We start from the raw sequence: 72,089 nt of genomic DNA on the forward strand, positions 1-72,089 counted from the left end.
TGGAACACCTGGTAGTAGGAGGCATAGGCCATGTGGACGTAGGCCAGCAACACCACCTAGTGTAGGTCGACGTGAGCGTGCCACCTCACATGCCCACTCCCATAGAGCCAGTAGCAGTAGCAGTGCAGCTGGTGCTGCGCTGTCAACACCAGGACACAGCAGGCCACGTGGACGTGGCCCTGGATGGTCTCAGCGGGGACACAGTTCCAGCGGACATGTGTCGTCGGACAGTAGCCACTCTGTACCTCCACCTGGTAGTGCCTGTGCAACCCCAGGCAGGCACAGGTCATGTGGCCGTGGACGGACACAGTGAGCTGTACAACCTGCACTGTACAATCTGGGGCTGTCAATTATACCCCGTGTAGGCATCACAAATGGCAGAACTGTGTACACACATACACGCACACAGCAAACACAGCTGTAGGGCTCCACAACATCTACATGCATTCTGCACAGACATGTCCAGTCAACTCACCGGCCCTTACACACACACATGATGTTATCCATTGGTGCAGCCTATGCCCCTGGCAAACATATCACCCTGTGCATATGATGAAGCCTGTGCCACATCCCTGTCATCCACACCATCGGTGCAGGGTTATGCACAAATATTCTGATGCACAGGGTGAACAGCATAGTAAGAGGTGTATGTAATACCTGTGTATGCATAGTGAGGGATGTGTATGTTGCAGTGGTTGTGTGTGAATGCTGAGTTGTGTATGTGACATAGGTTGTGTACTGTTGGCATGCACCAGTCATACAATGTAGTGCAGGTGCAACATGCATTGTGATGTGTTCATGGTATGTGTCTCGGTTACATCTGTAGCACCATGTTGGTTGTGATACCCTGGTTCCCACCTATGTTGTACATGCATGTGCCTACAGGTAGCAGTGTTTGCAGCCCCCAAGTGTAACTGTGGATTACACACAGGCACGTCTGGCAATATCAGCACGCTACATGTACCCTCATCCTGACTGTTGGACACACCAACATGACATAGATGTCCGCACATATACTGCACCTGATGCATGTGGTCGGTGCCACAGGCTACACTGGACAGAGACATGACATACATAGCAGGACACATTACAGGTATGGTGACATGGTGCAGGGGTTGTACACAGCAGCCTGGCCAATGATGATGTGAGGTGTCACTTGGTAGCTGGAGGGCACACTGTGCAGCAGTAGGACCCTGTAACAGTACATGAACATGGCCGCATTCACGGGGTGTAAACCACTATAATGCACACCCCATATTGTGCAGCTGGGGACCCTTGCCTGTGTGGTCATCACCCTCACAGTACTATGCACCCACACGACGTGTCACAGAGAAGGGACATGCACAGGTAGCCAGTATGGCTAGGACCTATGGCATCAACAGGGTTGTGCAATGCATCACCATTACGGGTTAGTCACCACGTGGGGCTAGTGGTAATTTCCCACCGTATATTAACATGCACACTTACACCAAGCACCAGACATACATACAGACACACAGACACTGTGGTGACCACACATGTGTATATGGACAGCCGACGTGTGTGATGCACCTCACCGGCGAACGTCATGCTTCCCACACTGACGTATGTACAGATCTCTACAATGGTGTACAGGGATGTGTAGCAACTGGGACATATTCCCCGCAATATGTGGCATCCCTGGTCACACATTCGGACACACATGGCAGTGCTGGGAATGATACACCTGCCATATGATGACACGTTTGATGGACATGCAGCGGTATTGATTGCATTATGTGTACCAAAGCTATAACTGGCAAATGTGCTGCTATATGCACACGGGAGGTTGTAGGTGTTACAGGTGCCATATGACATATAGTTGTTAACACCTGACTGCTGTGTATGCATTATGTCTTCACCATCACGTAACAGCGACATAGCGTACAGTTAGCACATGGCATGATAGGATGGTGTGTGACACAACTGTGAGCCACCCCCTGCACACATACATCTAGACAGGTGGTTCACCACGTTATGTACACACATCCCTCCATACGTGCTGTTTGTATGTCACCGTATACAGATGTCAATGATGGGTCTGCATTGCATCTGCATGTCGTAGGTAGGTGCAACTATGTTACGGACATCAGCCACTGCACATGCATGTTTGCTGCATGCACAGTACAGATGTCACATGTGTCTCCTGTTGCCATGTTTGTATGTATTGCTATTGTTGGACATGTGTGTTGACATGCATAACACATGGACTGCAGTATGATATCACGGGTGTCACAGGCGACCAGTACAAGGGTATGTGTCCCGGTCAACACTGCTACCCCCTGTAGTGTGAGCATTCAACAGACATGGGCCCACCTTCAATTCATGTGTGTAGCATTGCTTAGGCCAGTGTTATGCACGAGGTACATCAAAGGCCATGTATGCATGTGTTGTGTGTGCAGTCCATGCACACATCCACACAATCACATGTATGACATACCCAGACGTGTGTTCATTGGTGTACAGCAACAGTCAGGTGTCACAGCTGTGTAAGGGCCATGGTATGTGTTGAAGCGACCTGTTCATGTATACTGGTATCATTGCAATGCATAACACCTGTTGGATCCCTGTTGGTACGTGTGTACTCTGCACAGCTGGTGTACACTGCTGTACAGCCCAGTGGTCATGTGTCACATGGGACCATAAGGCTGTGTAGTGCTGCACCAATGACATGGTGCTGACTTGACAGCTACAGTGTACACTGCAGTGTGTACGTGTGACCTGCACCTGTGACAGCTGTGATGGCAGCTGTGTGTGTACAGGTCACTGCATGTGTGACCACCCTCTGCGTGAGGGCAGTTATACCTTACTGTGCCCTTCTGTGTGTACACTCCGTCTGCATGCAGGATTGCCCTTTGCAACTGCTAAGTGTGTGAGCATGCCCAGTACGCCGTTGTGTAGATGGACACACAGTACATTCCACACTGTGCCCTTCCGTGATTAGACTCCGTGTGCATGCAAGATGGCCTTTTGCAACTGCTAAGTGTGTGAGCATGCCCAGTACGCCATTGTTTACATGGACACACAGTGCATTCCAAACAGATGTGTGATACTAAGCGTGTGGGCATGGCCATTGACATTCTGTATAGCCATGGTGGTCATCCAGGCACCAGATGTCCAATTTCAATGTCACGATGGATGCCTACATTGAACACACTTGTTGCTCTCTCGAAGGGTGTACTGTCTGTGGCGCATCCCGTATCTATTTAGTGTTGTTGTGCTCCGTAGATATTTAGTTGGCCCAATGACAGCACTGCCATGTTTGTGTACGTCTACCTTGGGACGGTAATAGGCTTTCAGACCGCTCACTCTCTAAACATTCCCTATCGGCATCTTTGCCTTTGCGTATGATGTCACCCACCTAGAAGTATGCCTCTGGGAGTGCTGTGTTCAGTAATCTCGGTAGCGCATTCTGTAAATGCATAATGCTGTAGTGTGTTAGAGTAGGTAGGTGTATGTTCAACTCCCGGCCCTTCCAAGTGTGTGTGTGTGTGTGTGTGTGTGTGTGTGTGTGTGTGTTTTCAGCTGCCTGGGGACACAGTAATGTTTTTAGATGCCTCACAACACATACATTCCCTATCGGCGTCTTTGCCTTTGCGGATGATGTCACCCACCTAGAAGTATGCCTCTGGGAGTGCTGTGTTCAGTAATCTCGGTAGCGCGTTCTGTAAATGCGTAATGCTATAGTGTGTTAAAGTAGTTAGGTGTATGTTCAACTCCCGGCCCTTCCAAGTGTGTGTGTGTGTGTGTTTCCAGCTGCCTGGAGACACAGTAATGCTTTTAGATGCCTCACAACACATACATTCCCTATCGGCATCTTTGCCTTTGCGGATGATGTCACCCACCTAGAAGTATGCCTCTGGGAGTGCTGTGTTCAGTAATCTCAGTAGCGCGTTCTGTAAATGCGTAATGCTATAATGTGTTAAAGTGGTTAGGTGTATGTTCAACTCCCGGCCCTTCCATGTGTGTGTGTTTCCAGCTGCCTGGGGACACAGTAATGCTTTTAGATGCCTCATAACACATACATTCCCTATCGGCGTCTTTGCCTTTGCGGATGATGTCACCCACCTAGAAGTATGCCTCTGGGAGTGCTGTGTTCGGTAATCTCGGTAGCGTGTTCTGTAAATGCGTCATGCTGTAGTGTGATAGGGTAGTTAGGTGTAAGTTCGATTCCCAGGCCTGCCAGATGTGTGTGTGCATGCTCCCGTCCACCTGGGGACTCAGGTTATGCTTTTAGACGCTTCGCAACACAGATGTATCCTGCTGACGTCATTGTCTTTGTGGATGTTGACACGTACCTAGTAGAATGCCTGTGTGTCTGCTGTGTTTAGTAATCTCGGTAGCGTGTTCTGTAAATGCGTCATGCTGTAGTGTGATAGGGTAGTCAAGTGTAGGTTCGATTACCAGCCCTGCCACATGTGTGTGTGTATGTCTGTCTCTCTCTCTCTCTCTCTATATATATATATATATATATATATATATATATATCTATATAATCTAATTTCTGCCCATAACTCTGCTCTTGCATGGACAGCTGACTGTTTCATGTATCACATATTTGCATAGCTTTCACATACCAATGGGGCATGTTGCAAATTCCAACATTGTCCATGCAACGTCCGTGTTACGGGCGGTGTTACACGCCCTTACAGGTGTTTGCTGTATGTCTTGGCAGACATCTATCCTTGCTGTACTCTCACTGTACTCGTACACGCCGAAGGCTTCATGTATCATGGCCTAGTTTTGATGTGTGTATGTCTATTTGTGCTGTGTGCATGGCTGTGGGTATGTCCCACTATCATCATTTGTAAAGGTGACAGCCCTATAGGTTCTTCATGTAGACTGCTGTGTCATTTGACATGTCAGCACATACCTGCGGACAGTACTGCACGTCCTACTGCAGCGCATTTCATACCTTCTGCGTTATCTTGCAGTCGATATTGCTGTTTCCTCACACATGTATCTGTTTCTGTTCATACCACTCCACCTCCTAGAGCAAGTTGCTGGACAAGGTCTTATCTGATAGTGGGACACATAGGGGCAGTACTGACATGTTGCTCTTACAAATGTAGATAGTTGACACAATAATAGGTTTTGCATTAGTATGGCTTTTCTGTCGGATTTGGTGTCTTAATCACATGTTTGTCATTATTTCATGTCTTCAGTTATCATGAAAGTGCCAGAATGTTACTGTTGTTACGTGGAACACACCAAACATATGAGGCAGAACTCTGCACATTCTGCGTAAATCTGTACAGTTGCGGAGTATGTGTCTGATACAAAATATCAACTTTCTGACACCAATACACACACACTGTATGGCAGCATCACAGGCCACATGCCATTACATTTATATTGTAGGACACACCCACCCAGACAGTTGTATTCCTCACACAGGCCAACAGCTGCTTATCCACACTAATTGGTCTATCATGTACCGTATGTGTGCACCGGTATTTGCGCTTTCCGTCAGTGGCAGAGCTCACGTACATGTATGGGGGACTGGACATTGTTACGGTGACACTGCATGACACCCTGAGGGACACATTACTTTTGTGTCTATTAACCTTCCACATTGACATTCACAGGGCATACATTGTCATTCACATTTGTCGGTGTACATGCGTATGACTTGTACATGTTTTCTCATTTGTCCTGATGTCTTTCTTCTCACCTGTCCACCTAGTATCACTAGTTCTGTACATGTATTTTGGACAGGTTACCTTCATACCCCTAACCTGTACACATTATGGGTAAACGCCCTGACGTTTGACCTTTGCCCTTGTCACATTTGTCATAGTGATGTGCCTGGCACGGCATTACAAACTGTGCAGTAGATAATAGTGACTGACATTTCCATTACATAATTAGTAACACTCATAACATCTGTATTCATGGGTACACCAGTATTCTCACAACGTTCTGACTTTGTCTGGTGTATATCTAATATAGTCCCTATTTGTATTTCATGTACTATACCTTAGTGCAGCTGTGTTATTCTGACAGTTTGCCAGTTATGGGTACCATCTTGGTCGTAAGCATGTCCATCCATGATAATCGCCTACATGACATTGATATAGGGCCCTACATATTGCCAAAATGGTTTCCGCAATATCCAGTGGATGGTTTGCCCCATTATTGAGAATATAGGCGTGTGCTATACCCACATCACTCCCACGGGGCGGGCCTACGAAATCTCTGCCAAACAACACCTAGGCCCATTTCTGCATACCCATGATTCCCATACCTGACAACCCCCTACAGTACCCATTACACATGTTTAATGTGTGCGGTACTGAAGTGTGGAGACACTTATATGCACTCCCCACTCTCCGGATATCAGTTCGTACGTCATACATTCTATCGACACGTGTCATCACCCTTGCACCTGATACTGTTGCATGTACAGCTATTTCATATTTGCTGTGGTCACTTATTTTGCGTCAATGTCGGTTGACACTACGTAAGAATCAATTTTTGGAGTCCTGCAATGGACACCTATATGCATGTTTAAAGTGTAGAACTTGCTGGACTGTCACTTTCTGGCCAATGGTTTGGAATGCAGCGGTTTATTCACCTTTCGTGCATGTCTGTTTGTCTACCCATATTAGCTATAACGTGGCCTATTTATGTACATATGTCATATCTACGGGACATAAGTCTGTTGTGTATACATATATACATGTACAATCCTCATTTCATAACTTGCTTTGGTTTACGTCTGTGGATTATGTGTATACACATATATCTATATCCATACCATACCTTTCCACTAAACAGATTGTCGCAGAGTGTACAGCTGGTTGCCCCTTTATCTTCGGTGTGTTTTACATAAACCTGTGTCTATCTGGCAATGTAGTGGCATTTCATTTGAGACTTATGGTGGGGAATTCTGGCAAGCAGTTCAGGTTACGACTGCATACCCTTCGGAGAATCCATGCTACTGACACACCCGTTATTCTATCCACTTTCTATGTTTGTTCTGGCACATATCTGGGGTTTGTCCCTATTTGTACCGGTAGTTTGCATGGCTTTGTCCGGTTTCATACTTTACGAGGTTAACAGGTTTGAGCCATGTATAACTAACGTGGGGGAAACAGCATTCATTTACTATGCTGTGAGCGGATCACACACGCACAGGCGCACTTGCATTTCCTTATTGTGGGTTACCCGCAGGCGCACATGCATATCCTTATTGTGGGTTACATATGTTTACTAAGTCTTTGTGCTTACGTGGGCTTTATTACTTGTGACAGTACCAGTAATTATCTATAATCTGGTTAACGGACGTATGCGAAACACACGTTCACCTTTACATATTTAACTGTCTGTACAGCACAGACGCATTCATTACACTTTCACATTATATGTGCTGTAGTCGTAGTTCAACTGGGACTGCATTCACGTTGGCTGGATGCTGTAACCACTATACGTTTGGTGTTCTGACTCATTTATATGCATACCCATAGTACATAGCTACATTAACATATGCCTCACCGCTTCACTTACATCACAGGCATCCATTCTCCTGCTGGGAAAAATGCTGTACTACATGTTACACATTCCCTATTCCCTACTGCTCTGGACCCAAGCTGCATATTTAATCACTGCAGGGATATTCAGAACCCAAAGGCTTATAGTCCTGACACATACAGGTCTTTAATTGTCAGGCTGTTCATGTGGTGATCTGGGTTTAGGCTTGTCCGCCTGGTGAACGGAACTGCCTTGACCATGTTCAAATGTCAGACAAAGCACATGGACAGGGTTTGTCTATTTTAAACATTTAATCTGTGTTTACAGACACAGGTGTTTGGGCACCTGTCAGCAGCTTATGATGTTGGCAATACATAATATGGGTGGGGGTGGTTACAATACATAATCCACGGTGAATGGTGTTCCCATTCACATTTGACTATTTCCTGTATTCATCCTTACGAGGGTTATTATTTTGCACATGACTTAACTATGAATTAACTACAGGTATGCAGTAGTACAGTCAACATATGTGATGGTTTGTTACAGTATATATGTACGGACCTCTGTAATACTGGGGACTACCCCACATCCTTCACAACATTTCCTGCTTATGTACATGCTATTATTCAGTGAACTTTCGGAGCTTGTGAGAGCAGTAATTACATCTGTCCCTATGTGTCCACCCATCCTTTTAGGCTTTGTCCAGGTTTTGTTGTTGTAATAGGTTGAGAGGTGGTGTCAGTATGTGATTGAGTTGAATATATACTGTCAATAATTCAGTGGGGAGTATGGTTACCACTTGTTCCTCTTTGCAAGGGGAGGTCCCACTTTGGACAGTTGTGTCCTGCGATGACACCTAAGACATGGCAAATGTCCTGTGATTTTAAGACAATAATATATTTCTTATTTTCTTTACTAGTTGCATGATACAGGTATTTTGTATCTGGTACACATAACTATTATTTGGGATAGCATAAGCTATTCAAATGCTATGGAATAATCTTTTATCTTGGCATACACGTGTAATTCTGTCCTTTGCACTGGCCGGGGGCCTTGGCCATCTGAACAGGTGGCAACCCTAGTGCGGTGACCTGCATGGTGGACAGCTGTTCCATCCTGCGTAGTATGATTTGCATGTCTGTGTAGAAACTGAACAGTACCGTGACTACACATACATGTTTTGTCCAGATGTATACAGTAATGGACACTGTGGCGTGTAAACAACTCTGAGGTTTCAACAGGTTACTTATCCCACGCGGGATGTACACACATTTTGCCGAAACATTAACGCGCGGGCATTTGGATTTATGTACCTGTGATGGGATGTTTAAAAACGTGGGATACATATTTGCAATCCTGACACTGCCTAGGACGATACTTCCTACTACATATGGGGAATACTCGCTATGTGTAGGTGTACGGATGCGCAAGGCTGGTAGCTGGATTTGGTGGACATTCAGACATGGGTGCGGGTTATGTGCTATACAGGAGTTGTTGCGTATTGCATTTGTATGCATGGGTTCTGCTTTTGGATATCCTGGTTCCGTATATGGCATCCTATGTGTATGTGACGGTTACGTTCCTGTTCATGTGTATAGCACATTTTAATATACATATGTTTGTGTGTGTTTGGTATACAATTTGGACTGTCAGGTTTCTTTACAGTTGTTATATAGCCACAACTGCCCAGCTGTGTACTATCACTACCACTGTGGGACTGCTGGTGACCATGCCCATGGGGCTAGATGTGTGTATTGGCGGCACGCTGACATGATGCGCTTCACTTCCACTGGGTATAACTACTGACAGTGCAGTACATTACGGACACATGATTTTAAATATCATTTGTCCCATGGACGAGAACTCATATTGTGTTGCGTGCATTTCTGTTTGGTTCTCCATTTTGTGTGGCCGGGAATTGTCTTGCATGCTTTGCATACGTTTCATTATCCATGGACACTGATAGGTGCGATTACTATTGTAGGCAGGCTATAATATTCAACAGTTTAGGTTGCTCATCGCCAGCCGACATTGACACGCCTCCGGGCACAGCTTAGTAATGCCCCATGCACTTGCGCACGTGTCCTATGCACGTGGATGTGGTAGCGGCGCACCTTCATTAATATGCATATGGCGCTACTACACCATTTATATGCCACACGGCCGGCGCAGGCCTTACACTGGCCTTGCGCCGAGCTTCATGAATCTGGGGGAATGTGTTTATTTAAACCATGTGCATATGTTGCATCCAAAGTTAATTACCAATGCAACTCCCTATTTTTCTAATAAAAGGTATATAAAGAGACCTTGCTGGTTAGGATGCATGTCCAGATTGGGGACCTACAAATGTTAAGACATACCCTTAACATTTATGGAGATGGCACTCTTTAAAATATACTAAAGATAAGTGATTTCAGCAATTCAGAAATCTGAGATTGTTGGTGCCCCATCCTACAGTGAGGATAGTTTAGGACACCTTTTCTGTTATTCTACTAACTGGAGGTAGTTAGGAACACCTCCATTAGGCATTTAAGATGCAAAGAAGTTGTGTGATCCTTCAGCACCCATGCCATATGAATTATTTGCACTACAAGTCAAAATTTTAGGTAAAGATGCATTTGGTAATATTCTAAATTGTTTTGTAGGTAGGCTGGGAATGGCATAGTCAAGTTAGAATTATGATCCTAGTTGGTTACGCAATACCAAGGAAGAAAGAATGAGTCACCATTTAAAGTTTCTGGATGATATCTGTAAATAAACCTGAAATTTAAAGTTTGATATAGATGAACAAGAGTTGGACCAAAAAGCACAAATCAAACTACTCTGTCACTGAAAAATAGAAGTTTGAGGTTGTAAAGATGTGGATAGAAGTATATAATGAACATGATAAAATGTGCTAACTGCTGATTTGTTTGATTAGAACTGTGAGACATATTATGTATTAGTAAACGGACTTTTAACTGTTGTACAATACCTACCTTCAGGAGATAATAGTCAATAGTCTATACTATACTTTTATCCTGCTTTACAATTGTTTATTTTTGTCATGGTGTAGTGTAATGTACCTTAGATCCAGCAGTTCATCTTACAAAGAAATGCAGTTCTCTGCAGCAGTGTTCCTGGAAAAGGTAATTTTGCCATAATATGATTATAAGTGCTATTAATTAAGCTTAGATTAGAAACAATACCAACTGCTCTTGTGCTGGCAAATGGATATAAAGAATATTTTCAAAGATTCTAGGCTCCTTTTCTAATGTTGAGAAATTATAAGAAATTACAAAATAAGTATGTCTAATGACCATTTGCGCCTTGACAATATCCACCCTCATGATGTTCCTTCTGTTTCCAGAAGGTTGAAACTGGTCATACTAGGGATGAATTTGTGGATATGTATCCTATTGTCCAATGTCATCCTGAATGATATGAGGAGGTCACTCTATGTGAGGGGAAGTATAATTTTATTTCCAGATACTGCATAAATGTTGAGAATCTATCCCTCTAGCCTGTTGTGTTGACAGTATGGTAGAAATTAAAACCCCTTTAGTTTGTGAGTTTGAAGAACTGTTAATCTTGCTGAGGAATAGAGGAAATCAAGGAGGGTCTGGTACTTTATGACATGACATAGATCAACACATAGGAATCTATAAGAGACTGAGACTGTGAATAGGGTGTACGCCTGTTTTGATAGCTATGGGTCTTTAGAACATCATTTATTGTTAGAGACCACTGGGGTCTTTCTAATTGTATGATGCCTGGACAGGTTCATGTTGAAAGATGCATTGTACTGTGTGAATGGTCTAACTAAAGATGAATGCAGAAGAAACAGGGCTGGTGCCACCATTAAGGCAAATTAGGCATTCGACTAGGGCAGAGATCATAAGGTGACATATAAAATGTCTTCTCCTTTAAGGAAGACCATGCATGCACAAGCATACACACCAAACACGGATATAAACCTCATTCCACATTCGAGCACGGAATTTAAACTAGCTGTGTCGCCGGTATGAGTGTGTGTGTGTGTGTGTGTGTGTGTGTGTGTGTGTGTGTGTGTGTGTGTGTGTGTGTGTGAGAAAGATAACATTTGTTTGTGTCTTTTGGCTTTTCCCGGTTAGGGGTCACCACAGCGGAACTCTGGTCCGCTAATGATTGGCAGTTGATTTTTACATACCAGCTTGCCAGGCCTGACGCACAACCTTCAATGAAGGTACGCCCATTCATGCATGTCTCCATGCAGAAGACGCTCTAGCTGAGAATCAAACCAGACAGCGCCTTACTGTGAGGCGACAACGCTACCACAGCACCACCACCACGGGTTGTGAGAAAGAGACCATGAGTGAGAGAAAAGGTAGGGGTGAGTGAACAAGAAAAAAGGTAGGGGGAGTGAGTGAGTGAGTGAGTGAGTGAGTGAGTGAGTGAGTGAGTGAGTGAGAGAGAAAAGGTACTGTGCGTGTGTGTGTGTGTGTGTGTGTGTGTGTGTGTGTGTGTGTGTGTGTGTGTGTGTGTGTGTGTGTGTGTGTGTGTTTGACTGAAGTTAGAAAATAATGAGTCTCTGACATCATACCCTTCAGAAAATTCATGCTAATGCAAAACCTTAGATTCTATCAACTTTCAAAGTTTGTAAGTGCGATATTTAAAAATTGTCCCTATTTTTGGGCCTTTGTCCCCCCACCCCCTATTATTTATGGCTTTGTCCAGATTTCTTGCTCTAAGAGGTTGAGAGGTATGGTAGGTGTGTGTGTGTGTGTGTGTGTGTGTGTGTGTGTGTGTGTGTGTGTGTGTGTGTGTGTGTGTGTGTGTGTGTGTGTGCATGTGTGCATGTGTGTGTATGTGCATGCGTGTGTGTGTGTGTGTGTGTGTGTGTGTGTGTGTGTGTGTGTGTGTGTGTGTGTGTGTGTGTGAGTGTGCACACGCACGCGTTCATGTGTGACAGCAGAGAGAAGGTGGGTGTGTGTGACATATATCCCATCTGTCCAGATTTTTTCATCATATTTTTGGCCTATTCCTCAAAATAGAACAGACAGAATAGAACAGACAGAGCCTGAATCCTCTACACCAACTACCAGACTGCTGACTAAACTGTGAGCCTGAATCCTCTACACCAACTGCCAGACTGCTGATGGAATTGTGAGTTTGAGGTTCAGTACATTTTCATGGATTTGAGTTAGATTGAGTTTCAAGGGAAGAGTGGCTTGCTGTTGCTCATGTTAAGTCTGTTTTCAATGTGCACCTAATGGTTTTGTTTAGCAAATGGCAGTCACTGTTTGTGTTGTGGAATTTGAAAACAGTGTTAGTAACATAATTGCCTTTGTCGGAGAGGGCTATGGACTCTAGTCCCACACCATGTATATGGAGTGGTGATATTGGAGTGCCCTTTTGATTGCTGATTATTTTATGCATTTTAAGGGGGGTGGGGTTCTGCCCTCTTGTGTGTGTCCTTCTTTGTATGAGATGCCTAGTAGCTATCAACTAGTTGTTGGCTTGCCAACCAATCTCTATTGCAATTTACCAGCTTACATTTTTTTAATGTAACATAGACAATTAATTCTTCAAGGGCAGCAGGCACTGAATTTGTAGATGAAACACTGAAATGTAAAGTAGTTTGTTGGTAGCAATCTCTTCATTAGTTACAGATGTCTTTAATGAGGAATTATTCGAATGACTTTTAATTCTGCAGAGATTGTGCGTATTGACTGATGCTGATGGAATTGGATGACAGAAGCTTGAGTGGCCTTTTATGGTTGAAATTTTCTGAAATGGTTAGTTTTCATTATTGGGCTATATATTTTGTTTCATTGCTTACTAGAATAATGTTGAAAACTACAAATTTAAAACACATTCTATCAAGTGGTGCTATATTATACAAGGAATATAATTTAATACAAGGAAAATTATTTGGTGAAGGTGAACATATTTGTATGTCCCTAAAATGTGTGAAAGGAGCCCATGGTTTGAAAACAGCTCAAAGGTAAACTTGATTCTCTACTGGCCAGATGCATTTTCTTTGAATGTGGGTTTTAATGTCATTTTAATGAGTGTGAATTTCAAGGGCAGAGAAGTTTTTTGCTCATGCTAAGTCTGTTTTCATTGTGATACTGTATTGTTTGTTTAGCAAGTGGCTATCAGTTTGTGCTATTTTTATTTCAATATCTGTAATCATTGTAGCAGTAAATAAAAGAGTATGCCCATTGATGGGTTTGAACAGTGTTTATGGTAACTGGGGAGACATAGCCAAATAATGGAACACCTTTTCTTTGTAAACTCTGAGGACACTGCTGGTTGTCCATAGGGTGACTCTAGGAGTCAGACTGGACTCATAAGAGAGTGAGCCAGTTATCTTTCAAAATAAAACACAAGTATATCACATAGCATCTAGACTCTGAGTTTCTTGGGGCTCGCAGCACCCCCACCCCCACCCCCAGATGTGTAATTGGGTTTTGACACAGACTTAGAAGGGGGGATTCAACCTCTTCACTAGGCTGCAAAACAGACTTGTAGACTTGGCAACAATTTCAATTGAATATGACCTAGCTTTCACACTGGATTTAAAGGATTTACTGACACATTTTGCGAAGCAGAAGGCAAGAAAAATTAAATTTTGATTATGAAATCTATGTCTATTTTTTGTTCAATAAATGTCAATTTAAATGTCAATTTAAATGATTGTTTCTATACTTTCAGTTTAAAAAAAAAAAAGTAACTTATTTGCAAAACAAGGGGGCACACTAATAAGCTTTGGCCTAGGGTGCAAAATAACCTAGCACCAGCACTGAGAAGAAAGATAACCTCCTTAGATTTTACATGACAACATAGAAGGAATTTCTAACTACAGGGCTGTCGAAGAAAAGGAGGTTTCCAACCGACATACTCAGGTCCTTGCAATTGGATAATTTTGGAGTTGGTTACTGGCTATGTTCTAAGTTTTAGATAAGGCTGTTTTTTTTTTTTTTTTTTTTTTTATCAAACATGACAATATTCCACTTTTTGCATTTAATCTTAGCCATTTTTGTAGGAATTAATTCTTATGGTAGTGATACTGTAATACAATATTGTGAGGATTTAATAATGGAATCCCTCTCACAACCATCAACAAATTTAGCTAGTCATAGATCTGGTTTTATGGTTTGGAAGTCAATGAAGTAAATTCATTAAAGGAGAGGTACCAGCATTGCACCTGGGGTATACCACTAGTTAACGCCTTGTTAACAGAAGGGTTGCCACTCATCTTAACTATATGGGTCTGTTTTTAGCCATTTAGCTATCAACCTTACTAGATCAGGCTCTATATTTAGGTATTTAGGTTGTTTATAATAACAGCATGGGGATGGAGTCAAATGCATTTTCCAGATCCAGAATGAGATATGGACTGAATGACCAAATACTCATATGAAGAAGTTGACTAATTTAACTAAGCATGATCTACACTTCACAAAACCAAACTTTTATAGCTGATTTTGGATATTGTGGTTCATAAGTTAGGTATGATGTGCTCCATGGCATTGCAAGCTACTGGCTAAATAAGGATTTTTTTTGTATTTCTGCTGCTGGCTGACCATCATCTCCTTGGAATCTAGTGGCCACATTTTCCTCTCTGGACAGGAGTAATTTCTGGCCCATTCATTCTATGAGAGGCAAAAGCCAGTTACTGAGCTGTTATTCTGGAAGCATGAGGGCTTTTTTTTCTTGTGGCCCTTACTTTGACGCCTTGTGCCTGGTGTGGGTACCTGTAGATCCATAGAAAGCCAATCTCTGCCCTTCTCCAATATGCGCATGCATCCAACACATGTTACATTGAGAGATCATCACCGGCTTGGCTGGACCAAGCTTATGTTCCTGGTCTGTGGTCTCATTTGTTGCCTGCAGGCTTCTACCTACAAAGTGTTGACTGGGATTTACTTGATGAACCATCAAGAGATGAAACTTTGGTTAAAATGTGCATTTTAAGTTGCCTTCACCCAGTTTCTTGTTTTAAAAGAGTCTTTATATTTTTTTAGTAACAGGGTACTGCCCTTTGATATTTTTACCCAACATTTCTTTGCCTCATCATTTAATACTGATCCAGTTTACGCAACATCTCCCTAGTATGTTGAACATGTTCTTGTAGTATTTATTTAATTTCTTGAACATGTGTAAGGGATGGATAGCTGCTATAGCAATACTGCTGTATCCTGAGTTGTTAGCATCTCTCACTGAGCAGATATACAACCAGCCCCATTCAGATTCTACTTGCAACCCATTGCATATAGTAAGTAGTAGCTTGTTATCATGTTGACATAGTAGAATTTGTTTTTGTCTTCTGTCTGTCAGCACCACCAGATAGAGTCCCTTATTCTTGTATAACAATAAACATTTCCCCGCATGCTGCCCATAACTTATTCTGGTGAACAGGATTAAGCAGGATTGCTTTTTATGTCCAACTGTATACACGTAGGCTGCTGCTGTCATGTTGTACCAAACCTTTTGTTGTTATTGTGCTTGTGCTAGGAGTTCATGGGACTGCCACAGGACTTAGATCCTGAAATTTAGTATGTATTGTACAACAGTCTCCTTTTGGAAATCATGATCACCCTCACACTCATTATGAATTGATGAGAGAGGCCTCCTCAATGTGTGGCCTTACTGTAGCATGAATTGCAAAAATGCACTGGATTCTTAGGATACCACCTTGCATCCAAAAGAGAGGTAAGATAGGTATTTACCCCTCTTCAAAAAGAGATGGGGGTAGTTACTTGTTGGTCTACCATTTAAATTTGTCTTCAAATGCTTTAAACAAGGTCTTAAGAGTAGAGTTATACCTGTTCACCATGCCATTTGTTGATGGCGATGAAGGTGTTTTTTTATCTGCTTTACCAGCTGCATTCCTGCTAAAAGGTCAGCAGGTCTGACATGAAGTTAGTCCCTCTGTCAGTATTTCTCGGGGAAGAACTACCTTATGGAATATTTCTAACAGAGACTTTGCTACCTTTTCTGCCTCAAAATATACAAAGTCATCAACTCAGTGTACCTACATCATACCTATTGCTCTTAGGATACTAGAAGATTTACAATGTACAGCGCAGATCGGATTTATAATTTGCACCTCTGCATGATTTCACCAACCTTAGACTGAGCTCATTGCTTTCTAGTACAGTCTTACTAACAGTAATTGAAACTTATCCAGAATTATTTTGCACACAAAAACATGCATGCATTATATTTTCCAGGAAAGAGGCATAGAGGATGCATTTGAATGCCAGCATCCTCTTCCCCACTTTACAGTACACTGCCACTAGCCAAATTACTTTGGCAAACCAAGAACACAAATGTCTATTTATACTTAAAATAGGCCAACTTTTGCTTGCATCAGTGATGTAGATGGACAGAGGCCAGTCTGACCCAGGTGACCAGAGTCTGAATAGTGACTCAGGTGCTTTATGGCAGAAGCAGGTAGGAGTTCTGTGCCCATTACTGAGGAGAGGAAAGAGGCACAAATCATTGGAACATATTAATATACCTATTCTTGTGTTTTTAACTCAGATATTCTGCATCCTTCTTTCCTGTTCACAGCTGACTTTCATGCATTTTGCCACTTCTACTATTTACTTTCTCCCACGTGATAGTAACTTTCCATATGACATCATCCTATGTACCAACCTATCTCTTTCCTTCATCCTTTTTTTCTTTTTTCTTTCTCTCTTTCATAGATTAAGACCTTTATTTGCAATTAATGAAATTATATCACTGTTAAATTTGTGTTTTGATTTGCAACCTTGTATCCTAATTTCTATGTATCAACATTGTATTTAAATCGTTTGTATATATTTTGTATGTTAACTTTAATTTTGTGGAGCTTTTCTCCCTGGGCCTCCACTGAAAATGGGCTCTTCTAGGCCCAGTGGACTTTCTTGGTCAATAAATGCAACAAATAAATAAATAAATAAATTAGGCTTGTTAGGCTGATAGGTCTATGGCTCCGAGGAGAGTAGTAGGCTTGCCTTGTGAAGGGGCATCACAACATCCATTCTCCACCCTTCAAGGACATAGCCTTTGGCTAAACATAAGTTAAACAAGCTCAGGAGATGTTCCACAAGGGCATGATGTATGTAATTTGTTAGGCATCCTGATATATCCACTAGGCTCATCAAAGTGGTATTTTTAGCACTTGTGAGCACAAAGTTCCTTGGAGATCTTGGGGCTGTAAGGGACTCAAGTATTTGTGGAAAACTTAATTTATCTATAATATCTTTATATCAAAGAAGGTGGTGCCATTTTGAATCACTTTGGAACACAGCTGGGTATTGCTTCTTAATGTTTGATGTAATTGAACATTTATAACTGTTTTTGGCCTCAGAAGCCAGATTTAGTTTGCATTTTTGCTTTGATCTTCCTGGCTGCACTTTTTAGTTATTTGCTAATCTTTTTGGTAGTCTTTAATGTGGGTTGATTTAGATTGGATTTTATAAGTTTCTTTCTTTTAGTACAGAGTATGCTTTATACTAGTGGACTGCCATGGTAGTTTATCCTTACATTTCCTAATATTGTTTTTAGCACAGACTGCTGGAGCTATACAATTTAGGATGTGGAAGTGACCTCAGTTGCATTAGTAGCAAGAGGACTGCTAAAAGTGCAATTATATTCTGAGAACTCATCGTTAAGTCTGAGTAAGATAGTCTGTTAGAAGTTGGTTAATTCAAAATTGTTCACCAGGGGACTGTCTGAGATTTTAAAGGAGAAGGTCAGCAATTTCGGATTGATTCTTATCAGTGATGGAGATACCATGGGAATGATTCACATGAGGGCTGTGATGGAAAGGATGGGGTCAATAATGTATTTTCCTCTAGTCAGACAGATTACTACCTCTTTTATTAAGTCCAGAACCCCTGGATGTCCCTGGGTGTTGAGATATGGAAATCCCATCCACAGTTCTGAAATGATGATAACCAACAAACGCCAGTAAAGATGGAGTTTATCCTTTCAATGAAACCAGTTCTGAGTCACATTGTTATGACACAGACATAGATCTGTTCAAGTTGCAGGACAACCAGCCTCCACAAAGGAGTTTGCAAAATGCTCTAATTTACTGTCTTCCCTGATGAAAAAAATTAAAGTTGGACTTCATTTGATTATTTTTTGTTTATTTCTCTTATTAACATAGTAAGATGTACTAAGGATATACACTTCTTTTTAGTTGGGGCCACTGTCACTGGATAGTTATCTGACTGACTCAGAGCCACAGAACACACATATGAATGTTGTAGATATGAACCTGATGTTAATAATGTACTGCTGATATGAAGGCTGTACTGACACCCCACTCCCTTTCCTCCCAATAGTAATTTAACAATCAGGATGCTAAGCAAAGGATGGTTTCCTGCAGTACTGGCAGATACCATTCCTCTCTGGTTTTGACATGCTCTTTGATACTGTTATGAGCTTATGTAACCTTTAATTCACTCTGCAAGCCACCTTGAGCTTCAGTAAGTCACAGTAAAATTTTCAGGTACAGTTTTCAAGAAAGCCATCACAATTTCCATTCTGCACCCTTAATTTTTCATAATGCTACTTGCAATACAAGTCACCTGGATTAGTTTCTTTACTTTTCACCTGTTGAGTGCTGGGACAGGCAATCACAGAACAAATGAATGAATGCTTGTTGTTGTTGTATCTTTCGGCTTTTCCCAGTTAGGGGTCGCCACAGCGTAACTCCGGTCCGCTAATGATTGGCAGTAGATTTTTACTTACCGAGTTCATCAACGAAGGTACGCCCATTCATGCATGTCTCCACACAGAAGACGGTTTAGCTGAGAATCAAACAGGACAACGTCTTACTGTGAGGCGACAATGCTACCGCAGCACCACCACCGCAGTTGAGTAGTAACCCCATTGGCTAAATCCTTACTAAACTACTTAATAAAGACATGATTCTCAGGGCCCATTCCTTGTATCGAAACTACAAACTATAGAAAGGAAAATGTGATTGTTTTGAAGCAGCATCTTTACATGTCTAATGTCTGCATGTTGAAAATTCATTTTTAAAATTTTTGTGTTATTTTACTTTACTTGCTATGAACATATTGTAGGTATACAATTAATGTCAACAATCTACTGCTGATTGTAAGTCATTTCTTAACTCATTCATTTTTACATTTCATATAAAACACATGCAAACTTCACAGCCATATTTTCACACTGATAGTAAATGCAGTGAAACTTTCATGGTAGCATGCTAAAAGTAGAACATGCCATGTTATGTAGGTTATGGAAACACAATTCAGTGACCGAAAAACATATCCCGATGAAATGCACTATCAAAGTTGAGGTGAATGGCTGATGGTTTGTAGAAAGAGGGCAGGATGACACTCAGCAGAGAAAGAGAAGTCAATAAACATTTTTGCATTCATGATAGATAAAAAACATAATAACAAAAGTATATATCCCCTTATTTCATATATAGGACATATGTTGACTTTATGCATTGTGCTGCCACAAAACTCGCTAACTACATACATAAGACTGTACAGCCCTGAAGTTATTATAGGTATTTGTATAGTAGTTTACCATGAAAATGCTTCTGGTTTCTGATCAAGAATGTGTTCTTTTATTTCATGAATGGAGCATTAATGTATAGTACACTCAGCTATGTGTTGTACTGCAGGCCGATGCTTAAGGCCATGGCTGCCCTGATATTATTTGTATGTGTGAGTGTGTGGAGGTAGAATTAGTGTGATACATACCTCTCTACTGTACAGATTTTCTCAGAATGTCCAGATTTTTGCTTCATATTATTGGTCTGATTTTCATAAAATTGGGCAGGATTCACAAAGCCTCCGTGTAAGAGTTATAACTCATACACGGAGGCTGCAGTTAAACGGAGTGATGTCAGCATGCTCTGCATATTCATGAGAGCATGCTGAATCACACCTAAGGCTAACATGGTCCGTGTAAGACAGTAGGGGGCGTGTCTGTAGGCCAAGCCCTGTAAGTGGACACGCCCCCAGAAGAGTAAAAGTGCCCAAAGTAAACACCCACGACAGAGTGCATGGAAATGTGAATAAACACAACACAACACATGTCCCCACAGACTACGAACATAAAATGTACAAATGAACATCTCATCATTTTTTTTTAAATTGTAAAGATGTTTAACCGTGAGTGCGCTCGTTTGCGCGGGCGTGCCTGTAGTGCAGCTACAGTTAGCAGTCAGTGGGAAAGCATATAAGAACTAAATATGCAAAGTAAGTCAAGACGCAATAGTGTAGTGGTAGAGATGTTGGCTGAAGAGCAGGCATTCATGGTTCAAGCCCCCACAACACCAATTTTTATTTTTAGCAAAATAAGCACGAAACAAGTCCCTGACAAATATGTACACATAAAATCACATTTTATGTAAAATGTAATTAAATAGCCCATTTATATTGATGAAATGTGAGGTAACAAAACAATAAAAAATGCCAGATGTGCCCATAGCTGAGCTACAGTTTAACAGGGTGAGTGCATCTGCCCGTAGGTGAGCAGTGGTTTAACTGGTGCAAAATGAGTGCCCATAGTTGAGCAGTGGTTTAACACACTAAATCTATGTGCCCCTAACTGAGCTGAGCATAATATGTGAGCTGACAGCCAAATGAGGCTTAAACCAGCATACCCCATTTGCGCGGAGCTGCGCACCGTGCAAACAATCTAACCGACGGGCAACGTTGAGCAAGCCGTATCAAAACTGCCTTTACACAGACACACCCCTCAGCTTGTCTAGACAGTCATAAAAAATAAAAAGTAGTGGCCAGGTTCGAACTCAGGATACTATACACCATAGTCAAGGTACTGAACCACTAAGCCATGACAGCAGTACCTATGAATGCAATAATAGCTAATATATAGGAATGAATACAAACTGGAGCATGACAATGCAGGTTTACTGAAGTTGATACAATTCCAAAATGGCCAATCACAGATATGTGCAGGAAAAACGGACTATATAAGCCCCATAGGCGGGAATACACAGCATAAACGATTGTAGAACTGACTTGCAGCCAGAATGACAGGAGTAGGAGAGGGTAGTTGCTTTCGAGCACAGAGGTGGGGCATTGAGGAGTCCAGGTACATGGTCTGGCTCCTAGTCCACAATCATGAGGCCCAACTCATGCAGGGCCAGGTCCTGTGGGGAGCATATAGGGCTGAGGCGTGGGACCGGTTGGCTCATGATCTCACCAGTGCCACAGGGATTCCAAGGACTGGTGAGCAGGTCCGTCACCAGCATGCGGACCTGAAGAGACGCAAGCAGGACCAATTGAACTTTTGGATCCAGGAGGCCCGGCAAATGCCCAACGCCCCACTACTGAGTAAGTTACATTTAATTATGTATGTAAGAAATTAAACTAGCTGATATTATGGAGATGTGTATTCCAATATTACTTAATTTATATTACAGCTGCAGGTGTCCGTTCTGCGAACCGCAGAGCCTATGGCGATAGGATGGTGCGGTTGCGCCACCAGGCAGGTCAGTAATCCACTACCAGTAACTGTAAAGAAATATAAAAGTATGACAGTCAGCAAAAGAGTGCAGTGTAGTCACTAAGTAATAAAATGTGCAAGCAACAGTGTGAAAGTGTTTACAAGTATTGCTTGATTACAAAAGTGTGTTGCAGCCTGTAAGTCAAACAGAAAAATGAAAATGTCTGACCTAAATTCTGAAATAAAAATGCCCCACCTGTAAGAAAATAGTACACAACCTGCAGCAGGCTGAAAAGTATAGCTGCAGAAGATGATGAAATCACATGTGTGAAATATATCCCTGTTGAAATACTGAAACATGACAGAAGTGAGACTGCTGGAAAGGATTGTAATAACTACAGGTAAAACATGTCAATAAAGCCTAGAAGTAAGTACCATCCTGAATAGTAAAATGAAAACAAGTGAGAGAGTGTGAGAAAGTGTCATGAATCCAGCAATACAGTAGTAATAACCCCTGAATAAAGTATACTGCAGTCAGTACAGAATGAAATGCATGTGAGAATCCAAACCAAACAGCGAAATCTGTTCAAAGTGTTGCTGCATCTGGAATGTGTATCCCAAAATCTGGATATGTTTCTCTCAGTCTGCAATATGCAAATAGTATGATTGTCTGATATACCAAACATCCACACGTGTCTATAGCTATATAAAGCAAATGTAGCAGGATGATGTAGCTGAACAAAGCTAGATATGAATGTGTATGAAGAACAATAAAATGTATATTGATGTTGCAGTAACAGTCCTATCACCAAGTTGAAGTAGTTATCATATTGGAAACTGTAGTTAGAACAGTAGTGTGTATATATGTGCAGCTATTAGAAATGTACAGCATATGTATTGGTATTCGAAGGTGTTAATATTATTTGCTTCACCCCACCCTATAACCACATATAACCCAATCCAGCAATACAGTAGTAATAACCCCTGAATAATGTATACTGCAGTCAAGACAGAATGAAATGCATGTGAGAATCAAAACCAAACAGCGAAATCTGTTCAAAGTGTTGCTGCATCTGGAATGTGTATCCCAAAATCTGGATATGTTGCTCTCAGTCTGCAATATGCAGATAGTATGATTGTCTGATATACCAAACATCCACACTTGTCTACAGCTATATAAAGCAAATGTAGCAGGATGATGTAGCTGAACAAAGCTAGATATGAATGTGTATGAAGAACAATAAAATGTATATTGATGTTGCAGTAACAGTCCTATCACCAAGTTGAAATAGTTATCATATAGGAAACTGTAGTTAGAACAGTAGTGTGTATATATGTGCAGCTATTAGAAATGTACAGCATATGTATTGGTATTTGAAGGTGTTAATATTATTTTCTTCACCCCACCCTATAACCACATATAACCCATTCCACGTGAAAATGGTATGTGCAATCACAATTAACACCCCTGGACATTTGTCCTGTTGGGTCATATATATTTGCATGTCCGTTGATGCATCTGCCCTGTTCATACATCCAAACCTGATGGCCTGTTGCCATCAATCAACCCTGCATGTTGTTGGACTGTGTATTGCTGTTCAAATTATGCATGTGTTATGCTCTCTGTTCAATGGTGTGAATATCTGGGTGTTTGGTTAATGGGAATATTAATGCATGCTGTTACAACTAATTGTGAATGGTATTATATGTCACTAACCCAAACTGTCATGACATAATGCAAAACATAGGACGACAGGGAAGGCGGGTTCCAGCGGACCCACCTCTCCCACCTCAGCTGGCGAGTGCACCTGGCACTAGTGCCCAGTCTGGACCCTCCTCTGGTGGCCCTGTGCCACCTGTGGGTGGAAGCACTGCAGGGGATGGGGCTCACCCCCCCTCTGCAAGTGTGGCCAGAGGAGAACCACCACTCACCCTCCGTAGCGTCTGGACTGTGGTGCGTAGGGAGATTCGGGACTCTGTTCTCGAGCCCCTACGCCAGCTTGAGGCACAAGTGGCACAACTTACGGGCATGCCTGTTGCCTGGCCTACACAGCCCCCAGCACAGCCCCGTCCTGGGCAGTGAAGGAACAGTGGCAACTGCCTATGGGTGGGGATATCAGTTCCACTGTTGCCATCTGTGGGCTCATGGGCTCTGGATATCCAAACCTCTGTACCCATCAATTGTGTAACCCCCCCACACGTGTCATACACCGCCCCTGTATGCGTCTTGTTTGTCTTGTCTGTTTACCTACCCAAACTACCTGCCCAGCTGTACCGACTTCCTTCACCTGACATACCACTCTCACCTGAAAAAAAAAAAAAAAAGGACACTCTGTACCCACAAAAAAATTACGCCCCATACATAGCTGCCCATTCCACACACATGTCTGCTGGACATGGAAACTATCAATTACAATTGGCTGTACAAGTATTATTGTTGTCCTGACACCTCTCTCAGGGGTGGAAGGTTTCAAATGTCACACCAAATTACATACATATGCACAGCTGTTGCTGATGAAGAAATGGGCAGCTATGGGCCTTACCTACATCCCTCCTGCAAATCCCAAGCTTGTTTCCCTACTGTCTTACCCTCTTTGTGACCCCTTTTTCACCACTTTCCTGTCTCCCCATTTTCATTTCTTTCAAAGAAAATAGCGCAGGTGTGTGCCAGAGTAAGCACTGTTAAGCGGTTGTAAGCGGGTGTGCACGTGTGTGCGTGGAGCTAACCGCCAGTGCGCATGCGTGAGCTCCATGCAAACCAGCGCTAACCTGGTTACAACTGCTTAAAAGTGCCTTAGTCACTTTGATTGTCAGGTCCTGTACTCAGTTCAAAAGCAAAATAAAATCCCACTGTCAGTCCCGAACCCAGGACCTTGGAAACAGTAGTCTGTATGACCTACCACTAAGCCATGACTCTTATACAAAAACATTGTGCTAAAATAAATATAACATGTAATAGTATGGATGAATGTAAAGGGAATATAGGATGTGTAGTACCCAAAGCATGTCATTTAGAATTACTGTCAAAACTACTGGATTCCCATAATAGTAGTGTGTGAACAGAAACAGCCATGCTAGTTGGTAGCTTGTAGGTAATAATGTCAGTTAATGTACATATATAAATGTATGTATATGTACATATATATATATATATATATATATATATATATATAAATATATATCTATATATAGTTGTAGGTGTCATTGTGCATACACACTTACTACAGGGAACAGGAGAGAGGAATGGAGAAATGTGAATCTACAACACAGCCTGAATCATGAGAGAAATACTAACCTTTACACTCACAGAACAGTGTCCACAGCATACCAGCATGGTCCCCGCCCTTACAATCTGAAAGGGCAACGCCTATCTCACATACCCTTTTATAGCACTGTCCTGAAATCACAGTGAGAACTGCAATCAGTACACAACTGGCTGTATGCAATTAGCAAATGCTGACTTACAATTGGTGCAGAGGCCATCACATGGACCTATGCAGATACCTACAAAAGCATCCTGTACTAACACTCCACACATGCAATACATTCATTGCACTGTCTGGAAGCAGACAGAGGGAGAGAGACAAACCGAGACAGAGAGAGAAAAAAAAAACACGCTGTGACTCTAAGCTGTCAACAGTGACAGTAGCAGCAGGAAGCAGAAGCAGTGATAACACAACCAGCTGTGACAAACACAGGTAATGCAAAGTAGCAGGTTAATAGTGTGCATACTGTGAACCCTCCAAATGTGTCATAGGTCTGTATCTCTAGATATGTCCATGTGATATGTTGTGTGTACGTAGTTCCACCAAAAGGGGATGACTATACATTACATGTCAATCAGTGTTAGGCCATGATCCTGGCAGCAGTTGTCTGTGCGTTGCCCTCAGCAATGGCTGTAGTGACTGCTTTGAAAGGTCAGCCAGGTTCAAAAGGCAGGATCAGCCCATCACAAAGGCACAATGGCTGGGAACAAGTGTCTGCAGGTACCCGATATCACTGCATATGCATCCCATACTGCATAATTCCATAGCTTAGCAGTCCAGGCCGGTTATGCATATGATGTGGTAGTTCCCAGGGTCAGTCGAGGTGCCTCCTTAGTGGTGTGGGACCACTGTTGCTGTATGCTACTGTCCAGGTACATATCCTGTAGTATGGCCAAGATAAATTATCAGTCTTATATGCGGTTGCATGTCCTCTTGGAGTGCAGGTAGCACACATCCAGGGATTCCATGAGGTCACAGTGATGCTGTGTGTTCTGCTTTGCTGAGGGCGGCCTTCACCTGGACATGTGAGATGATAGGGAGGTTACATACAGCTGTGATAACTATTTCAACTGGTGGGGGAGAAGGAGGGGGGATATGTGCACCGAACCTGTCTGCAAGAATGTTGCCAATATCTGTGTGTTTGGTGAATGTTAAGTAGGTGTGTATTAACACAGAGCATATCTGAGGCATTTGGTCCAACATAACTGAAGAAGGCCTTGTGGTTATCCATAGTGTTTGTGGCCATTTCCCTCCCAGAGTAGGACGTGGCCGTTGTTATGAGGGACCGTAGCGTAGTACCGGTGCTGACCACAGATGCCTACCCTTAATGTGAATCTGCTCTGTCCTGCAGTAGCCTCCTGCTATTGTTATACAATCTGCCTCTGTCTGGGGTTCACTGGACAGGATGCCTAACCTTTGTGCATAGGGTCTGGGTTAGAAATGTGTGTGCAAGTTCCATGCAATCTGTGGCATGTCCATGGTAAGCATTTGCAAAGGTGTCAGCAATGTGGGTTGTGGCTTCCACTGGCCCAGTGTGCTGCATGGATACCATCTCAGTCCTAAAAAGTGAATAACTGTCTAATCACATACATATCAAAGTAGTCTACTGTGCTGGTGGTGGTGGTGGGATATTTATATCCAGGCCGAGTAACTTGTGTCCACATCACACTAGTGGATGGCGTCCCACATACAGTACCTTGGGATGAACCCCCAGAGTGAGGTTGTGCATTGGACCTGTCAGTGTGTGCTGACCAATGGGGCATGCTACTATGTTGTGTGGAATGTGGCAGGTACTGTTGCACAGGTGTTGGCTGAGCACTGATATCTGGCCATGTACTTGTGTATCCACCACGACACACACATGCAACATATGGGAGTAGTAGTATATCACTACACATGAGTATCATGTATAGTATGTGTGCCATATATTGCTGACATAGTCTGCTGATATCCTGTTTGTGTTCTCTTCCAGGGAGATGGCACATCAGCGTAATCCCACCTACTCTGCAGCGGAAGATGAGGAGATACACCAGAGCCTGGTGCGGGAGTATGACATCCTGTTTTCCCGCACCAGTCAGAATCCGCAGGAGAGGGTTGCACTGTGGCAAGACCTTGTCCGTAGGGTAAATGATATTGGCATGCATTATAGGACATATGAGCAGGCACGACATCACTGCAGTGATTTAATAAGAAGTGTCCGTCAGCGTGCATCAGATATCCACAGGCAACAGGTTGCCACAGGAGGTGGGGTGGCCACACATCCCCCCTCACCAGACTAGAGAGGCTACTCCTAAGTGTTGTGGCTCCAGCCCCGGAACAGCAACAGCAGTACACCTGCATCATGATGGAGGCTGGATCCACACAGCAGCACGACATGGAGCATGCAGGTAATATGCCATATGTACACTTGACTGTTCTGTACACTGTTTGTTTATGCATGTGTAAGGTGTGTCCGTGGTATGTATCTGTCATCATAGTATGTAATTGTGCATGTGTGATACTGGCAATATCAGCAGCTGATGTGTGAAAGGCAACTGGTGTACTACTGCACTGTATCATATGCAATATCAATGGCACAGTTGTGCCCACTGACATTAATCTCATCATTTCTGCAGGTCCCTCCGGGGTTACAGCAAGGCAGGCCATCCATGCTGGTGAGTGTGTTTAACAATACCTATAATAGTCCTGATAGTGCTAGTAACACTAGTGTAACTCAATAGTGCTCTGTGTGTATACTGTGGGGTGTGCATGTGTGCATGTGTGCAGGTGTGCCTGTGCCCATGTGTGCATGTGTGCATGTGTGCCTGTGTCCACGTGTGCATGTGTGCATGTGTGCATGTGTGCCTGTGTCCACGTGTGCATGTGTGCATGTGTGCATGTGTGCATGTGTGCATGTGTGCCTGTGTCCACATGTGCATGTGTGCATGTGTGCATGTGTGCACGTGACCACATGTGCATGGGTGCATGTGTGCATGTGACCACGTGTGCATGTGTGCATGTGTCCATGTTTGCATGTGTCCACGTGTGCATGTGTGCATGTGTCCACGTGTGCATGTGTCCACGTGTGCATGTCTGCATGCGTGCATGTGTGCCTGTGTGCATGTGTGCCTGTGTGCATGTGTCCACGTGTGCATATCTGCATGTGTGCCTGTGTCCATGTGTGCATGTGTGCCTGTGTCCATGTGTCCATGTGTGCATGTGTGCATAAGTGCATCACTGGTAACAATGTGTGGAGACTGTAAACTGTGTTTCCCTGTCTTCCTCCCACAGGTTCTGGTGCTGCTCTGGTGTCCTGCAGCAGGAAACCTGAATCTGGTGCCACAGGTACTGGTAATGATGATATTTGTGTAATGGTACAGGAAGGTGTGTCAGGGTCCGCCATTGGTCGGCCAATTGACAGTACACAGCTGTCAACCCCATCATTGCGCACAGTCATCCTTCCAGTACATCCTTTGTCACCATTGTCCCTAGGTGATGGACAGGATACAGTGGGCATTGACCAGGGTAATGTGGTACCTGTGGCACATGCATCCCCACACAGCAGCCATGAGCAGGGTCCTGCGATGGTACCACACAGACAGTTGCCCATGGGTTCTTGTGGGAGCATCCGTGGGCGTACTGCCTCTGGCAGATGTGCCCAAAGAGGTCTGTCAACCTCAGCTATGTTTTGGGCTGTCATGCAGGCACAGTCGCGTATGGAAAGGTACACCAGACAGGGTCTGAGGGAGCTGAGAGCATGTCGCACAGCCATGACTGACAGTATGCGTGACATCACGGATGCTATCCGTAATTTCACCTATGTCATAGACAGACGCTGTGGGGACATATTACAGCAGTTCCACAACCAAATGTCCATGAGCCAGGGCAATGGTGGGCGTTTGCGGCATCAACGTGGCCATATGCCAGCAACAGCAGCAGCTGGCAGTCGGCGCAGACGACAACAGGCCCACACATGCCCGCATAGTGCCAGCAGCAGCACCAGCAATGCTGGGTCTGTGCTGTCATTGGAACACCCCAGGAGACCATGTGCACGTGGCTGTGGACAGTCCCAACAGGGACCTGTGTCCAGTCAACACACTCCCACTTCTGATGACAGTACCCAGCCTGGCTTAGTACTGGATACGGTCCGTAGCACCCCTGCCAGGCACAGGTACCGTGTCCATTCCCACAGACACTGATCTGTATGACCTGCCAGGTGCAGTCTGTGGCTGTCCACAAACTCCTGTATATGGCAGCCATGAGGTGGAACTGTGTGCGTGCATACACACATTCGAAATGTTAACACCTAGGGTGACCACATACATGCACACACTGCACCAACACTGCCCCACCCTGTACTGCCGCCCCTCACCAGCACGCATACACACACATGTCAATTGGTGGTATCAGTGGCTGACTCAGGCATACCTAATTCACACCCTGTGCATATGATGACACTGTGCCACCTCCTGCACTCTCCAACATCATTGCGGGAACAGGTAAACATGTTTCTGATGCACAGGGTGACTACATAGAAGTGTATTAGTAGTATCATGTTGGTAACAGTAAAGTGTGCTGCTATGACTGTGTGTATATCCCAGCATGTCTGATGCAGTAACCTTATGAATGTCCTGAATTTTTATCTGCACCCATAGTACATACCAAAGTGTAACAGCTGCACATAATTGCATGCCAGTGGTAATGATGTCAACAGATAGCCGCATACATGGGTAGCACAGGGGGGAAGCTAACGCAAGTAGTGATATGCAATGGTGGACATGTACAGTAATGGTGTCAAGTTGCCCACAATGACTATGCAATGTTGATGTTTGCGCATGCTGATATGTGTGCAGTACCAATGTAATCCAAATCACAATTAACTATGACATAATATCAGTTCTACCATGGGCATCTGCGCTGTGTATTCCTGGGTACATGTTGATAGTGCCTACATATTTGCATTGTTACATACTGTTATTGTTACCCCTTCTTTGTTGTACAATGCACTACTTCCAGCCCTGCTTACTGTAGCTTTGTTTGCATGCATGTTTGCTTGGGGTTCCCTGGAACACTGCTTACACCTGCAATGCAGAGTTACAGTGCTTCTGTAGACTCCTAGTGACATCTGCATAGCGTACGATACGTATGTCAAGTTTATACATGACAGAACGTCACTGTCTGTCCTGTACACATGTACGTTGCCTGTGACACATTGCACATGTCTTACCTGGCATTTACCCACATGTGCAGTCATATATGCCAGTGCTATGAAACAGTAGCAGTACACCCACACATACACAATTCATACACTACCTAATCCAAACTCGCCTTATGGCAGACACTCAGCATGGCTTCTGTCCTCATCACAGCATTACTTCAGGCCTCCTAGCCTTTACTAACACCATAAACCATAATCGCAACAATAATTATATATCCTCAACCCTCTTTTTGGATCTTTCCAAGGCATACGATATGGTTGATCACCAACTTGTAATCCACACCCTGCAAACATTCTATCTAGATACTGGAGCCCTCCAATGGTTTCAATCCTACCTGAATGGTCGACAGCAGGCTGGCCTCTGGCAGAACAAACTCTCTAACCTTCTACCTAACACCCTCAGAGTACCACAAGGCTCTATACTAGGGCCCTTGCTGTTCTCCATCTTCATTAACGACCTTTATACTGTCATCCCAAAAGTCAGCTGTATCCAATATGCTGATGACTCTACTCTGATTTGCTCAGCCACATCTCCAGTAGAGTTATGGTCAGCTACCCAGACCACCTTTAATACAATAGAAAACTGGCTTTCTGAACATCGTCTTATCCTAAATCCCAAAAAAATGAAACTGCTGTTATTTCACCAACACGTAGGTCTACTGCTTTCACCTTTACCATAAAATCAAATGATGGCACAATAATCTCCCCTGACCCATGTACTAAACTATTAGGTGTCATCATAGACAATAATCTCAAATGTGACCTACATGTTAACCAAACTATCAAAACCATCAATAAAAAACTAGGGCCACTTTACAGAATAAAAGCCTTCCTAACCCCTCCAGCTAAAATTGCCATAGCTCGCTCACACCTTCTTTCAACCCTTCTGTATGCATCCCCTCTACTCTCGAATATGAACAAGACTGTCCTTAACAAACACTCAGTTTGCTACAACCACATTGCCAGGTTTGCCACTGGGCTGCCTTTTAGGACACATCATTGCATCAATCTAAATCAGCTTGGTTGGCTTGAACTACCTAGCCTAATACAGTATAACCAACTGATTATGGCCTATAAAATCCTGTATAATCCGGACAATACTCCTGCACTTAAAAATATTATCACCCCCTATAACAATCCTAGACTGCTTCGATCCTCTAACAAACTACTAATTCAGACTAGCAAAATTAATAACACAGCAAGTGATTCTCTCTTTGCAAACTCTGTAAGTAGATCCTGGAACTCACTTCCAGCTGATAGTACCTTACTTTCCACCTTAGGTCAATTTAAAACTAGACTCAAACAACATTTGTCACTTAACTGGCTATGTCAATGTATCAAGCCTGGCTAACTCGAATGTGTAAAATCTGTTAACCAGTTTACTGTGTAATTTAATTTAATCCTGACTTGTGCTCAGGACTAACTTTAACCTGTGGAACTTGTTTAACTTGCTTACTTATGTAATCTCTGTAAATAATCTGTTTGTAATATGTAATGCTGGTATTATGTAATGCTGTATCTGCTTACCCTTGGAGCTTTTCTCCCCAGGCCTCCACTGAAAATGGACATGCATCCAGTCGGACTATCCCGGTCAACAAATGTAAGATAAATAAATAAATAAATAAAAAATATTACAGTGACTACAATACAAGTCAGACATTGACACGCACTGACAGCATGCTGAACACACTGGGGCATATGTGGGGACTCAGAATAGCATCCTGCCTGAGCATCACACACCTCCGCAGCTGACACATAGGCATATGTTCTGTCGTAACAGAGCACATGGCACACACATCCCATGTGCCACACACTCACAGCCTGTAGGGCTACACAACACACCTGCTACAGAAGTGTCAGGTACCTGTCTTGGGTGCTGCACTGGGTTCCCGCTCAATAGGCTGTATCTGCTGAAGGTCACAGTGATATGCCTTAGGGGCACTATGGTCCACCACAGAACACATGCATACAGGTCAGTCAGAGGCATGGACACATATGACTCACTCATTGACCATGCCACTATGGCTGACCTGAGACATACCTCCCTGGACTACATGATAGGGAACAAAGAATGGATCTCTCAGCATGTGGCACAGGCCAGTATGAGCCTGATCTTGGTTGCCAACATACCCTCACCAGGTATGCTACCACTATATGTGGGAAGGGTGTTGTATGTCTACATTCTGCTCAGTCTCCAATGTCATTCATAGGGTATCCGCTAGCTGTCAACGTGTGCTTACATGCTAGGGAAGCCACAGTGATGTGCAAGGGTCATCTTGCACGTGACACCCATGGCCCGATGTATATTGGCAAAGCTCCTTGATACACACATACTGCCTTATGCTGCAGGACACGGTTTACATAGCCACCTCCGCGGGTATCACACAGGTTAGGACACTAACAGTGCTGCTACACAACAACAGCAGTGTACACCGCAAGATGCATGCACCGGACACTGTCCTCAGCATGGTGAACTGCAATGTCTGTGCAGTACCAGAGTCCTGATTCATGGCTCATAGGTGTTACCCATCATTGACAGGTTATGCCCCATACCATGCCTGTCATCTCCTACACATGTAACACACATGGACAGGGGGGTGGTATCCCAAGGCACCACAGATACACACACCTCCAGGTTGTTGGCACAGCACAAAGCATCAGGACCTAATCATGTGCAGCTAACAGTGTGCCGGACTGCCATCTGGTTCATAGCCTGGCACACACAACCCTCCCATACACAGGAAGACCACCTATCCTCCATAACAACACTGGCAATATGACAGTCTCAAGAACTGTCTTTATATGGCTGGACTGCATCCAGCCAAACATTGTGCGTGAGCATTACTGTTGCTACAACACACTAGCTGATGGGTTCACAGCATGTGGTCACTAAATTGCAGTGGAATGACATGTTACCACTACCACAACAGGTGGGAACATGCAGCACCTGTTCATCGACTACATGTAGACTATATGGCCCAGACCAGATGTGTATCCCCTGCTGTAGGTATTTTACCATATACACCCACACTGTATAGACACATACCACGTGCGGCCCCTGCACAGTAAGGCACAGTCATATTGGTATACATTGCAAATACCATTTATCCACTCGAGGCATGTGTCAGACATGGTAACTACTGCAGGTCACAGGTATTTATGTGTATGTGTCACACACATACATCATGTGTGCAATGCCATTGCTGGTTTAGGCAATGGCATGCATTGTTATGTACAAAGACCCACACAAGGTCATAATGTGTGACACAACCACACGTGGCAGTTGTGGGTTACCAAAACATACCTATCTGTACTCTGACAATGGTAATAGACACAGTAGCAGAGCGCACTATTGGCATTACTGGCCAACTAGCCCTGTTTGGCTGTGCTGATAGTGTGGTGACATCCCCTGTGTTTACTGGGGGAATATGCAGCATCTGGTGTATTGTAGTATTTGCCAAAAGGATCTGTTCTTTCACACTTGCATTTACACACACCCTACTATCCCCACACACACACTTGCCATTTGCAGAATTCATACCCCTATCTAACTAAGTCATGACACGTGAGAGAGACGCATTAGCGAAGCACAATATTCGGATTACTAGATAGTTCCTCTTCTCTGGCTGTACTTATAGGGTGCTGACATCATCAGGTTTTTGAAAGGGTAATGTGCATCAGGTAGTGTGATCTCCTGATTGCCAAAACTAACATGTTTTTCATACGTCAATGCACACACAAAAACTCCCCACATCCAGACACACACACTTGCAGGTTTCAAACCCCTACCTAAATATGTTATGTTACTTGAGAGTGACGCTGTAGCAGGTTGCACTATTCTGAGTACTGGCAGATGTTTCTTCTCCAGCTGTATGTATAGGATGCTGTCATCATCACTGTTTGGAAAGGGTAATGTGCATCATGTAGTGTGATCTCCTGATTTCAAAAAAGCACATGTTTTTTATACAGAACTGCACGCACACAGAATCCCCACATCCAAACACACACACACGCCATTTACAGGTTTCAAACTCCTACCTAACTATATTATGACACTCAGGAGAGATGCATTAGCAGAGTGCGCGATTTGAATTACTGGGAGGTTTCCCTTCTCCTGCTGTACTTATAGGGTGCTGACATCATCAGTGTTTAGAAAGGGGAATGTGCATCCTGTCATGTGTTCTCCTAGTTGCCAAAAGTGATATTTCTTTCATAAAGACTTACACACACACGCTAGCTCCTCCACACACACTGAGCATTTGCAGGATTCAAACCCCTACTTAACTATGTTCTGACACTCGAGATGGATGCATTAGCAGAGTGTGTTATTCGCATTATGGGCAGGCTTCCCTTCTCCTGCTGTACTTATAGGGTGCTGACATCATCTGTGTTTAGAAAGGGGAATGTGCATCCTGTAGTGTGTTCTCCCAGTTGCCAAAAGGGACATTTCCCTCACACAAAATTGCACACACACTAACCACCCTCATCCAAACACACACACTTGCTATTTGCAGGGTTCAAACCACTATCTAATGACACTTGAGTCAGACGCATTAGCAGAGCGCGCTATTCGCATTACTAGGAGGCTTTCCTTCTCCTTCTGTATTTATAGGGTGCTGACATCATCAGTGTTTAGAAAGGGGAATGTGCATCCTGTAGTGTGTTCTCCTAGTTGGCAAAAGGGATATTTCTTTCATACAGTTTTGAACACACACTAACCCACTCCACACACACTGAGCATTTACAGGATTCAAACCCCTACCTAACTATGTTATGACACTCAAGACGGATGTATTAACAGAGCGCGCTATTCGCATTACTGGGAGGTTTCACTTCTCCTGCTGTACTTATAGGGTGCTGACATCATCAGTGTTTAGAAAGAGGAATGTGCAGCCTGTAGTGTGTTTTCCCAGTTGCCAAAAGGGACATTTCCCTCTCACACACACTGAGCATTTGCAGGATTCAAACCCCTACCTAACTATATTATGACACTTGAGGGAGAAGCATTAGCAGAGTGCACTATCCAAATTACTGGACATTAGCTCTGCACCTGCAGTATTTATAGGGTGCTGACATCATTATTTCTACAGCAGTATGTACATGTAGTACTACCTGTCAGGTGGGGGATAGCATATATATGCATTTGCAGCCACCTACGTCAGGGTCAGATATGCACATCGCACTGGCAGGTTATGTTCTATACCATGCTTTGTGACCACAGGACCTGTAACACACAACACAACCAGTCCAGAACACCACACCCACATCCACGACATGCACTTAGCTTCCCTGGGAACAGTGCCGGGATATGCAGGTGTTCACATACACCATTCCAGTTGTTAACATCAGGTACAGGCATATTATGTGTGAGAACTACTCAGGCCTCTACTACTTTACCCTACAGCCACTACAATTTGTGTGTCCATGTGCTATGGCAGAACCCCACACCACAGCCACATGGGGGAATACATATTGCACCTGTCCATCTGCAATGTGGGTACTCACTGTTCCACACCAGAGGTAGACCACCATTGTTGATATCTGACCATACCCACCTTTCCCTGGACATCCATATCCCATCTCCAACCCCAGGCAAGGTTGTCACTGCACACAAACTGTATTTAGTACAAGCAGACTCTACACTTGTGAAGACTGGGGTGGACGACTTCAGAGGACCCATGCTGGGGGACTATACTGGCCACTCAACATAATCCTTGACAATTGCATTCTATGAGCATGTGTATGGTTTGCATTGATCATGCTATCCCACATATACCCATGACTGCTCCACAACAAGACACCTGTCAGCTGTACACCAGTCATATATGCACCATACAACAGACAGAGTGAGCTAATACATTGCAGAGCTGTAGCCCACAGAGGGAGGACATCTGTGAACAGTTCCAGCATGGCACTTCATTCACACATAATCATTACAACACAGTGTTGACAGTGGAATTGTCCAGAGAATGCAGATAGGGCTCCCCTCAGTCTGTTACTGATAGACACCTACTGTCAGAGATCCTCAGCAACCCTCTCCCCGCACACACCGACAACATGGCTGTGGCTTAGCACATTCAATCCCTGGGACCTCCATGGTGCCCCTGCTTGACAGAGGCACAGCTCACTAGCCTCACATGTTGCCTTCTGTGTCCTACTTTACAGTGGCACAGTAGCCTACTGTCCTGGGGATGCAGATGCCAAGCACACTCTGGCTGAGCTGTCATTCCCTAGGGCAACAAGCCTAGTATTGACCTCTACACCCATATGTTCAATTGTCGGATGCACAATATTTGTTGTGCTGTTCTACTGTTTGCAGGTCTTTATTGCCATAGCATTCCCTGTTCCTATGACCAACTTGTGTATCTGTGGAAGATGTTTGCATATGTCGGCGATCCACTATATCACTTATGTCTCTGTAGTCATTTACTGTGTGCACTGGGCAGATTGCTGTGTTGTGGTTGGTTCCTGGAATGATACGTACAAATACCAGATATGCATGTCCAACTGCTAAACTGAGATATGGCCTAAGTGTGTGAGCATGCCCAGTTCAGCCTTTCCATGGCATGTTGTCTGACATATGCCTCATTTATCAAAGTGTGCGAGCATGCCCAGTGTGAGCTTTCCATATGTTACACTCTGAAGTCCACCACATATTTGGGTGTGTGTGAACTTCAACAATATCTCACGTTTATGGTTGTGTGTTGGGTGTCATGTTGTGTACTAACTGGCCAACTGCTTCGGGTCTGCCACAACAGGGATTATACTGTGCCTGCAGGGATTGCATGGGATACTTTGCAGACAGTTCTCAACATACTTTCATAATGACCTAACACTGTAGTACCGTATAGTGTACTGGTTCAGTACTTTCACTGTGGTGGACAGTATCCTGGGCTTTAGTCCTATGACTGCTTGACATCTTCATAGTGAGCACAACAGACTGTGTAGGGGCCAGTTGTGCACATATGACCATGTTGCATTATGTTCAGATATGGACTACCTACACCAGGCTCGTCCAACATTGCTAGTGTATTCCACAACATGGGTGGACATTGGCAAACACTAGCAATGTTCCCTAGGCCATTTCTGATGCTAGTCACAGGGTGTGTTTGACCTTCGACACACATTGTAACTGGAGTTTGCCGTGACATATGTCATGGTTAGTATACTGTGCCTCCGTCTACCTCTGACATAACAGTGATACCCAGGGTTAGCCTACCATCTCCCATCCACTCATCAGGATTCCTCTTGAGGGGTGTCGATATGTGACTCTCTGGCTGACCTGTACCAGGAGTTTACTGAAGAGTGGGGGTGCCTTCTGTGTTATGGATCATTCTGTACAGCTTGTCCTATGTATGTCAGTGCTGGGGTTCAGGTCTCTCATGTACATAGCTCACTGCCATTCAGATTGTACAAGGTGCAGCATGTTCATTGATTCCAGGTTGGACATGGCTTCATACATCAGGCACAGCTTGCCTGTAGCTGGGCAGTATGGCGGTGTGTGGGCCTGCAGTTTGTTTACTCAGGCAACACATGGCATCTGTTCATGCTCTTTGCTACTCCTGGTGGGGTACTGTTGTGGCTCTTTACAGTTGATGGAGGTGTCTGCTGTGGTATATCCCACAGGGGCTATTGTAGTCAATTGGGATGCTGATGGAGGATGACTGCAGAGCCACAGTGAGTTCCCCTTATCTACATCTGCCAACCTTCATGTTTGGGTGGGTATATAGTATATGTTTCTGTGAACACTACAGCCACATGTTTGTCCAGTGCAGGATATCTATCACCTTTTGTACCCAGGTCTCACATTACATGTTAGGTACGTCATGGGTTAACACCTGTGTGGTAATTTGTGGGCACTTACTGTATATCCACGGTGGTTGTCTATACACAGTTCTGCAATTAGCTTGCTGACATGGCTATGGCTCCTGTTGTCTGTTTGTAGGTGGCCCTTTTGTGGGTTGCTTGTGTCAGCTGGGGGTTAGATATGGTGGGCTGTTTGTACTCCTCTGCATACATGTTCAGTCACAGTCCTTCCATGTTGGCCTATACCTATGGGACATATATACAGAACATGGGGGAGGCAAGACCAGGCCTTGTGGGATGCCACTCATATCTGCTTTGTAGTCTGACATGGATGCGGCATGTCTGACCATGTCAGTTCTGTCCTTGGTCTGGTTTGCAACCCCTCTACTAACATATGGGTATATATTTAAGCTGGTGAACATATCCATACTGAACTCGTACGGTATTGTCTAGAAGCATGTGCATGGTCCAGCTACGCTGTGTGGACCACATTGCCCTCATCAATGACCTTAATGACTGCTTCAAATGGGTCAAACATGTTTAGGGGCAGGATCTGCAGTTACAACAGCCACACTGTGTAGGGTCCAGTATCAGTAGGTCCACAATAGCCTTCTGTCTGCGGTACATACTGATCCTTTCCATAGCTGTGCAGAACAAGCTTGTCAGGATCCTGGGGTGGTAGTTTGCAGTATCCATTCAGGCAGCACCTTTGCTGTGATAGATCACTGTTGTTGTACACTGCTCTTTGGGTACATATCCTGTGGTAAGGCTGACATTGGGCAGTAGTGTGATTTGGCATTCCATTATTCTTGGAGTCCACGTTGGCCTCAGCCCAGGACACCATCACATACCTTTGCTGCTGTGTGTTCTGCTTTGCAGATGATGGCTGTTACCTCAGCATCTGCAATGTCAGGGGACCATCAGTCTGCTGGATAGGTATTTTGCAGTCTGGGGGGGGGTGTTTCACTGCACCTGACAGGTTGTATGTTAGCAATATGTGTGTGTGTGTGTGTTTGGTATGTTGTTTGTAATATCTGTGTGATTCGGCGCATATCTGTGAATGCCCAACATGTTTCCTACCATCAGTTGGGTAAGCCTTGTGATTATCCTTAGTGTCCTGTACGTTTTGTAGCTTCATAGGTTCATGGGTTCATACTAGGCTATACACCCTAGGCCATTAGTAAGCCTAGCCAGAGTGTTTGTGTCTTTTGCCACCCCTTGCTATGCTCTGTTATGGCCATTTATGAATTTCTTCACTGTGCCTCTGTCTGGTCGTGACACAGTGAGGACCCCCAGTATACATGTACGATCATCCATCCACTTGGCAATATTCCTGTTGAGGGATGTCAGTGAGGGGCTCTGCCTAACATGCATTGGGATCCTGTTTCTGGGTGTGGGGAGCCTCTGGGTTATGTATCTGTCCCTCCAGCACATCTTATTTCATTATGTGTTGAGGCTGACATCTATCACTCTCACAGCACCAATGGCTTTGATTTCCTGTGGTGGGGCATGTCCATTACTCCTGTGTTGGACATGGCCTTGTACAACAGACATACAATGCCTCTGTGTAGGCACTCTGTGACTGCATTCAGCTGGGGTGTCTACAGCCAGGCAGCATATGACATATATTTCACACCCTTTATCCTGTTGGTGGGGTAACTATGAGGTCTTCCAAACCGCTGCAGGTGTCATGTATGGTACATCCCATATGAGTCATTGTACTAGATTATGGGTCTGATAAGGGAACAGTACAGTGGCACAGTGACCTCTGTTGATGTAGATATGAATCCTTTCATGATACGGTGTCCAATATCGACAATCTTCCTAGCCACATTGGCATTGTGAGTGTCACATGACAGATTACTGTCGACCTGTGTCCCTAGGTCCCTGATTACTCCTTGCATACATAATGGTTTGCCACCTATGTGGTAATTTGTGTGTACCTTGTCTGGTATTTGGTGGGACATTCATACTGTCCAGTGTCTTCAGGATGTCAGGGTGGAGTTCTTGTGTGTGAGAGTGTGGTCTGTTGCATGCTACAGACTGTACAGCAGTTTGGACTACACTTAGGTGCACATGGGTGGTCTCCGCTGCTTTGTGCATTGTCAGTTACCTGGCCATATGGGTGTCTGTGCTGCATATGGATACTCCCCCTCCTTTGATGTTTTGGTGCAGGTGTTGGGGCCATAACACATGATATGTGGTATAACCTAGTAGTGCTGGTGTGCTATCACTAGGCTTGCAGTAGGCTTCTGTCACTGGACAGACATCGATGTTCTCCATAATGGGAAGTGCCTCAGGGGCATGCATATTGCAGTTTACACATCTGGCATTGGTCAGCATTACCCTTATGTTTCCTACCACTTATGTTTTCTAGGGTGGTGGGTAGTCTTTTTGGCCTTGCCTACATACGGCTCTATGGAGGCGGCAAAGGCCTTATCCAGTATCCAGACGCACAGGGGTAACAGGTGCAAGCCATCCCTGGAACAGCAGCATGGCTTGTCATGCTTGACATCTCAAACAGACAGACATTAGACCCTCTTGGACTGACAGCTGTAACTGTGCCAGCTGTTAAACATGAGCATTCTGTGTTTGTACTGTGGCATCATTCTTGGTGAGGGTTGGATGCTGCACACAGCCAGTGTCATACCAGCCTGGGGTACATACTCAGAGGGATCATCCATGTCTCTTTTCATGTTGACCAGGGAGGTACATCTCAGGTAATTCACACCAGCATGGACATTGAGTGCATCATATTTCTGCTTGCTTTGGGGTGACCTGCGTACTTGTGTTATGTGGCATTTTCTGGCAGCCTACAGGCAGCTTACTCTACCCTTTCCCTTGTTCAGTCTGTTGAGTGGGACAGCAGTGTGTCTGCCTATACAGACACCTATTACAACTGTATCAGGCATGTTGTTTCTCCTTCTGGCCTGTGACTGTTTGGCACACCAGATTTGTGTACTATTCGTTGCATGTGCTATGTTTGAAGGTTGTGGTTGCTTGTGATCTGCTTTGGAGGCTTCTGTTGGTGTGGTGTGTTTGTAATTAAGGCCTCTGGGAATATTTGTCTGTGTTTATGTGTTTGGTTTACAGTTGTGGTAGGTCTATGTGGGACTGGGTTTGTGGTGTATGTGGTTACCTTCTCCTCCTGACTAGTTTTGACAGTACTGAGTTGGTGGAGCTCAACCTCTGGTTTGGATACATGGTTGCATCTATCACATATATTTGTATTTATTGGGGGGTGTTGTGGTTGTCTGTGTACTTGGGACTGGTGTCACATTGCCTCTGGATTCACAGATTATACTTGTTGTGGCTGGACTTAGTGGATTGTATGTGTGGACATATGTTATTGCCATACTACTGGCCAGTGATTACTTCCCTTTTTATGTTTGCTCTATCATGTGCTAGCTTCCTCATTCTCTTGCATGGTTTGGTAATGGCTGGAGTCCAGTATGCCAGATGCCTGCATGTATGGCATTGTGTGTTGTTGTTATTTGTGATTGCATACTCCAAGCATTCCTGGTTGTGTTTATGGAATGCCTGTATAACATGTCCTGTGGTGTGTCCCATAGTCTGCACTTGCACAGGGCCTTTTGTGGATTCAACATCAATTTGGAGGGCTGCAACCTATGCTTTACACATGTTTTTCACTGTGGTATTCTGGCCGGGGACTGGGGTCAGAATGTGTATATCCAGTGTGATTACTCTATGGTCTGGTCTTACCGGTGAGGGGTACACTTCTCATCTTGCCATCCAGTACACATGTTGCTGATTATCACATCCAGTATGCTTACCCCTCTTGTGAGAGTGGTACATTGTTCCTGGGCATTTTGGTTTATGGATTCTGGGAACTTTTCTCCTACTGTGTTGGTGCTATTATAATGCTCCTGGTGTATGTCTGGGTATTTTCAGTCAAGTGATATAATGTGGTTTGGGGGGCTTGATATATTCATGTATTCCAACATAGGCCAGGTGCAGTTCTTGGTATTAGGACAGTAGTCTGCAGCAGGCTATATACTGGGAAGCGGTTTTAGCCATTGGTATTTGACCATGGCTAATCCATGCTGCTTCTTGTTGTGGTACCAACATGGGGGTGTGGTTATCCTTGACATTTATTGCTAGTCACCCTCCTTTTGTAGCTTGTTCCATGTTTTGCGGCTGTACAGCACAGTATGAGGTGTGACCTGGTAGTGTTAGGGTGTTGATGTGAGCCTTGACCCAGTTCTCTATTACAGGACTGGTATCTACATTCTCCATACTGTGTGTGTGTTTACACTGCACACATCTTGCTGTTTAGACTTCTGGCATTGGGTAGCATTACATCTAGGTTCCTATCCCTTGTGGAACCTATGAAGGTGGGTTTGTGTTTTGAGACTTACCTATTCAGGGCATGCTGTGGGTACTGACAGCCTTTGCCAGTATCCATGGGGCATGGCATGATAGGTGCATGCCACCCCTAGCAGGTGGTGCATCATGGCATGCTCTGCATGTCTTCCCAGCCTGAAACACATTGGCTCCCCTTTGACTAACTGCCTTACTTCAGCCAGTTATTGCACTTGATCATCCCATCATCATTTTGTGGCTTCAGGCTTGGTGAGGGTGGATGTTAGTCAGGGTGCTCAGGTGTGCATATAGTACATGGTGTTACATTACTTAACACATGGCATTCATGCCTCAGGTGGTGCTGCAGGGCTGCCTCTGTCAGATGCGCATATTACACTTCCCTGTACATGTTTGTGAGCAGGTCATGTCATTTTAGGCATCCATGTTATTATTTGAGTGAGTCAGAGGGGGTATCATTCCCAGGGTTCCTACTGAGCCAGTGTATGTGCTATGCATTGCCTCTTTGCCAAGGCCAGGGCATACTGGGCACGCCTCCTTCTGCCTACTGGGGCAGGCTCAGGTTGTTCCTCCTCCGAGTCATGCTCTGCCTGTGATGGCCTTGGCAATGGTGGGGGGCTGTTTGGCCCAGCCCTATGCTGGTCCTGCTGCAGCTGTTTTCGCAAGATCATATTATGTAGCATAGCACATACCATGACAATTTGGGTACATGTAGTTGGTGTGTACTGCAAGGCTCCACCAGATGTGTCCAGACACCGGAACCGTGACTTGAGCAGCCCAAACACACACTCTATTACATTACGTGTTTGTGCGTGTGCCTCATTATGGCGTTCCTGTTCAGGTGTGTGTGCATTTCTGATGGGTGTCATCAGCCATGGCTCCAGTGCATAACCTGCATCCCCCACTAGGTGTCTGTGTGGGATGTCCCCATTGGCAAATGTCTGGTACAGCTGCCTCAAATGCCAGATGTGGGAATCGTGGTAGCTCCCAGGACAGCCAGCACACACATTCATTATTATGCCCTGGGCATCACACATGACCTGGCAGTTGATGGAGGGGAAGCCCTTGCAGTTAATGTAGGCCCTACCCCGCTCACCGGCTGGTGCTTTGATGCATATGTGCGTGCAGTCTATTGCACCCACTACCTCAGGGTATTCCGCTATTTGCTGGAAGAGACGCATATTGCTGGCCAATACCTCACAGGCATTGGGGAAATATACATGATCACCGACATGTGCTGACATGGCATCCAGGAACTGGTGCAGTACCCTGGAGGCTGATGCCTGTGATATCCCCATCATATCACCAGTTGGTCTCTGGAAGGTACCTGTTGCTAGTATTCTTAGGCCAACACATACCTTGGTTTCCACTGGGATGGGTTCCCCTCTGTTGGTTCTGTGTGTGAGGCATGGCCTGCACAGCTCAATAATTTGCTGCAGGAGCTCTCTGTCCACTCTATAGCACTCTACTATCTCCAGCTCATGTAACCCGTGGTAGGTGACCCTGGGCCTGTACACTCTTCTCCATCTCCTCACTGTGGGTTGTCTGGCACCATCTGCATTGTCACCACCCTCAGCAAGACGCCTATGTCTCATTATGACAGCTATGGTAGCCCCTAACATTTCTGCTCTGAGTGAAGCTTTTTCAGTTTTCACTTCTATTAGCTTACTCCTGTCTTGCAGTATCTCTTAAGAGAAACATCCTGCACTACTGTTTGCAGAGTTTTAAGTGCCAGGCTGGGCTACTATTCTGCCTGTGTAATTGCCTGCTTCTAATTGTTTTCACCTGCTAGCTTCAGCAGTTATCCCTGCTAGCTTCCTATTAATTATGTTGCTTCCTTTTTCCGTTCTGTTTCCTCAGGGGGGAGCAACGTGCATACCATCAGAAACACGCTCACAGTGGCTTACACGCGCGCACACATGCTTACATGGTTCAGAATCTACTTATTCGGGTTAGAGCGCCCGCACACCCGTGCAAACACTGTTACACGTCTGCCAACAGCCTTCAACATACTCAGCCTGCCCTACACGCGCACACACCAGCGCAAACAGTGTTAAACATATCCCAACATGCTCCCACATGCTCAGTCTGCCTTACACGCATGCACACTGCCCTACTCACGCTTCATGGTGTGCACACGTGCGCATGCATGCCCAGCAAGAAACTTTGGTGTAAGTAACAGTGTACACCGTCCATTTCTTGACTTTCCCTGACTTATCTAGTGGCACACCTCTTTCCATGATCTGTGTCTGTCATCTGTCATGTTACACTGACCTCCAATGAACTGCATTTCTTTCTACCATTCCCCCCTGTGATGTCACCTATCTCCTACTCTATTCCTCCCCCTTATGTATCTCTTACACTAGTCAGACTGTGCTCATTTGCTATGTGACTGTGAGATTCAGTATCCTAACCCTCATTTACATGAGATTGCCTACTAATGCTTAGTTACATGTCTTAGACTCAGCTTCCCCCCTTAGCAACCACTACACGGTGGCCATGTTGTTTTTGGTCTGCTTGTCCCTGCATTGTCATTCCATGTATTGCATGAAACCCACATTTGTGGGTTTATAACCTTCTTTTTTATGGTTTTATACAGTGCAGCCCGTTTGCGCGGGGCTGCGCTGGGTTTAAACATCGCCGAAAAAAAAATTATATTTTTAATATTTTTGCATCGGGTTATCTTGCCAATGGCCACATATTTGGCCATTGGCATGCTGCCTGAGACATATGCACCCTTTTTTTGGAGCTGACATGGCTCTGTTGTGGAATTTGCAGAAACGTACTCAGTTGTCAACTGAGTAAATTTCTGCAGCTAAAACGTCTCTTACATGGACTGGTTTCTGCTTCATGGATCGCTAATATACCTCATTTGCATACCTTTTGGCTGCAAGTGAGGTATTTAGCATGTCCATGCCCAGTCTGTGTAAGAGACATTTTAGCTGGTCTCTTACACGGAGTTTAGGGCTGTTCCTGGATCGCGAGGCTTGTGTGGAGTGTTGCACGTCTCTTACACTCCGTGCAAGCCTTCGTGAATCCTGCCCATTGTGGTTTTTTTGTGTCAAATTAGTGGCAAATAATTGAAGACTGAAATTAGAAAATAATGACATTTGAATTTCAGACTTCATACCCTTCAGAAAATTCATGTTAATGCAAAACCTGTTAGTCTACTGACTTTCTAAGTTTGTAAGAGCAATATTTAAAAATTGCCCCTATTTTTGGTCTGTTGTCCCACTTTTATTAATGCCTCTGTGCAGATTTCTTGCTGGAAGTGGTTGAGAGTTATGGTGTGATAGGGTATAGTGTGAAAGTAAAAAATGATTAGAAAATATTCTGAGTCACATTATTGTCCAAATGGCTGACTGGAAACCTATTGTCACTGTTCTAAAGACAGGAAGGTAACATTACAGAAAGAACATACACAGTGTGTGTAAAAAGTTGACAGAATAAGAGGATTTGTATCACTGTGTATTTATAGTTATTAGAAGTTTCACATTTCTGTTATTGCTTATTAACTCTCACTGTTTTGTTACACAAATCACAGATTTAATAAAATAGAGAACAATATTTTGAGAAAAAAATCAGAGACTCTTCGATAAGCTCAAGAAATGAACAGTGGTAGTAACATACAGGAACTGTCCTATGAAAAAAACATTGGAGAACACTTAAGGCACTGTAGGTTATGGATGGGTATGTCTTCCAATTTTCTAACTTGCTTGGTATTTGAAAGGGAACCCAGCACAGTCATGCCAGTTGTGAGGGACAGCTCAAAGTACTGCTACACTATTTTAGGTGGTGGGGTTACATACAAAATATAACATGTTCAATTAAATGGATAGGGTAAAGGTTAACAGGATAACAGGACGTGTGTAGGTAGAATTTGGTTATTGCAAGGCCTGTTTTTTTTTTCTTTTTTTCTACCACCAAGATCATGCTTTAGGCAGATGCCACAAACAAAAATAGTCATTGTGAAAAGCAAACAACCAGAGCTGCATATAGTAAGGTTGCTTTGGGTAATCTTAGCACCACAGCAGTGGTCAGTATTATTTAAGGCAGGGACTCATTCATGGATTAAAAAGAACCACCCTAGCTCTTATCTCTTATGCACACACTAGGAATTAAGTACTTCATGCATTGTACCCAGTAAATTGTTACAGAGTATTAAAGTGAACAGAGTTTAATGTCATTTTAGATCTATATTATACCATTCTATGGTATCTTGGTTTTGAATATACCCAGTACAGAACTGCATCTTTGTTATCTTTTTTAATTAGTCATGATGTCATCATTCTTTCTGAAGCATTGGTTTGAGTTGTAGCAATAAAGGATACATCAGTTAGCTCCTTATGGAGTTAATAAATGAATGCATACGTTTTGTTTTGCAGGGCTGTGTAAATCAATACCTACATCGCCTCCGTTGCAATCAGAAATGTGCTAGGAATACTCTGAGGTCAGGGATCAGGGTCTGCTGCTTTCTGAGGCAATTAGTTGTATTTCTATTCTGAGTAGATCTCAGAATGCACGTAATTGGATGTCATGGAATGATACAGTATGTGAAGAAATGTTGCCCCAGTTTATCAGCACTGGAAGAGAAATGTGGATCATACCTGTAATATACATTTCTTCTTATCTCCTGTGATGAAAAAAAATGCTATTAAGCACAGAATAAGAAATATAAAATGGAACCGCTAGGTGTAAAATCTGGCGCTGTGATGCTAAACAAAATTTAAAATGCTTTCAGTGTTTTCTTGTTTCACATGATACCACTGTTCTCAATCATGTGATGATAACATTTGAATTACATAAAGCTTCCTTCTAAAAATAAATTCAAATGAGAGTCACAGGGACTGCAGATGAAAAAGCTGGGGTATACAAGTGAAGTGCATTTATGTTCATCTTATCAGACTGCATGAAAGAGTTTTGAACTCTATTCTCCTGAATGTTTTTCTCATTCTCCTGCCTTAGAACTCACTATCCAACAGTATAGCTTTTCATATGATTTATAGCCCCTGTTTCATTAATATGAACAAGGCTTACACTTTCCTAATGGCTTATAAGCCATATGCCACTTCCATCTCTGTGGAGATTTTTAATGCATTGTTACAAGTCTGATGTGTGTCAAGTTTTAATAGGGCAAACTAAGATTTAATGATTTGCAGGGCTATTATTCTGAAGTTTGCAAACTCTGCTTGTCAAATACAGAACTGTCTCATATGAAGGTGAATGCTGTATTGTATTCTTAAACATGAATAATTAGATGTTCATTTCCAAGTTACAGGTAGAGATAAGGGAAAAAGTGCAGAAGAATTAAATGTTTTACAACTTTGAAAACAGTAACATTGTGCTTACAGACATCTTTCTAGTGCAGGGTGCATTAATTACTCTAATGTAGTAGAAGACAGAAAGAAAAAATAAAAGGAACTGTAAGAACTTGAAGTGTTTCACAGCTTAAAAGCTGTATTACATTTACCACCACCTCATAGGCAGCAGTCAGAAATGAAACATGTCTGACACTGAAATGGCTTTAAAAAGCTGCAATGTAGTGGGCTTTGTGACACACAAAAATTATGTGCAGTACCACAAAGTGTATTACAGATCTTAAAGCTCTTAATTTACCTGTTCTGCTCTGTTGTGGCTTCTCTTTGTGTCATTAGTATGAGACTGGAACATAAAAGCACTGAAGGATGCTTAAAACACTTATTTTATTTAAAAGGTGCATGACAACTGCAAACATTTCCTAACAAACCTGTTTAATACTGTAGTAACAGTCTGACATATATGCAAGTTGCTTAGCTTCACTATAAATCCAACAGCATGAGGAACAATAAAAGATATACATAGGTTGTACGTAATAAAATGCATAAATCTCTTTATTTTAGTAGAAATTAGTGTGATTGTATTTCTCATCAGGGGCGTTTAACAATGTTATCAGTTTGCATAAACAAATTATGAATGCAGAGTTCTTTACAACTAAACATGACAATTGCATGGTGGTTATTCTACAGAGGACACTTTGTTCATAATAATGTACTTTGAAGGAAAATAGCTGTGATTTAACAAATTCCTGTTTTGCCCATTGCATCTACTAAAATTAAAAGACATATTTTTGTTTTATAGCATTATCAGATATTATCAGCTTGTCATCAGGTGAGCAGTGACACTGGTTAATCAATAAATTGTGAAGATTCCTTGCTTTGATTTTCAGTTTGAGCAAACTCTAAAGGAAAAGAAATACTGAGCCCAGTGTTTTCTTAGTTCATTGCTTATTGAAGATTTTAAGAAAAATCATCTAACTATCCCAGCAAAATAGAAAAGATGTTTTACCAGAAGGTTCTGCTCAGTATTTTGAATGATATAATTCACTGGCTGTCATTAACAAAGTTTCACCACTAAGGCTAGGAAAGCCGGAATATTTTGCTGTCTCATGTCACTTTTCGCCTTTAATTAGTGTTTTTAAACCAAAATGAAGTTAAGAAATTATTTTTTTCAGCAATGAAAATGTATTTTAAAGTTGCATTCTCACTTAATTGGTGAAAAGAATAATGAAAGAAAAGAAAATAAATTTATACATGAAAAGGGAAAAAGCCTTTGTACAACAGGTAAATGTAAGTAAATAATCGAAAGGTGGATTATGTCAATAATTTGCTGATTAAAGAACAAAGTGCTTATCCCCTTTCATCCACTGTTTCCATATTATAAAAGAGTCATACACATACAGCATTTGCTACATATATAATTATTTATACACCATACAGAAGAACAAACAGACAGGCAGATAGACACACACACACACACACACACACACACACACACACACACACACACACACACACACAACAGTTTAAGCATTGCTGATCAAATATCCTTGAAAGCTAATCATTTTAGCCAATACATTAAACAAATGGATTATTTCATTTGCAGCTTAGATCTCAGCTGGTCCAGCTGATGCTTTTCATGCGCAACTTCCTTACACTAAGATAATAAAAGAATGGACATAGTAATGCATTGGTGATCAACATATCATGAATTGTTTGTATAGTACTATAGTGAATGTAAGCATCATGCAAAAGACACAGAGCACCCATTTACTAACTTGTCTGGAGTTTAATTTTAGCTAATGTAACTATGTACTTGGAGATCAAAAATATCCCTCAGCATTATATCATAGCAGCTACACAAGAACACTTTGCATCATCAAAAATGCATTCAGACTTACTCAGAATGATCTGCCAGTAAGTTCCAGGTTATGAGCACAAACAAAATAAATGCTTTTGAACTGCTTTCAATGGCAAAGAAAGTGCATTAACATCTAGGTACGAAGTAGAGGAAGAAGAAAGAGCTATGAGAATACATTATGAAACTGTTCCATGGTTAATTAAAGGCAGTTGATTACACAGAAAACACTGTTAGTTAATACATTTAGCATCACTTTTGCTCAGGTGATCTACCATTCAGTGACTGGTACCTCGTGGAATGCAGCTTGCTCCTATCAAAGCACCATGAATTTTTCAGTGTCTTTCATTTATGCCCAATACAGCAAAATCACAGTAACATGAGCATGGATTTTTATCCTTTTAAGGTATTTTTTCTTTCCCTTTTGGTTGCACAGCCATGGAGTTAGTAATTAAAATTGTGGTGTGGGATGAAGCCCCAGAAATACTTACCTTTTATTGTCACTTTATTAATACCCACAGTTTCAATGGGCATATTATCAATGTGTATACCTCATCCAGATCACTGTTGATGGGTTATATATTGACTTGTAGGTGCTAGAAGGGTAACAGAAAGATCTGATGTTGTCACTCTTCATCTATTCTTGGCTGATGGGTTACAGTTCCAATCCTCTGAACTGATCCAGCCATTATATAGCTCCCACCAGCCAAAAAACATGAGCTAATAGTCTACCCATAATGTCCCTGTCTACATTACCCCAGATCTTGCTTGTCAGTCTTATAGAAAATACGCATCAGCCACGATTCAAAGATGGCTGCCATGCTGTAAACACTGCTAAACTGCAGCTCTTCAATTAACCCGAGGAAAATCTCTGATCTGAGTGGATATCAGGAGGTTTAAACATCAAATCGACGATAAAAAGTTGCATTTATACTTACCTAATCTAAAATGAGTTAAAAAAGTGGGAAAAAAAAGTATTTATCCATCAGGATTACAAGTGATTACTTTGCTCTGAAGAGAGAAACAAACAAAGGACCGTGTGCTTTCTTTATTCTGCCTTTCTGCTTGGGGAAAGAAAAATCTTGCAACAAGGAAGAACCATGGAAACAACTACTACTAAGACAAAGTTGTCAGAACTACAGTCGCCAGTAAAGGATGGAACTGCGAAAAACAAAGGATTATTAGACAGCAGGAACAACAGAAACCATAAACTAGATCCAGGACTAATCAGCCACTAAACATGGAGGATATCAAACACGCTTTACTACCTATACAGGAAGCTCTAAAGGACTTGACCTCACAAATACAAACATTTGGAGTTTTATGCAATCAATTGCTTCAGAGAATGGACAAAACTGAGACCAGAATTTCTGAAATAGAGGACAAAGTTGACATGCTGGAGAAAAAATCAAAGGTATGTGATGTGGATGTACAAGCCATGCAAAATAAACTTATTGACTTAGAAGCAAGGTCTAGAAGAAATAATATTATTATAAGAGGAATCCCTGAAAACATCCAGTATGCAGAGCTAATACCAGTCATAACACAAATATTTGAAATCCTGTTAAATGATGCTGATGGGGTGAAACAGATTGTAATAGAAAGGGCACACAGAGTGCTGAGAGAGGTACAAGCTTCTACTATGCCTAGACCTGTATATGTTAAGATATTGAACTTTCAAGATGTTAGCAAAATACTGTTTACTGCAAAAAAAAATGGTGGCTATGTTATGTGGAAAAATGTTAAAATATTTCTGGCTCAAGATTTACCATTACAAGTAAGGCAGGCTAGGCAGTCTTTATCTGCTTACTGTAAATTTCTGATTGATAAACAAATTAAATTCCAGATGAAATACCCCAATATGCTTACATTTATGGCGGATGGCACTAAATATTCTGTTTCCAATAAAAATCAGGCAAAAGAAGTGTTTCTGAAAGTTTTTAAAGTTCTACCTGCATCAGAGGGCTGAAAAGAACTTCCATTGAGACTGGCATGTTCCTGTAGTCAGATCCAGCATGTATTTTACCTCAAGGCCTTTCTAATCCTTTGTTTCTTCACTAAACTGTTCAGGCCTCTGAAAAAGCAATAAAACTGTTTGTTTATGCTAATCTGAGGGTCTGCTGTCTGGTTTCCAGACTTTTATGACCTCCAAGGTCTATTGTGTGGTAAACAGAAAATGTCTGGATTTCAACTGAGAGTGTCGATTTGGATGTAACATTTCCTGTGGTCCTGCTGTGAAAGAGGTCCCCCGTCGTGAGTATTTCTGATGGTTTCCTGGCTTGAGAAGACAAAGAGAACTGAAAATAATATGTTAATGTTCTTTTTATAACGAAATAACATTACAGTATGTACTTAAAGCACATAATAACATGTACTTTTACTATTTTTTTCTTATTTTATAGGTGTGAACCAAAATTGTTTTTTTTACTATATGCAGTGAGTGGCAGGCACTGTGTAGGGTACAGATTTAAAATGTAGGATGCATTTTTTTTTTCTCTCCTCTCTTCTGTAAAAGTTTATGTACATAATGATTGCAACAAAACAGATACTTAAGGTAGGATAAAATAAGTACCCAATCTACTAAAACTTTCCTTTACACAGTAATAACCTTAGAAATGAGATTTGTTTAACTAATAGTTAAACCAAAGCTATAGTTAAGTAGCGGTGTTTGGTAGGGTATGTGTAGTTTAGACTTTGATGTAGATATGCTAAAATATATAGGTTGTAAGTTTAGGAAATGTTTTAAATGTTATTACCTGAAGTTTTTCAATGTGTTGGTGTGTTTAACCTTGTTTATATTTTCTCTTATACAAGACCTATATAAATCCTGGTCCAGGGGTAAAGTGGGTAAGCACTGGTTAGGGACGGGATGTAGGAAATGCTTCCAGATTAGATATAGTGTACAGTCAATACATGTCAATTTGATAATTCCCCTCTTATATTGTTATTTGATACCAAGACCTGCAAATGTGGGAGTTGAACTCATGGAATGTTAAAGGGCTCCAGAACTTGAAGAAGAGAAAGCTGTTGCTACACATATTATTACAGGACAAAGCACTGTTTGTATTTCTACAGGAAACACATTTGATGAATGAACAATGGAATGATATTAGAAAAAAGAACTGGATTAGAGAGCTAGTGACATCAGAAGGTAAGACAAACAGTGCGGGAGTGGCTATAATTATCAAAACCTAATACAAAGATAGGCTTTTAGACTCCAAAGTGGATCCAAATGGGCGATGGTGTTATGTGATTTTATCGGATAATGCATTTGATAAACCTATCCTACTTTTGAATATATATGCCCCATGTAATGATCAACACAGTTTCATAGCATCATTATATCCAATATTAACACAATATGATGGTTATTATTTTGTTGTGGGTGGGGACTGGAATACCTATCAAAATCCAAAGTTGGATAGGTCTTGTCCACAAAGAGCATTTAATAAGCAGGCCGGGATAGCATTAAATGATTTTAAGGAAGATTTTCAATTATATGACCCCTTTTCTTATTCACAAGATATTAATAATGCAAATAAATACACCTTCTATTCACCATGCCACAAAATGTGGGCTAGAATAGATTACTTTTTGATATCTAAAGCACTAACAAATTTAGAACCAGTGGTGGTTATACATACTCGTCATCTATCAGATCACTCAAAAATTTCATTAAAATTTTCTAAAGATTTAAAAGACAAAAGAAGGCATAGGGGTTATAATTGGTCACTCAACCCAAATCTTTTAAGTAAAAAAGAGATAGCAGACGGAATTATAAAATATTTTAAAGAATTTCCAGATAGCTTGAAGCTCCAAAAACATACTCCTGACACTGAATGGACGACAGCTAAAGCTCAAATTAGAGGATTTCTTATACAAAAAGCCTCATATTATAAGAAAATTCATAATAGTGATATTCAAAAACTAGAAATAAGAATAAAACAACTTGATAATGAGCTGATTCAGAATTTTAACGGTCAAACTGAGGAGGAAATGTTGAAGCTTCAAACGGATCTCTTTTTGCTTCATAATAATAAATTAACACTTCAAGAACATAGGTGTTTAGTGAAATATGCTAATAATGTTCAAATACCATCAAAAGCACTGGCAAGGATTATAAATCAATCAAAAACAACTGGATATATTTCGGAAATACAGTATAACGACACAATATATTCTAAAACTGAGGATATTGTTGATGTTTTTGGGAAAATCTATACTAAGGTGTATGAGGGGCAAACTTATAGGTCTCTACATAACCAGAATAAAAGTTTTCTGCAAAAAAATAACTTTCCAGAATTAGAAGAGAGCCTGCAAAGTGACCTGATTAAACCTATTTCTAAAGAAGAAATAGTATATACAATTCAACATATGAAAGCACATAAGTCGCCAGGGCCTGATGGTATTACAGCTGAATTTTACAAAGAGTTTGCTGATAGTTTGGGACAAGAATTGTCTCATGTATTTAATTATATAACTAAAAATAAAATTAGTGACCCCCACCTCAATGTGTCAAAAACAATTTTCATACATAAAACCAATTCAGATCCCCTTAACCCAGATAATTACAGGCCAATAGCACTAATGAATGTGGATATGAAAATTTTAACATCAATTATAGCATCGAGACTAAAGAAGGTTTTGATATATCTAATTTCTAAGGAACAAGCTGGATTTATGGCAACTAGACAAACTAGCGATAACACACTTACACTGCATAATATGATGACGTATGCTAAACAAAACAACTTTAATATCTATGCTCTTACAATAGATGCCCAGAAAGCATTTGATAGAGTAGACATAAATTTTTTGTTTGATGTGTTACCCTATTTTAACTTGCCCCAAGAATTCATTCAGATACTACAAATATTATATAGTAATCCATACACTACGCTATACATCAATAGGACTTATTCTAACAGAATACAGATTAAAAATGGTACTCGTCAGGGTTGTCCCATGTCCCCCTTATTGTTTAACCTATATCTAGAACCCCTATTTTTATATATCAAGCAAAATTTGTATCATAATGCAGCAATAATTTATAGGAATAAAATATTAATGTCAGCATTCGCCGATGATCTTATTATTTATTGTACAACCCCAATTTCGGACAGTGAAAAGATATTAAAGCTCATAAACGAATTTTCAGTAGTTTCTAATTATAAAATTAACTTACAGAAAACTAATATTTTCCCGTTAAGAACCCCAAAACCTTTTTCATTAATGGCCCTGATGGGGAAGTTAACATGTAAAGAAAATATTAAATATTTGGGTATCAACTTCTCTACGGATAATAAGGACTTTTATAACAATAATGTTAAATGAGTATGGGAACACATAATAGCTGATTGTGACAGATGGAAGAATTTAAAACTGCCGGTATTAGCAAAAGTATCAATAGTGAAAATGAATATACTACCACGAATGTTATACATATTTAGGTCTGCCCAATTATCAATTTCAAAAACAGTTTTTAAACAAATGCATAAAGATCTAGCTAAATTTATCTGGAACCCAAAAAGAACTAGAATATCTTATGAGAAATTAATGACCCCTAAAACAAGAGGGGGACTTGAGCTACCAAACTTTGACGCATATTATTTGATTGTAAACGCTAATCTAATTTTAAGAATTGCTAATTATGATGTAACGAATACAAAATGGATACCAACTTGGGTGGTCTTGAATCATAAGCATATTTTGGATAGGAAAATAAATCCTAAAGCATTACCCTTTATGGACAAAATTAGTCTGATAAAATATGGGGTCATGGACCACATAATAACCTGTGTCTCATCTTTGCAAACTTTATTTCAGTCTGTAGATTTATTGCAATATATGATGGTTCTTCAACCTTTCCACAGGAATCCTAATTTTAAACTAAATAATCAGCTGATCGATCTCAGCAAATTTCCATTAATAGTTAATCTGACTCTATTTGATGTTTTTAATAAACTTGACCTATCGGCTTTACAAATTAGACAGGAAATGAATCTACCTAGAAGTTACATTGTTATAATGAGACAAGTTAAAGAACTTGCCTTGAGCTATTTTAGGAACTTTAAACCTGCAGCCGGATTTGTGGATAAGTGCTCTGAATTGTGGCAAGCTATCCAACAAGACACTAAATTTATAGCAACTGCATACAAATTAATTAAGGATTTGAAATTTCAGGACAAAATTTTGCTTTCAGAGTATTGGGTAAACAAAGTAACAGTAACAGACAATCAGATATTAAAAGCAATTGATATAACTAGGAAATCAGTTTCTTTTCAAAAACTGATGTACACGCAATTGATGATTTGGAACAATGCATATTATACACATCTTAGATTACATAAATTTAACCCCAAGAATTCTCCAATTTGTCCATACTGTGCAGATCAAACAGTGGATCTTCTTCATATGTTCTGGAGTTGTAAATGCGTATATAAACTTTGGAACTCTCTTAAAGTACAACTGCAAAAGATGGGTTATCAAAGTTCTATACTGTCATGGGAATTTATGATTCTACACATTCCTCCAAGAGAGCTTTCCAGATCGCAAACTATTATTTGTATGAATATTTTTTTGCTGATGAAACTCTATATAGCCACAAATTGGCTAGAACCACATAAGACATCATGGAATAATTTTAAGCTTGTGGCTATAAAACATATACTAGCACATAAATTACTTCTGAAACAAACTAACAAAAATATTAATAACCCAAAAATATGGGAAAAGGTCTTCAATATTAAATTAGCATGATACTGATTTTAGGAATATATTAAATGTAGGAAGCATTTCATGTAGATATTGTATAAATGGTTTGTAGTAGTTATAGTGTATTATGTGTGTGATGTTTATTGTATTTTTGTAATGTTTTTGGAAAATATATTTCAATAAACATTTATTATGGAAAAAAAAAAAGAAAATACGCATCAGCCGACTCTCTCTCACAGCTATGTACATTTTACATTTTTATTACATTTGTTCTAACCCTTTTTCTAACTTTTTGTCTTAGTTTATATACTTAGTAATATTTGAACCCCCTTGGGTACTTCTTGCCTACCATAGTTGGTAGATTCCACTCTCTTTTCTTTCCTTTACTGTTGATAATCTCTCCTACCATCATTGGTAGGTTTCTTCTCGATTTCCTGACTGGGCGATTGTGTGTTTCTTGGTCTTTTTCCCTTTCTGGTTTTATAATGGCAGATAAATCAAAATCAGCAACTAGGTTTAAACAGTGTCAAGACTGCAGCAGAAAAATGCCAAATTCTGATGGTCATGACAAATTTGTATATTGATTGGATGTTTCTCATCTTGATCTAGAGTGCTCTATCTGCCAGGGCTTCAGTAACAGAGCCCTGGTGGAATGTAGAAATAAATTAATCCTTAAAGGGCTTCTTAAGGCCCCTTTTGAGGAAGCATTGTTCAAGGCCGACCAGTCTCTTTAGGTCTCTGGTACAAAATCTGGTCATTCGGTTCTGACATCTCTATCGGCACCAACATCTAAAAAACATAAACACCCTTCAGCTGGGTCCTCTTTGGAACCAAAATCTAAGATTCCAGAAATTTCAGAACACACTGAGTCCTCCACACTGACCTCTACTTTGTTGCCATCAATAACAACAATGACACCAACTCCAAAAATGACTCCTATGCTGGCACCAACTATTTTAGTTACCACATTGGTACTGACATCTCCTGTGGCCCCACACCTCTTATCTGCCGAAGACCAAATCTTTCTTTGCATCCAGTACTATACACCCTCCATCGATCGATCCATTTCTGGGTCAACTCCCTAGACGCTTCATAAACAGACCTGAATCCCCCTCGGGGTTGTCCGTTCTCTCCACCAGTAGTCTTTCTTAAGTTGATATAGTGAGGTTGGTGGATCAGCTTCTGACAGCTATCGGTCTTCCTCCATGTTCTCAGCCTCCTACCTCTCCTGGGTCAGGGGAATTCTCTCCCAGTACCCACACATATACTCCTCCTCTGACCTCTTCACAGGCTTTAGAGCTTTCACACAGACTCCTATGGTCTCATCACTGATAACTACCTTGTACTTGGTTCATGCACGGCTTTGACTGTCTTGGTGCCTTCATAACTTATGGGTCCCCGGGAATCAGGCCTCCACCATCGGTTTTGGATGGTGTGAGTTGACTCCTGCTTTTTATTTGGAGCCGGCCTTACCACTTTGGACTGCACTGGCTTCAGGCCCTTCCTTGGCTTTGGCTCTGCAGGTGGGTCTGTTGGGCAGTGACCCCAGCTCTGAGTTTGTCTGTCTTGGTTCCAGGCTCCCATCCCTCCTCAGAGGGGCCTGCCTTTCAAGCTATGCAGAGAGCTTTGGCCACTGCTTCTTCCCAGGTGGTCCTGTGTTACCAGAGCCTTACCCCTTGACCCCTGCTTACTCAGAACTACCACTAACCTCCATACCTGGACAGAGAGCTCCAAGGATGCAAGACATACTGACCAAGGGTCATCCCTCTTATGAGTCCTCTTCAGATATTCCCACTGAAGACCCCCCCCCTGGAAGAAATTGTGTAAGGGGAAACACCTGGGCACCCCTGTAGAGTCCGTCACAAAGGACACAGATTTTGATGAGGGGGATGGTTCCCACTGGTCACCCCAGAAGACATCTCCTTTGGGGACATACTGGAGATTCTTAAACAGAGGGGTGACTGTTAGCCCAAAGACCCTACCTCTGAAGAGTCTGTCTACTTGAAAGCCTTTGGATCTCACCCATCTACTTCCTGGGTGACCCCCTCCTGCTGATGATCTCATTAAATTGATCACTCAGTGGGCTTGCAAGGTGCCTGATGTGATAGAACCAATTCCCCAGAGACCAGATAAAATACTTGACACTCCTGATGATCATCAGTAATGGGCAAAAGGATTAGCAGTAGATGCCATGGTGGTAACAGCTGCTACTAAAAAGGAACTAGCTGAGGAAGTTGCACTGTTCATCCCCCTAACCAGGAGATGAGGTGGATGGACAGATCTGGAAAGTAGGTTTATGCATTATCAACCTTTACCATTAGGTCCTTGAACTTTTTGGCACATTTTACTAGGCTGCAGAGGGATCCAGTCAAGGATCTGTCAGATACCCTAGCAGGAAAAGTAGCTGAGGGGGTCCAAGAAAAAGTGGCCTCCCAGTTAGCTACCCTGAAGTCTACCTCTAATTCGTTCAGGAGGCTAATTGCACATGCAGCTGAAGAGATGACAAGGTCATCAGGTTAGGTGTTGCAATTCAACGACATGCTTGGATGCATCTGTGTGAGTTTGCGGAGCCATTAAAGTTTTCCTTCATCAATAGTCCCTTTGAAGGATCCTCCTTGTTTGGCCCTAAGGTTAAAGAAACTCTATCCAGGTGTGAGAAAGGTGGAAAGACCCTGTCTGCAGTGACATACCTTTTTTAGCTACCCAATGAGCTTATTCCAGGAATCAGAGGACTGGGAAGATGCAGTTCAAGAAGTCCCAGAGGCCTTTCCAGGATGCACGTGGTATAGACTCCCTTTGGGACAGAGTGGGGAGTACCAATGGAAGACACCATCCTAGAGGCAGAGGTTGCCTGCAGAACCAGGGTTCCAGGGAGTCCTTCTCTGGTTAACCCTATCATCACTCCTGAAAGGAGGCCCAATTGCTTTCCTCTGGAGGCAGTCGGAGGAAGATTTTCTTTATAGCTAATAGCCTGGTGACAAGTAACCACAGATGCCTGGGTGCTAAGAATTATTTCCAAAGGTTACTTTATCCCCTTCATTCTTTATCCAAGAACTTGAACAAGACTCCCCGATGTTCCACCCACTCAGAAGGATCAATCAGCCTTATAAATACAAAAGCTGCTAGAAAAAAAAGAGTCATCCAAGAAGTTCCACCAGAGCAAATGGATTCTACTCAAGTTTTTTTAATGCCAAAAAAGACAGGGGACTGGTGACCAATTCTGGATCTCAGTATGCTAAACAAATTTGTTTAATAATCCAAATTCTGGATGGCCATGGTTCAGTCAGTAGTACCCTTTCTAGAGGAAAATGATTGAATGTGCTCTACAGACCTCCAAGATGCATATTACCACATAAAAATGGACAGATGCTCAAGAAGGTTTCTCTGCTTCTGGCTAGATGCAAGTAGATATCATTTTAGGGTGCTGCTCTTTGATCTCATCACAGCCCCTAGGGTGTTCACCAAATGTATAGCAGCAGTAACAGCTCATTTGAGACTACATGGATTCTGGGTGTTTCAATATCTGGACGACTGGTTCATCACCGCTTCCACCAGACATCTACTGCTTCAGATGACAAAATTCACTCTGCAATTGTTCCTGCAGCTAGGAATCATGGTCAGCTTTACAAAGTCTCAACTGACCCCCTCTCAGGATATGGAATTTATTGGAGCTCATCTCAGCACTCTCTCTTGTGTGATCTCTCTACCTCCCACAGGCTACAGAAAGTAAGATCTCAAGTTCATTCTCTCCTGTGCCCAAACAAAGTACCAGCCCTGTTAGTGCTTCAAGTATTAGGGTCCATGGCAGCAGCAATTACTCTGGTCCCATTAGCAAGATTTCAGATGAGATTATTGCAATAGCTTCTTGCGAATCAATGTTCCATTGTAACCCACCCAGTGAACCACCCCATACTCATCACAAGTGGCTGCAAAAATGGTCTGTCCTGGTGGATGGAATCTGATCAAGTTCTTTTGGGCCACCCCTTTGTCTGTTCTCAACCCAAGGCCATAGTGACCACAGATGCCTCCCAGATGGGGTGGGGGGTATTATCTGGGAAAGACAGTCCAAGGCACTTGGTCCTTGACAGAGGCCAATCTGCATATCAGTGTTCTGGAGTTGAGGGCAGTGCTACTAGGGTTGCAACCATTTCACTCATCCCTACCTCAGGGAACAACTGCAGTTCCATCAGACAACATGTTTGTCGTCTGGTACATCAACAAGCAAGGGGGAACCAAATCCTATCTCCTGTGTCGAGAAGCCCTCCAAGTGTGGCAATTGCCTCCAACCACTTGCTGGTAGCAACACACATACCGGGGAGTTCAAATGTGATAGCAGGAAAACTAAGCAGATGCATTCTGATGCCTCACAAGTGGTGTCTCAATCCCAAGGTAGCAAATAAGATCTTTCATCACTGGGGCCAGCCTTCCTGCAACCTTTTTGCTTCACCCCAAAATAACAAATGCGGAAGCTATTTTGCCCTAATCCCCCTCAGGTGGAGTCCTCAGGTGATGCTCTTCTCCTCGATTGGCTCCCTGGCCTCGTGTATGCTTTTCCTCCTTTCCCTCTGTACCTTCTTTTCCTCTAGAAAGCAACCAAGTTGAGAAGCAAAGTAATCCTCATTGCACCCTTCTAGCCTCCACAAATTTGGTTTCCCTTCCTATGGTCTCATCTAGTTTACTGTCCTTGGATTCTCTACCCAGTTCTGTATATTCTGTCTCACCCTCAGGAACCGGTGCATCCCAGTCTTCAAAGTCTCAAGCTAACTGCTTGGTTCCTCCAGTTCTGTTTGTCACCAGACATAATAATATTCCAGCTCCAGTATGAAAAAGTTTGCTGGCATTCCATAAACCATCCACCAGGAATCTCTACCTCAGTAAATGGAAGAAATTTTCAATCTGGGCTTGCAGCAATGGCCTCGATCCCGTTTCAGCCCCAGTGGAAAAAGCTTTAGAATTTTTTGCCCTTTCTTTTTGGTATGGGAGCTTCTGCTACCACTGTTAAGGTCATTCTAGCAGCCATTTCTAACTTTCACAATGGCTTTGGAGATCTGCCCTTATTGTCTCACAGATTTTGTAAGGTCTTCTTTAAGTGAACTATTTGCTTAAAGCCCCCATTTACAGACGCTTTACCATCATGGGACCTGACTATGGTTTTGCAGTCACTAGTAGCTTCCCACTTTGAACCAGCAGCTACTTGTGACTTGACATTCCTCTCTTGGAAAACACTTTTACTTGTAACTATCACCTCTGCATGATGAGTTTCTGAAATACAAGCTTTATGTTGAAAGCCCCCATACTTAATTTTCCATGAGGATAGAGTAACACTCAGGACAAATCCATCCTTTCTTCTAAAGGTGGTCTCAGAGTCCAACATTAATCAGACTATAGACTTTCCTGTCTTCTTTCCAAATATTTCTAAAAAAGGCAACTATTGCTTACACCTGTTAGATGTTCACAGACAATTCCATTTCTTTCTCTACAGAACTAAACAAATTAGGAGGTTAGAACAATTATTTGTCTCCTTCTCTGGTGCAACCTTAGGGAAATCTGTCTCTGAGATTACCTTGTCAAAATGGTTAAGAGATTGTATTTCCTTCATTTATAACAAAAAGAACCTAAAACTTCCAATGCCATTGAAGGCACATTCTACTAGACCTATGGCTACCTCAGCTATCGTCCCTTCCAAAGCTTCCATGAGTGAAATATGCACAGCAGCAACATAGGCTACTTTGCATACCTTTAGTACTCATTACAAATTGGATCTGGTTTCCAGGGGAAGAGACGCCTTTGGTTCTATGGTTCTCAGGAATATCCTTCCATAGGACCACCCAGGACCTAAAGTAGCTGAGGACTCTGTCCCATCAGTCAAGAATAGATGAAGATTGACAACATCAGATAAAGAAGTTATTTCTTACCATAACTTTCCATCTGTGTTGTTGATCTTCATCTGTTTTTGGCATCCCACCCTCCTTTCCCCTTCTGTGCATTCCTGGTGGAGTGATCTGTTGCCCTAGGTCTTCTGTTAGGACTTTCCTTAGACATGGCTTTCTCTTTTGGAATTAGTTTACTTCCATTGTTCTATAATTTTGCAAACTTGATCTGAGGTAATGTAGAGATAGACTGTTAGCTCAAAAGATTTTTGGCTGGTCCAAGCTATGTAATGGCTGGATCTGTTCTGAAGAACTGAACCATAACCCATCAGTCAAGAATAGATGAAGATCGACAACACAGATGGAACATTATAATAAGAGACAACTTCTTTATTCTCTCAGTGGGGAATTAGCAGTAAATCTATGGAATCTGTTTTCTGCACTGTGCATTAACCTTAATCTTGTGGCACAGAATGAAATACTGGCTAGGTGACCATACTGAAGAATGGTCAGCAGTTGGACCTTTCCAAGTGACGTTTTTTATGTGCTTAGCAAATGTCATTGCCCCCAAGATGTTTAGATATTTGTACAGTGTCATATAAGCTATCCTAGGGGGCTAGAATATGGCAATATGTGATGAGATGGGTAAGTTGGCTCTGTGTACCAGATGGCATGGCCTTTTTTATGCTGAAGTTTACATGAAGTCTAAGAATGGTAAAATAATATAATAGCTTTGACAAGTCATCCATATGGGATTAACATAATGGCAGTAAACCTGTCACTGAGGCAAATGGCATTGTTTTATATATATATATATATATATATATATATATATATATATATATATATATATATATATATATATATATATATATATATATATATATATATATATATATATATATATACATTTAAGCTGATTCATATATGAAATAGATAGGACTGGGAATTCAAAATCATTGTCGACTGGTGTGTACGCAGCAGTTATGTACCTTCTGTTGCCCAAAGATGTCACTTTAGGGCAGGGGTCTCAAACTCAAAGGAGCATGAGGGCCGCAAATAATCCCAAGGATTTTTTGGGGGTCCTCAAGTCCAAGTCATCCACAAACTATAGCATTTTTTAATTAGCAAAAACGTTAAGTTACAAAAAAATTTGGTTTGAAGCAACAGGCCAACACTATTCTACTGTATTAGTTTCAAATATTCTAGTAATTTCAACTAAGCTCTATGACAAATCATTTGTTGTCCATAAAAGTTATTGTCTTTTTTTCTTTTTGACTGCTTAGCTAACAGTGATTTGCAGAGACCACAACATCAACATTAGGCTTTATGTCACATAAACAAGCCACTCGCAAGGTAGCTGTCAAGTGTTCATCAGTCAACCTTGACCAGAAAATGGATTTATCAAACTTCATAGATGAAAAAAACTGTTCACAAACATATGTACTGACAAACATCACAAAGATTTGAATAGCCATAGAGAAAAGCTTTGGAAACATCTTGACTCATGTACTTACAAAAATCTGGAATGCCAAAATCTGTGTACTTCTGTGTCAGAACACTATTACTCTGATGCTCCAACAACTCCATCTGCAATTCTTCAGAGGCATTGTCAACACCTATGGAAAAAGGCATAATAGGGATGCTAGGGCCTCGAAATCCTGAAACCAACAATCAAATTCTGCTTGTAATTTGCTGACTGCATCTGAATATTCTTTCAAGAACTGTTTTTTGACTGTTCCTAGTGACTGTAAGGCTGGTCGCCCATAGTGAAAGTTTACATCTGAAAGCCTTGACATTGTCATACAGTCATGTTATCATCTTTGTGCCCTGGAGCTTGAGGTTGAGTTCATTCAGATGTTGTATAATATCTGTCAGAAAAGTAAGGTTAGATATGAAAAATGGATCACCTAGCTGAGGAATTTCATTTTCTTTCATTACCATGAAGATTGCTATTTCCTGTCGAAGTGCAAAGAATCTTTTCAGCACACTTCCCGTACTTAGCCATCTGACTTTGATGTGATAGAGTAATTCTCCATATTCGGTATCAAGCTTGGATAGAAAATCACTAAACTGGCTGTGATTTAGACCTCTTGCGCTATAAAGTTAATCACCTTAACAACAACATCCATGACTTCCTTCATTTGGAGGCTTTTTCAACACATTGCTTCCTGGTGCAAAATGCAATGAATTGCAATGAAGGTGCCAGCAACATCAACATGGTTGAGCTTAGCTTTCAGTAACTCAACAACACCAACTTTTTCAAAACACATTGAGATTTCGCCATCAGTCGCTACCGAAGCAAGCTTATCGCATGGCAATTCTGACTTTTCTATACATTTTTCAAGTTCGCCAAATATGTCACGCCCCATGGTTGTGCCTTTCAAAGGCTGTAGGTCTAGTAATTCTTCCATAACATGAAACTTCTTGTCCACATCTTGAATCAACAGTATGCAGTATCTGTTATGCCAGTGCTCTCATCAAGGGCAACCGAAAAAGCTTCAAACTGTTTTCCAGCTGCAAGTAACTGCTGGTGTACATGGCCACTTCAGTAATTCTGCTGCCCACTGTATTTGCAGTCAAACTTATATCTTCAAACAATTTCTTCTTGTCTGGGCAAAGAATTTTACTTGCTTTTATGAAGCAGTCTTTAATGAACTGGCCTTCAGTGAATGGACGGGACAACTTTGTGATCATTTCACTGATAAAGCTTGCTCGTACTGAATCTTCACTCATTTTGTTAAGATTTTTGAAGATGTTTCACTGCTTGGCAAAAGCTGATTTTAGTTGATGAACTTTCTCTTCCCTCATTTTGCCTGTAATCACATCATATTTGTTACCATGCATAGTTTCATAATGTCTCCATACATTGTATTCCTTTAAAACAGGAACAGATTGATATTAGATAAGGCATTTGATTTGACTATTCAACTCAAATAATTTTCCCCACTTCTCTTGGAAAACATGATTTTCATCTAAAGCTTTTCGTTTCTTGGATGATGACATTGCTAATACTCACTTATAATACTAGTCAGCAATAAACATATAAAGACAATTATATTGGGTTCAAAATTTTCTAATACTGAAACAAGCACTTCCTTAGGAACAGATGACGACCACAGATTATAAATAAGTGTTTTCTCTCTATCTCTCTATCTCTCTCTCTCTCTCTTTCTCAGTTCCATTCCTGCCACAAAATAGCCCACAATTTTTAATTGATATTACAAACTTTTGTAGGCTCACATACACACACACATATACATAATGATCTTTGGATAATTAACTTACACTGTCCTGAGTTCCCTAAGACAGCCACGTAAGCCACCAGGAACAAAGATATCCAGCAGGTGGTGCAGACTGCATAGATAATAGGCACCTACCAAGTTGGACATTCCTGATAATAAAATGTCAATAAATAAGTTAATAAATTCCTATCCAATAGATTTCAGGTTTCTGTACCCATTTTACTCCATCACTCACACATTTGTGAATCCTGGGTGCTACAAGGGGATATCAGTTATGTAGGGTTCTCTATATCTGAAGTCTTCTAGATAAGCAATAGTTTATGATGCAACAACTCCAAGACTTGGTCCATATTCCTGAATTGTATGCTTTCTTGTAATTCACAGTCCAGTATCCACACTGCCCATGCATCCATTGTTAAATGATTTCACCTTTCATATCTGAGTTGCAATTCACGAACTTGCCCGCAGCCATCCCTTCAGTAGTTTGTCAAAGTATGCACAAGCACTTCACTGACACACAAAATAATTATTACACCCAGCAACCCCTTTAGTAGCTTGCCCAAGCATGCACAAGCACCAAAATGAAACACTCACCCCACCAATCCCTTCATCAGCATGTCTAAGTATGCAAAAGTACTAAAATGAGGTATTTTATTTTGCCCAGTGATCACAACAGCTTGTCCAAACATGCACAAGCACCAAAAGGAAACATTTTCCCCATCAATCCCTTTATCAGCATGTCAAAGTATGCACAAGCACTACTAAAATGAGCCATTTTATTTTGCCCAGTGATCACAACAGTTTGTCCAAGCATGCACATGCACCAGCATGAAACATATCTCCAACTGATCTGTTCAGTAGTTTGCCCATGTATGCACAAGCACCAAAATGAAACATTTCCCCACTTATCCCTTCAGCAGTATGTTCAGATATGCACAAGCACCAAAAGAAAAACTTTCCCCAGCAATCTCTTCATCAGCATATCTAAGTATACACAGGCACTAAAATGAGGCATTTTATTTTGCCCAGCAATCACTTCAGATGTTGTTTAAGCATGCACATGCACCAACATGAAACACTCCCCCCAAAAATCCCTTCATCCTCATATCTAAGTATGCACAATGATACATTTTATTTTGCCCAGCAATCACATCAGCAGTTTGTCCAAGTATGCACACGCTCCAAAATGAAACATTTCCCCACTGATCCCTTCAGCAGTGTGCTCAGATATGCACTATCACTGAAAGGAAACACTTTCACCACCAATCCCTTCATCAGCATGTCTAAGTATGCACAAGCACTACTAAAATGAGACATTTTATTTTGCCCAGTGATCACATCAGCAGTTTGTCCAAGCATGCAAATGCACCAACATGAATCTCCATCTGATCTGTTCATTAGTTTGCCCATGTATGCACAAGCACCAAAATGAAGCATTCCCCCACCGATCCCTTCAGAAGTATGTTCAGATATGCACAAGCACCGAAACGAAAAACTTCCCCCAGCAATCCCTTCATCAGCATATCTAAGTATGCACAAGCACTAAAATTAGGCATTTTATTTTGCCCAGCAATCACTTCAGATGTTTGTCTAAGCATGCACATGCACCAACATGAAACACTCCCTCCACCAATCCCTTCATCAGCATGTCCAAGTATGCACAATGACTCATTTTATTTTGCTCAGTGATCACAAAAGCAGTTTATCAAGTATGCACAAGCACTAAAATGAAACATTTCTCCACTGATTCCCTTCAGCAGTGTGTTCAGATATGCACTAACACTGAAATGATACACTTTCCCCACCAATACCTTCATCAGCAAGTCTAAGTATGCACAAGCATGACTAAAATGAGAAGATACAATAATTTGTCCATGCATGCACAAGCCAGGCACCCCACCGATCCCATCATTGACCAGTATGCACAAGCACATTTCCGCACTGATCCTTCAGCAGTATCAGGCCATCTCAAAATCAGAGAGTAGGTAAAATACATCAAACAAACCAAACCAATCAAACAAAGTAGCAGCATCAACACACAAATTCCTATTCATCTCCTCATAATGCATTTAGGGATGGAAAAGATTGAAACTATGAGCCGAAAATCCAGATGCTTGCAGCATAGGGTGCCAAACGTGGATCTCTGTCAACAGTAAGTCATTATCACTTTGGCACCCCGAAAACAACTAGGAAAGGAATAATAAAATAATTACCTCAAAAACACTCCTTTCACACTGTTTGAGCCTCAGTATGTTTTAAACGGATGATTGGCAAAGACTCCTTTATGGCAGCTCCACTTCTCTATGGATGGAAAGGAAACACCAACTGACCAAACATGCCTAATTCAACAGTGAGATGCAATTGGAGGAGGAAAAAAAAACACCTGACTGCAACCTCCAACCACATCTCTAATGTATTAGGCATGTTTGGTGACAGGATTTACTGATGGGACACAACGCACGATGTATTGCATGACGTACATCATACTGTATTTAAAAAAAAAAAAAATATATATATATATATATATATATATATATATATATATATATATATATAAAACCAGACAACCAGATCCACAGTAATAAATTAACAGCAGGTCAAAGATCATGTAGTAAGCAAGTGATTTATTTATGAAGTGTGCTGGTGCTAGAAAATACATAGGGTATAATTACAAAAGCAAAATCTGAGAACTATATGCACAAGGAAAAAAAAACCTGAGCATCTCTGCATTTTGTGTCATAAAGCATTCCATAAGTTCATGCACTGATGATGTAAAGCTTACAACCATCTCCTTCATGCACCGATGATGTAAAGCTTACAACCATCTACCTTCAGTCTGTGGAGTTATGTTTCAGGTAGGTGGGATTGTGGAAGTAGTACATAATATCCTGCTGCTTGTTATGTATGTACAGAGATAACAAGATGGTGTGTGTCTCTGCTGTTGCATATTTATGTTATAATTATACTATTCATAGGTTCATAGGTGCATACTAGGCCAATGGCCCTGCAGCATTTACAAGTCTAGCCCATAGACGTGCCCTGGCATTATGCCACCATTAGTTCCCAGTGTCTCTATCAAGTAGAGCCACTGGAGTGATCCCAGGGGTGAACTTTCTATTTCCTATCCACTCATCAAGATTTCTCTTGAAAAAGGCCAGTGAGGTGCTCTGCTTGACATGTATGCAAAGTCTATTCCAGAGTATGGGAAGTCTCTTGGTTATAAACCTGTCCCTTCAGCATGTTCTGTTGATCGTGGTAATGAGGTTGAGGTCCCTGTAGCATGTGGTGTGGAGAGATTGGGATTTTTTTAGGTAACATTTCTAACAGGGCTGGGTTAGACATAGCTTTGTAAGTCATGCAGAGATCGCCTCTTAATAGACAATATGAGACAGAGAAAAGCTGGTGTTTTTTGAGTCTGTCCATGTAGGGCATGTGTTTAAGGCCTAGGATCCTCTTTGTGAGGTACTTCTGTGGCCTTTCCAGCTGTTGCATGTGTTTAGTGAGGTACATGCCAAATGGGGCCTTATACTCGATGATTGGTCTAATGAGGGAAGAGTAGAGAGAGATGACCTCTTTCTTCCTGGATGCAAAATCCTTAGTAATGAGATGTGCCACATAGAAGGACTTTCTGACCACAGTGTCAATGTGGTGGTCGAAGGAAAGGTGTTGTTCTCCTGTGTCCCCAGATCTCTTATAATGCCTTCAGTGTTCAGTGGGCTACCATCAGTGTGGTAATTAGTGGGAACTCAGTTTTTCCCAAAGGGAATGATGACACATTTTTTGGCATTAAGCTTAAGGCCATGGTTTCAACATCAGTTGCTGGTCTCAGTGAGGCCTTTCTGTAGGATGTCTAGATCACTTGGGGAGTTAATAATGGCTCCCATCTTGCAATCGTCAGTGAACTTGGTCAGCCAGAGCTCCTCCATGTTGGCCTGGACTTCTGAGAAGTAGACACCAAACAGGAGATGACCCAGGACTGACCCTGTGGGACTCCACTCGTGACTGGTCGGCAGTCTGACTTGGAGTCTGCTACTTTCACACTGCGAGTTCTATCTGTGAGCCAACTTGCAACCCACCTAGTGATATAGGGTTTGATGCTTAGTTTGGTGAGTCTATCAATAATTCCTGAGTGGGGAATGGTATCAAAGGCCTTGGCCAGATCGAGGTAGGCTGTATGAACTGCCTTGCCCTCATCCACAGTTCTTGTGACTGACTCAAAGAAGTAAACCAGGTTGAGCAGACATGATTTACCCTTCATAAAACCAAATTGTGTGGGATCCAGAGTTTGGAGATTCTCTATATCCTTGTTAATTAGGTCCATGATGATGCACTCCATAGCCTTACATATCAGACTTGTCAGGCTAACGGGGCAATAATTGTCAGGATCTGTAATCGCTCCCCCTTTATGGAGAGGGATGACTGAGCAGTGCGCCATTCTGTAGGGACAAAGCCTGAGGTGAGGCTGTGATTGAACAGGGCACACAGGTGTGGTGCCAGTTCACTTTGTAGTTCATGTAGAACACAGCCAGGGATATTGTTGGGTCCCATGGAAGCTGTATTCTTGGCCTTGGACAATTCAGCTTTAACATGTGCTGCAGTAATGCTGGGTGCCTGGCATTCTTCCGGTATTGTGATTGGTCCTTTAGGGGGGAGAGAGGGGTAAAGCTGGCACTGAATCTGTCGGCCAGTATGTTGGCAATATCCATTGGCTCAGTATAGGAAGTACCATTGTGCAGTAACTCAGAGCAAATATGGGTATTTCCGTGGAGATTCTTGATATAACTGTAGAAGGCTTTGTGGTTGTTTTTAGTGTCTGCCGCAATTAAGCCTTCATAGCTGACTTTAGAGATTTTGATGAGGGATATCAACTTCATGTTGAGGCTAATAAATGAGTTTTTCCAGTCTTGGGACTTCACCTTTTTCTGCAACAGTTCCTTCCTTCTGTTGTAGAGTTTGTTAATGGCAGGGTACCACCAGACTGGCTTCCTTTTTTTGGAGGAGAGCATCTTGGATCTGTTGGGTATGTTTGTGCAGTGCATTGGTGTATGATTTGGCAGTCATACACCTATTTTCCATTTGCATGGGTGCCGTGAAGTTAGCCACCTCTGTTTTTAGGAACCCAAAGTCAGCTTTGGAGAAGTTTTTCATTGGGTTACTTTTGCTGGTGGTGTGGGTGAGATGTGGATTTCCATGGTAATTAATTTGTGGTCAGATCTAACCAGGGAGGAATTGACTATTGGTGTTGAGCAAAAGTTGCCCATCTTAGTAATAACCAGGTCAAGGATGTTGCTTCCTCTAGTGGGGGTAAGAATGAGCTGGTCCAGTGCATTGGAATTAATGAATTCCAGGAAGCATTAGGCAAGTGTATTGGTGCATGAGTAGTTTTCCCAGTTGATGGAGGGGTAGTTGAAGTCACCCAGTATAAGAGGGTTGGGTTGGACCCTAATAGTTTACAGGGTGCTTAGGAACGTGGAATGAGAGTCTTGAGACATGGTTGGGGACCTATAGCAGGCTACTATCTGAATCACCATCTAACCCACTGTTAGTTGTACCTGAAGTATCTCCAATGCGTTATGCTGTGCAACTAGTCTGGAGGTGTGCATATCCTTTATGAATATGGAGACGCCACCGCCTTTGGAACTTTGGTCCATTTTCTGGAGCAAAAAGGTGTGGAATGAGTTATAGCCTGGTAGTGCAGGGGTGCTTTCTGCCGCTTTAAACCAGGTCTCCGTTACAGCACAAATGTCAATGTTCTCCATTTTGAGGAGTACTTCTAGCGAGTGCATCTTGAGATTTAGACTTCTAGCGTTGAGCAGCATGACCCTATTCTGCTCTTTTGTTCTCTTTCCTACTCTTGCCTGCCAGGGGTGGTTATGCTTGTTCATTTGTCTCATATCACCCAATACCTCCTCATATCTAACATCTTTTGTTCTGTTTCCCACATTTCCCTGTAAGACTTTTGATTCAAAGGGACTTATCTCACTTGGTCTCTTTTAATTCACCTATATCAGTGGCTGTTTATGAAACTCCATCCTGTCTGTTTAATTTCTCCAAGTTTTGGGTTACTAGTACCATGATGGGAATGGACCCCATTCCTACATCAATGTATGATTAAAGTTCATGAAATTAATATTGTTTCAATCTTTGATGTTAGCCAAATGTGCTCTTTGCAGCATCTGCAATGTGCCCAGAACTGACTCCTTCTGTAATTCATATGAAGTTCCACGTATTGGTAGCACATCTAAATATGACTGTAAATTATTTTTTATGAGATCCATTGCTCTTTCAATGATCAATGCTAATTTTGTCTTCTATTCATGGACTACTATATCTGTTTTTCTCGTATCTATTTTTTGAACTGTTGGTAATGAGGGATCACATGTTATACAAACTTCATCATTCTCTATAATGCTTTATGGGTCATGTTTTCAGTGCTTCTCAGCTACTTAAATGCAACAGTCTTGCCACATTATTAAGCCTTACAGTATACAGGCCCTATACCATTAGTGTATCCCACCCAGAAACTGACTGTTTCCAGTTTTGATTTACAGAACTTGCA

This window comes from Protopterus annectens, chromosome 3.part1 (genome assembly GCF_019279795.1).
Source record: "Protopterus annectens isolate FY-2018-M chromosome 3.part1, PAN1.0, whole genome shotgun sequence".
NCBI classification, from domain to species: Eukaryota; Metazoa; Chordata; order Ceratodontiformes; family Protopteridae; genus Protopterus; species Protopterus annectens.